Source organism: Staurois parvus, unplaced genomic scaffold (assembly GCF_062004578.1).
Source record: "Staurois parvus isolate SC_StPar_1 unplaced genomic scaffold, SC_StPar_1.0 ptg000913l, whole genome shotgun sequence".
Taxonomy (NCBI): domain Eukaryota; kingdom Metazoa; phylum Chordata; class Amphibia; order Anura; family Ranidae; genus Staurois; species Staurois parvus.
The window spans coordinates 628982-701070 of NW_028318709.1; the positions used below are offsets into that span (position 1 = coordinate 628982).

Here is a 72089-nt window from a genome sequence, read left to right on the forward strand (position 1 = left end):
GAGGTAGGTGTATGTGTGTCAAAGTCACCAATCAAGAGAAGACTTCACCAGAGTGAATACAGAGGGTTCACCACAAGATGGAAACCATTGGTGAGCCTCAAAAACAGGAAGGCCAGATTAGAGTTTGCCAAACGACATCTAAAAAAGCCTTCACAGTTCTGGAACAACATCCTATGGACAGATGAGACCGACATCAACTTGTACCAGAGTGATGGGAAGAGAAGAGGATGGAGAAGGAAAGGAACTGCTCATGATCCTAAGCATACCACCTCATCAGTGAAGCATGGTGGTGGTAGTGTCATGGCGTGGGCATGTATGGCTGCCAATGGAACTGCTTCTCTTGTATTTATTGATGATGTGACTGCTGACAGAAGCAGCCGGATGAATTGTGAAGTGTTTCAGGAATATTATCTCCTCATATTCAGCCAAATGCTTCACAACTCATTGGACGCTTCACAGTGCAGATGGACAATGACCCAAAGCAGACTGCAAAAGACACCAAAGAAGTGGAATGTTCTGCAATGACCAAGTCCATCACCTGACCTGAATCCGATTGAGCAATTCACTTGCTGAAGACAAAACTGAAGGGAAAATGCCCCAAGAACAAGCAGGAACTGAAGACAGTTGCAGTAGAGGCCTGGCAGAGCATCACCAGGGATGAAACCCAGCGTCTGCTGATGTCTATGCGTTCCACACTTCAGGCTGTAATTGACTGCAAAGGATTTGCAACCAAGTATTAAAAAGTGAAAGTTTGATTTATGATTATTATTCTGTCCCATTACTTTTGGTCCCTTAACAAGTGGGAGGCACATATGCAAACTGTTGTAATTCCTACACCGTTCACCTGATTTGGATGTAAATACCCTCAAATTAAAGCTGACAGTCTGCAGTTAAAGCACATCTTGTTCGTTTCGTTTCAAATCCATTGTGGTGGTGTATAGAGCCAAAAATGTTCGAATTGTGTCCATGTCCCAATATTTATGGACCTGACTGTATATATATATATATATATATATATTATTTTATTTATTTATTTATTTTTTATGTCACAGGGTATTTGCGCAGCAGTTTTTCAAACTTAATTTTTTTGGGAAAAAATACACATTAATGAATTAAAAAAAACGAAACAATGCACAACCCAATTTTGTTTTGTAAAATATGAAAGATGTTGTTACGCCGAGTAAATAGATAGGAAATAGATACATGTCGCGCTGTACAATTGCGCACCCTCGTGGAATGGCGACAAACTGCGGTACTTAAAAATCTCCAAAGGCGACGTTTAAAAGTACAGGTTACAGAGGAGGTCTAGGAATGGACCGAAAGTGACGTCACTGCGTCTCCCTGGTCCTCCTAGATCATAGAGGTGAGGAACGACGATCTGGTCTTTCCTCGCCTCCGTATCCATCACCGCAACCTCTGGAGCGGATCTGGGCTCGCCGGTCAGAACGGTGGGGTGCCGAGACTGAGTACTTGTGCAATTGCTGGTGATACCCGAAACTGATACCTTTTGCGGTGCGATTTGAGGCCATACCAAATGAGTGGACTCAAATCGCCCTCCAAAGAATTGCATGTGATTTGAACCGAAAAGCCGCTTCACTGGTCTAGGGATTTGAAATCAGTACTGTCCATGTGATGTGCCGACCAATCAGAAGGCGTCTAGCCATCTACTTTCAGCACAGTGAGGAGAGGAGCCATGGGGATTTCACATCCCCAGGCCAGTGAAGCTGCTTTTCGGTGTCTGACAGACGGGGATAGTGGAAATCTGGTGCAGAGGGACCAAGGGGGAAGGGGTCCAGTGAATGGCTGGAACCACAGGAGGTTGGAGGCAGAGAGCCACTGGAGGCTGGGGGGAGAGAGCTGCTGGAGGCTGAGGGGAGAGAGCTGCTGGAGGCTGAGGGGAGAGAGCTGCTGGAGGCTGAGGGGAAAGAGCTGCTGGAGGCTGAGGGGAGAGAGCTGCTGGAGGCTGGGGGGGGGAGATAGCCGTGGGAAGCTGGGGGGAGATAGCTGCTGGAGGCTGGAGGGAGAGAGCCATGGAAGGGTGGGGGGACAGAGCCGCTGGAGCCTGGGGGGGAGAGAGCTGCTGGAGGCTGGGCGAAGAGACCCACAGAAGGGTGGGGGGACAGAGCCACTGGAGGCTGGGGGGAGGGGAGCTGCTGGAGGCCTGGGAGAGAGAGCCACAGAAGGGTGGAGGGACAGAGCATCTGGAGCTGCTGGAGACTGGGGTGTAGAGCTGTTGGAGGCTGGGGGAGAGAGCCACTGGAGGCTGGGGGGGAGAGCTGCTGGAGGCTGGGGGGGAGAGCTGCTGGAGGCTGGGGGGAGAGAGCCACTGGAGGTTGGGGGGAGAGAGCCACTGGAGGCTGGGGGAGAGAGCTGCTGGAGGCTGGGGGGGAGAGCTGCTGGAGGCTGAGGGGAGAGAGCCACTGGAGGTTGGGGGGAGAGAGCTGTCGGAGGCTGTTGGGAGAGAGGCACAGGAGGCTGGGAGGAGAAAGCCGCTGGAGGCTGAGGGGGAGAGAGCCGCTGGAGGCTGGGGGGGAAGAGAGATGTGGGAGGCTGGGGGGGAGAGCCATTGGATGCTGGGGGGAGAGAGCCACTGGAGCCTGGGGGGGATAGAGCTGCTGGAGGCTGGGGGGAAAGAGCCACTGGAGGCAGGGGGGAGACACCCACTGGAGGCTGGGGGGAGAGAGGCGCTGGAGGCTGGGGGGAGAGAGCTTATGAATGCTGGGGAGAGAGAGCCACTGGAGGCTGGGGGAGAGAGGCTCTGGATGCTGGGGGGAGAGAGCATTTTGAGGCTAGGGGGAGAAAGCCACTGGAGGGTGGGGGGGAGCTGCTGGAGGCTGGGGGAGAGAACCTTTGGAGGCTAGGGGGAGAGAGCCACTGGAGGCTGGGGAGGAGAGCTGCCGGAGGCTGGGTGAGAGAGGTGCTGGAGGCTGGGGGGAGAGAGCCCTTGGAGGCTGGGGGGGGAGCTGCTGGAGGCTGGGGGGAGAGAGCCAGCCACTGGAGGCTGGGTGGGTGAGAGCTGCTGCAGGCTGGGGGGAGAGAGCCAGCCACTGGAGGCTGGGTGGGAGATTCCTGCTGGAGGCTGGGGGGGGGGAGCCACGGAAGGGTGGGGGGACAGAGATGCTGGAGGCTGGGGGGAAATTGCTGCTGGATGCTGAGGGGAGAGAGCCTTTGGAGGCTGCGGATAAATAGCCACTGGAGGCTGGGGGGAGAGCTGCTGGAGGCTGGGGGGAGAGAGCCACTGGAGGCTGGGGGGAGAGAGCCACTGGAGGCTGGGGGGGAGCTGCTGGAGGCTGGGGGGGAAAGCTGTCGGAGTATGGGGGGCAGAGCCATTGGAGGCTATGGGGAGAGAGCTACTGGAAGCTGGGGGAAAGAGCCACTGGAGTCTGAGGGGGAGAGCTGCTGGAGGCTGGGGGGGAGAGAGCCACTGGAGATGCGGGGAACAAAGCTGTGGGAGAGGCAGGAGGAGCCGAAGCTTCAGATCGGGAGCTGCAGCTTCGTTGGTAGAACCCATCATGAAGGCAGGTTTCCTGCACAGCTCCTGTATGAACTCATGCTGGAAGTCACTCTGACAAGCTCGGGTTCACAGGGGCTGTGTGGTAAACCGCATGCGATTCGAACAAAAACCGCACCACATTCCTGTTCAAATCGCATGCAATTCTTCGCAGCGCCATTCATTTTGTATGGCCTCAAATCGCACCGCAAAAAGTTTCGGTTTCGGGTATCGGGAACAATTGAACGAGTGCTTGGTATCGGCACCCCACCCTTCTCACCGGCGAGCCCAGGATCCGATCCAGTGGTTGCGGTGTCTGGATACAGAGGCGAGGAAAGACCGGATCGTCGTTCCTCATCTAGTCTAGGAGGACCAGAGAGACGCAGTGACGTCACTACCATTCTGGACTGGATGTAAACAACTTTTTTTGGACAAAAATGTCCCCACGGAGGTATTAGTACGTGGTATTGGCGAGTACTTGACCGGAATTATCGGTACTCGTAACCAAAAAAAAAAAACCCAGCATCGGTGCAACACTCATTGCAATACATTCAGCAGGGCACAGAGGAGACTACAGGGGGCTTTTAGACCCCGAATGCCTCATTAAAGAGAACCTGTCACCTAAAAATCATCCAATATGGGGCGTTTTTGTCCTCTACGTGATGAAAAAAAAATGGTAAGCAACAAAGAAAAAAAATTATTGCAAAAAGTAAAAGTTACACCCAAGCATAAACACCCCCCCTCAAAAAAAAAGAAAAAAAAAAAAAAGCCTCCTCTGTAACTCTACACTGATGACCTGTAGGGGGCTTTCAAGCATCATCTATAGAAAATATAGGGTACTGAAGTTTGTCGCCGTTTCACGGCTGCTCACAAATTTAGGGTTTGACATGTTGGGCATCTATTTACTCGGTGCGACCTCTTCTTTTATATTTTACTAAAAATATGGGTAATTTTTTACGGGTTTTTTTTGCCCTGTGTGTTTTTGTTTTCCTGAAATTTGGCGTTTCCTAGACCTTTGCGGTAATCTCATGTGACAAAAAAAAATGGTAACTACCGCTGTTTTATTCTCTAGATCAGGGGTGTCAAACTGGCGGCCCTCCAGCTGTTGCGAAACTACAAGTCCCATCATGGCTCTGCCTTTGGGAGTCATATTTGTAACTGTCAATCTTGCAATGCCTCATGGGACTTGTAGTTTGGCAAAAGCTGGAGGGCCGCCAGTTTGACACCCGTGCTCTAGGGTGTCTGCTTTCAAATGCAAAAAAAGAGTCATTCCTTATTACCGAGGATATGGTCATGATAGAAGAGGTCCTAAAAAACTGTTGTGACTTGTAGTTCTTTATTAGCTGTGAGCCGCTCCGAACACATAGACTCCCCTTTGTAGACCCTTTTGTAGACTCCCCTTTGTAGACCCTTTTGTAGACTCCCCTTTGTAGACCCTTTTGTAAACTCCCCTTTTTAGACCCTTTTGTAGACTCCCCTTTGTAGACCCTTTTGTAGACCCTTTTGTAAACCCCCCTTTGTAGACCCTTTTGTAAACTCCCCGTTGTAGACCCTTTTGTAGACTCCCCTTTGTAGACCCTTTTGTAGACTCCCCTTTGTAGACCCTTTTGTAGACCCTTTTGTAAACTCCCCTTTGTAGACCCTTTTGTAGACCCTTTTGTAAACTCCCCTTTGTAGACCCTTTTGTAGACCCTTTTGTAAACTCCCCTTTGTAGACCCTTTTGTAGACCCTTTTGTAAACTCCCCTTTGTAGACCCTTTTGTAAACTCCCCTTTGTAGACCCTTTTGTAGACCCTTTTGTAAACTCCCCTTTGCAGACCCTTTTGTAGACCCATGTGAACCTGAATGGACTGCATTGGACTTCCCTTCCTGCACTGGGAATGCTTAGTCTGCACCATTTTTTTTTTGCCCTCGTCTTTACTGTCTTGCTCCACAAGGAACCCCGCAGTGATAGGGCTGGGACAAGGGGAGGGCAGGTAGGACAGCTGCCCTGGGCACAGCTGTCTACTGTATGGATAGGGTGTCAGTGAGCTAATTCTGATACAAGGCATGTTGACAAGCAGGGATAGCATCCCCTAAGTTCACACATAATGAGGGGGGGAGCAGTTTGGCTTCTTTGCCCTGGGTGCTGGACGATCTTGTTCCTGCACTGGTCCAACAGGACCATCCCATTATGAGTAGTGCAGTACCTCCTTGCTGTGTACTGTTGTTTTCTCTATGATTCTGTCTTTGTTGCACCGTATTGCCATATCTGTGATTCTATTGAGCTATCCCTGTTGCACAATATTGCTGCCACTGAACTCGGGACCTTCCTGGGTCTAACCTTGGCTCCACCTCATTGCTGTGTCCCAAGTGGACTTAGACCTCATATACATATGAACTGCCGTAGACATTTAGCTCTCCTGGTAGCAGAAAAAAGCTAAACGAGGCAAACATGCGTGTAAACGTTTATTTATTTGATTGGCCAGGGTATTTTCCACTGACGTGAAGAAACGCCCAAGCGCTAAAAACGGATACACGTGTTTTTGCCACATTTAGCGCTTTTTGGCCGAAACGTTTTTCTCCTGAACGCAGTTCTTCTGCTTTTAGGAGAAGAACGTTTGACTGCTCCTAAACTCTGCTGCGTCTAAATTCTGGTAAAAGCCTATGTGTACATGGACACATAGGCTTTTATTGAGTTGAGTTCAGGGACTTTGGCCAAAAAAAAAAAAAAAACGCCAAAAGCTCATGAACTAACATTTAGGAGAAGCAGTGTACATGAGGCCTTAAACTTTACCTACAATAGTTATTGTTGATTGAGAGAGTTGAGTTCCACTTTAAGGAATACAAAGTAGCACCACAATGGCCAACAATGACAGAACATCTACTGATGTAGAAGTCTCAGCATTGCCTTCTCCAGTCACATTGCTGGAAAGGTGCAGAGAGCTCCCTATGTCCCTGATCACAAGGTAGAGTTTTTCTGGTGGAGCGAGCTTTGGGTTGGATTTTTTATTACCTCTCTCACCTCATATTACAGCACGGAACATGGTGACCCAGCTGAAGATTTCTCTGATGTTGAAGGTGAGGGAAACACTAGGGCCCCGGTGGTCATGTATCATGTTGTTCTGGAGAACGTTCTTCTAACTTCTGAGATCACAGCATGAAACTGAAGACACAAGGTGCTCCCTTGTGATCCAAACCATTTACTCACAAAGCATCTTCAGACTTCCCATTGACGACCTCCCGTTGTGTGTTCTACCCTTCCTGTGCCTTTTTTTTATATCCAAGAACAACATAACTACAGCCTCTAGAGATGGGGCCAACCAAAGTTACCTGGGAGGATTGCTGACAATCGGCAAACTTCATCATCCCAGGAGATGAGCTGCTTGTTGATAAGTTGTGCTCAGTGCTTAATTGGCTGAATATGAAATTGTAAATGTCCGTATCTTAGATTTACGACTTGCCATGTTGTGTGGTGGACATCAAACACAATCAACAGCTCCCTGTAGCGCCTCCTGATTATTGATGAGCGAGTTACCCTGAGTCCAACTCTCAGGTCGTTTGGTGAACGCATTGTAAAGTCTGGAAATTACTAAGTTTAATATTAAAGAACAATTCCAGGGGAAAAAAATGTATTTCCCCATGCAGTGGGAATGGCCTGCATTACATGGGTTAAATGTTCATTTTTGTCTAGGGGTTCCCAAAGATTAGTAAAAACAAACATGTCATGACCCTCAATGGTCCATAGTCCGGAGTACTGTGCGAGTCCCACACACAAAGATGGACACTCAGAGCATGGCTGACACGTTTCAAAGGGCAAACCATTTGCCTTTCCATGTATCACTTGGGTATGTGTCAAGAGCTCTGGGGCCAAAACTTTGGGTCTTCTTAAACCTTTTACCCATCCCAGTTCATCCCTGGAACATGGTTATGATGGACTTCATTGTGGTAATTCGCTCCCCCCCCATGACCTAATTCCAATTACGTCATGAAAACAGAACCTCTGTCCCAGATGACCTCTGAAACGTCATCCTTGTTGCCGGCCACTTTCTGGATATTCTGGTGGTCAAACCTTGTTAAAGATGGTAAATCATTTGCCTTTCCATGTATCGCTTGTGTATGTGTCAAGAGCCCTGGGGCTAAAACTATGAGTCTTCTTAAACCTTTGCCCATCCCAGTTCATCCCTGGAACATGGTTATCCCACCATCCCCCCATGACCTAATCCCAATTAGGTCATGAAGACAGGACCTTTGTCCCAGATGACCTGTGAGACGTCATCCCTTTTGCCTGCCATGAAGACAGGACATTTGTCCCAGATCACCTCTGAGACATCATCCTTGTTGCCTGACACTTTCTGGACATTCTGGTGGTCATACTTTGCTAAAGATGGTAAATCATTTGCCTTTCCATGTATCACTTGTGTATGTGTCAAGAGCTCTGGGGCCAAAACTTTGGGTCTTCCTAAACCTTTTGCCCATCCCAGTTCATCCCTGGAACATGATTATTAGAGATGAGCGAATCGAAGTATCCGAAGTGGAATTCGAGTCGAATTTCGGAAAAATTTCGATTCGTGCCGAATCCGAAAAACAGCCTAATTCGGACGCGCGAATCGAAATTTTTCCGAAAATGGCGGCTGACATGTGCGGCGACGGAGCGGGGATGTCGGGGAAGGCGCGCAGACAAGGCGCGCTGCCCCATAATGCATTCCTCAACGACATGTGATCGCATCAGCCAATCAGCAGCCAGCCAGCCAGCACTGTGTAATGGTCGAGGTATATATAGCGGCCATTTTGGAAATCTTCATTTGCCTGCAGTCATTGAACAGAGGCAGACCGCTCTGTACTAGGGACAGGGACAGAGTTAGGGCCACAGAAACGAGAATTGGGGACAGAGAGAAGTTACTTAGGGACAGAGAACCATTACTCAGGGACACAGACTTGTTAATGAGGGCCACAGAATCGTTATTTAGGGACAAAGAAACGCTAGTTAGGGCCACAGAATTCATACTCAGGGACAGACAGAATTGTTACTCAGTGCCAGAGAATTGTTACTTAGGGCCACAGAAACGTTATTAGGGCCACAGAATTTTTACTCAGGGACAGACAGAATTGTTACTGAGTGCCAGAGAATTGTTACTCAGGGACAGACAGAATTGTTACTGAGTGCCAGAGAATTCTTACTCAGGGCCACAGAATTCATTCTCAGGGACAGACAGAATTGTTACTCAGGGACAGACAGAATTGTTACTGAGTGCCAGAGAATTGTTACTCAGGGACAGACAGAATTGTTACTGAGTGCCAGAGAATTGTTACTCAGGGACAGACAGAATTGTTACTGAGTGCCAGAGAATTGTTACTCTCACAGACACAAAATTGTTACTTGCACAGACACAGAATTGTTACTTGCACAGACACACAATTGTTACTCAGGGCCACAGAATTCATACTCAGGGACAGACAGAATTGTTACTGAGTGCCAGAGAATTCTTACTCAGGGCCACAGAATTCATACTCAGGGACAGACAGAATTGTTACTCAGGGACAGACAGAATTGTTACTGAGTGCCAGAGAATTGTTACTCAGGGACAGACAGAATTGTTACTGAGTGCCAGAGAATTGTTACTCTCACAGACACAAAATTGTTACTTGCACAGACACAGAATTGTTACTTGCACAGACACACAATTGTTACTCAGGGCCACAGAATTCATACTCAGGGACAGACAGAATTGTTACTGAGTGCCAGAGAATTGTTACTCAGGGACACCTAATCGTTGAATTAAATAGTATGTCAGACAACATGCAGAGGAGTGGCAGAGGAGGCAATGTTTTAGGAGCGAGCAGACGTGGCAGCAGAGGAAGGGGTCGAGGCAGCAGTATTCGCAGCCAGAGGCCAGTGCTCCCGGTGTCATCCAGCGGTCGTGTCTCCACCGACAACCCTGCCGTCATTGATTGGTTGGCTCGGTCGTCTTCCTCTTCCCAGGTCACCTCTGACACCTACAGCCAACGGTCGGTGGGTACGTCAGACACAACCGTTAGTTGGCATGGCCCGGGACCAAGCCCACTGAAATCACGTGTCCTCTACCTGCCCCTGTCCTTTGCTGTTCCCTCACCAAGCGAAGTATCGCATGCTGTGGGCTCAGCCCCACTGTACAGTGAGGAAGAGCTAACAGAGGGCGGTCAGAAACGGGGGGAGACATCAGCCTTTTCAGCAGCCAGGCGAAGAAGTACTGGCGAGGAGAGTGACATAGGGTGCTGGCAGATTACGGACCTCCCATAGCTGCTGCCAGGCCCCTAATCTGCCATGGGCCCCTATATACCGCCTCCTCATGCTGCTGCCAAGTCCAGAGTCTCTCATGGGTCCCTGTACGGCCTCCCATTGCTGCTGTCTCCATCGCCACACTCTGCCAGTGCCACTTTCAGGTCTCCTCACACACTGCTGGTGTGTTGAATTTTTTGACATAGGGTGCTGGCAGATTACGGGCCCCCTATAGCTGCTGCCAGGCCCCTAATCTGCCATGGGCCCCTATATACCGCCTCCTCATGCTGCTGCCAGTTCCAGAGTCTCTCATGGGTCCCTGTACGGCCTCCCATTGCTGCTGTCTCCATCGCCACACTCTGCTGCCATGTGCCACTTTCAGGTCTCTTCACACTGCTGGTGTGTTAAATTTTTTGACATAGGGTGCAGGCAGATTACGGGCCTCACATAGCTGCTGCCAGGCCCCTAATCTGCCATGGGCCCCTATATACCGCCTCCTCATGCTGCTGCCAAGTCTAGAGTCTCTCATGGGTCCCTGTACGGCCTCCCATTGCTGCTGTCTCCATCGCCACACTCTGCTGCCATGTGCCACTTTCAGGTCTCTTCACACTGCTGGTGTGTTAAATTTTTTGACATAGGGTGCAGGCAGATTACGGGCCTCACATAGCTGCTGCCAGGCCCCTAATCTGCCATGGGCCCCTATATACCGCCTCCTCATGCTGCTGCCAAGTCCAGAGTCTGTCATGGTCCCTGTACGGCCTCCCATTGCTGCTGTCTCCATCGCCACACTCTGCTGCCATGTGCCACTTTCAGGTCTCTTCACACTGCTGGTGTGTTAAATTTTTTGACATAGGGTGCAGGCAGATTACGGGCCTCACATAGCTGCTGCCAGGCCCCTAATCTGCCATGGGCCCCTATATACCGCCTCCTCATGCTGCTGCCAAGTCTAGAGTCTCTCATGGGTCCCTGTACGGCCTCCCATTGCTGCTGTCTCCATCGCCACACTCTGCTGCCATGTGCCACTTTCAGGTCTCTTCACACTGCTGGTGTGTTAAATTTTTTGACATAGGGTGCAGGCAGATTACGGGCCTCACATAGCTGCTGCCAGGCCCCTAATCTGCCATGGGCCCCTATATACCGCCTCCTCATGCTGCTGCCAAGTCCAGAGTCTGTCATGGTCCCTGTACGGCCTCCCATTGCTGCTGTCTCCATCGCCACACTCTGCTGCCATGTGCCACTTTCAGGTCTCTTCACACTGCTGGTGTGTTAAATTTTTTGACATAGGGTGCAGGCAGATTACGGGCCTCACATAGCTGCTGCCAGGCCCCTAATCTGCCATGGGCCCCTATATACCGCCTCCTCATGCTGCTGCCAAGTCTAGAGTCTCTCATGGGTCCCTGTACGGCCTCCCATTGCTGCTGTCTCCATCGCCACACTCTGCTGCCATGTGCCACTTTCAGGTCTCTTCACACTGCTGGTGTGTTAAATTTTTTGACATAGGGTGCAGGCAGATTACGGGCCTCACATAGCTGCTGCCAGGCCCCTAATCTGCCATGGGCCCCTATATACCGCCTCCTCATGCTGCTGCCAAGTCTAGAGTCTCTCATGGGTCCCTGTACGGCCTCCCATTGCTGCTGTCTCCATCGCCACACTCTGCTGCCATGTGCCACTTTCAGGTCTCTTCACACTGCTGGTGTGTTAAATTTTTTGACATAGGGTGCAGGCAGATTACGGGCCTCACATAGCTGCTGCCAGGCCCCTAATCTGCCATGGGCCCCTATATACCGCCTCCTCATGCTGCTGCCAAGTCTAGAGTCTCTCATGGGTCCCTGTACGGCCTCCCATTGCTGCTGTCTCCATCGCCACACTCTGCTGCCATGTGCCACTTTCAGGTCTCTTCACACTGCTGGTGTGTTAAATTTTTTGACATAGGGTGCAGGCAGATTACGGGCCTCACATAGCTGCTGCCAGGCCCCTAATCTGCCATGGGCCCCTATATACCGCCTCCTCATGCTGCTGCCAAGTCCAGAGTCTGTCATGGTCCCTGTACGGCCTCCCATTGCTGCTGTCTCCATCGCCACACTCTGCTGCCATGTGCCACTTTCAGGTCTCTTCACACTGCTGGTGTGTTAAATTTTTTGACATAGGGTGCAGGCAGATTACGGGCCTCACATAGCTGCTGCCAGGCCCCTAATCTGCCATGGGCCCCTATATACCGCCTCCTCCTGCTGCTGCCAGGTCCAGAGTCTCTCATGGGTCCCTGTACGGCCTCCCATTGCTGCTGTCTCCATCGCCACACTCTGCTGCCATGTGCCACTTTCAGGTCTCTTCACACTGCTGGTGTGTTAAATTTTTTGACATAGGGTGCTGCAAGATAACGGGCCTCACATAGCTGCTGCCAGGCCCCTAATCTGCCATGGGCCCCTATATACCGCCTCCTCATGCTGCTGCCAAGTCCAGAGTCTGTCATGGTCCCTGTACGGCCTCCCATTGCTGCTGTCTCCATCGCCACACTCTGCTGCCATGTGCCACTTTCAGGTCTCTTCACACTGCTGGTGTGTTAAATTTTTTGACATAGGGTGCAGGCAGATTACGGGCCTCACATAGCTGCTGCCAGGCCCCTAATCTGCCATGGGCCCCTATATACCGCCTCCTCCTGCTGCTGCCAGGTCCAGAGTCTCTCATGGGTCCCTGTACGGCCTCCCATTGCTGCTGTCTCCATCGCCACACTCTGCTGCCATGTGCCACTTTCAGGTCTCTTCACACTGCTGGTGTGTTAAATTTTTTGACATAGGGTGCTGCAAGATAACGGGCCTCACATAGCTGCTGCCAGGCCCCTAATCTGCCATGGGCCCCTATATACCGCCTCCTCATGCTGCTGCCAAGTCCAGAGTCTGTCATGGTCCCTGTACGGCCTCCCATTGCTGCTGTCTCCATCGCCACACTCTGCTGCCATGTGCCACTTTCAGGTCTCTTCACACTGCTGGTGTGTTAAATTTTTTTGACATAGGGTGCAGGCAGATTACGGGCCTCACATAGCTGCTGCCAGGCCCCTAATCTGCCATGGGCCCCTATATACCACCTCCTCCTGCTGCTGCCAGGTCCAGAGTCTCTCATGGGTCCCTGTACGGCCTCCCATTGCTGCTGTCTCCATCGCCACACTCTGCTGCCATGTGCCACTTTCAGGTCTCTTCACACTGCTGGTGTGTTAAATTTTTTGACATAGGGTGCTGCAAGATAACGGGCCTCACATAGCTGCTGCCAGGCCCCTAATCTGCCATGGGCCCCTATATACCGCCTCCTCATGCTGCTGCCAAGTCCAGAGTCTGTCATGGTCCCTGTACGGCCTCCCATTGCTGCTGTCTCCATCGCCACACTCTGCTGCCATGTGCCACTTTCAGGTCTCTTCACACTGCTGGTGTGTTAAATTTTTTGACATAGGGTGCAGGCAGATTACGGGCCTCACATAGCTGCTGCCAGGCCCCTAATCTGCCATGGGCCCCTATATACCACCTCCTCCTGCTGCTGCCAGGTCCAGAGTCTCTCATGGGTCCCTGTACGGCCTCCCATTGCTGCTGTCTCCATCGCCACACTCTGCTGCCATGTGCCACTTTCAGGTCTCTTCACACTGCTGGTGTGTTAAATTTTTTGACATAGGGTGCTGCAAGATAACGGGCCTCACATAGCTGCTGCCAGGCCCCTAATCTGCCATGGGCCCCTATATACCGCCTCCTCATGCTGCTGCCAAGTCCAGAGTCTGTCATGGTCCCTGTACGGCCTCCCATTGCTGCTGTCTCCATCGCCACACTCTGCTGCCATGTGCCACTTTCAGGTCTCTTCACACTGCTGGTGTGTTAAATTTTTTGACATAGGGTGCTGCAAGATAACGGGCCTCACATAGCTGCTGCCAGGCCCCTAATCAGCCATGGGCCCCTATACCGCCTCCTCCTGCTGCTGCCAGGTCCAGAGTCTCTCATGCCATGTGCCACTTTCAGGTCTCTTCACACTGCTGGTGTGTTTAATTTTTTGACATAGGGTGCAGGCAGATTACGGGCCTCACATAGCTGCTGCCAGGCCCCTAATCTGCCATGGGCCCCTATATACCGCCTCCTCATGCTGCTGCCAAGTCTAGAGTCTCTCATGGGTCCCTGTACGGCCTCCCATTGCTGCTGTCTCCATCGCCACACTCTGCTGCCATGTGCCACTTTCAGGTCTCTTCACACTGCTGGTGTGTTAAATTTTTTGACATAGGGTGCTGGCAGATTACGGGCCTCCTATAGCTGCTGCCAGGCCCCTAATCTGCCATGGGCCCCTATATACCGCCTCCTCATGCTGCTGCCAAGTTCAGAGTCTGTCATGGGTCCCTGTACGGCCTCCCATTGCTGCTGTCTCCATCGCCACACTCTGCTGCCATGTGCCACTTTCAGGTCTCTTCACACTGCTGGTGTGTTAAATTTTTTGACATAGGGTGCAGGCAGATTACGGGCCTCACATAGCTGCTGCCAGGCCCCTAATCTGCCATGGGCCCCTATATACCGCCTCCTCCTGCTGCTGCCAGGTCCAGAGTCTCTCATGGGTCCCTGTACGGCCTCCCATTGCTGCTGTCTCCATCGCCACACTCTGCTGCCATGTGCCACTTTCAGGTCTCTTCACACTGCTGGTGTGTTAAATTTTTTGACATAGGGTGCTGCAAGATAACGGGCCTCACATAGCTGCTGCCAGGCCCCTAATCTGCCATGGGCCCCTATATACCGCCTCCTCATGCTGCTGCCAAGTCCAGAGTCTGTCATGGTCCCTGTACGGCCTCCCATTGCTGCTGTCTCCATCGCCACACTCTGCTGCCATGTGCCACTTTCAGGTCTCTTCACACTGCTGGTGTGTTAAATTTTTTGACATAGGGTGCAGGCAGATTACGGGCCTCACATAGCTGCTGCCAGGCCCCTAATCTGCCATGGGCCCCTATATACCGCCTCCTCATGCTGCTGCCAAGTCCAGAGTCTGTCATGGTCCCTGTACGGCCTCCCATTGCTGCTGTCTCCATCGCCACACTCTGCTGCCATGTGCCACTTTCAGGTCTCTTCACACTGCTGGTGTGTTAAATTTTTTGACATAGGGTGCAGGCAGATTACGGGCCTCACATAGCTGCTGCCAGGCCCCTAATCTGCCATGGGCCCCTATATACCGCCTCCTCATGCTGCTGCCAAGTCCAGAGTCTGTCATGGTCCCTGTACGGCCTCCCATTGCTGCTGTCTCCATCGCCACACTCTGCTGCCATGTGCCACTTTCAGGTCTCTTCACACTGCTGGTGTGTTAAATTTTTTGACATAGGGTGCAGGCAGATTACGGGCCTCACATAGCTGCTGCCAGGCCCCTAATCTGCCATGGGCCCCTATATACCACCTCCTCCTGCTGCTGCCAGGTCCAGAGTCTCTCATGGGTCCCTGTACGGCCTCCCATTGCTGCTGTCTCCATCGCCACACTCTGCTGCCATGTGCCACTTTCAGGTCTCTTCACACTGCTGGTGTGTTAAATTTTTTGACATAGGGTGCTGCAAGATAACGGGCCTCACATAGCTGCTGCCAGGCCCCTAATCTGCCATGGGCCCCTATATACCGCCTCCTCATGCTGCTGCCAAGTCCAGAGTCTGTCATGGTCCCTGTACGGCCTCCCATTGCTGCTGTCTCCATCGCCACACTCTGCTGCCATGTGCCACTTTCAGGTCTCTTCACACTGCTGGTGTGTTAAATTTTTTGACATAGGGTGCTGCAAGATAACGGGCCTCACATAGCTGCTGCCAGGCCCCTAATCAGCCATGGGCCCCTATACCGCCTCCTCCTGCTGCTGCCAGGTCCAGAGTCTCTCATGCCATGTGCCACTTTCAGGTCTCTTCACACTGCTGGTGTGTTAAATTTTTTGACATAGGGTGCAGGCAGATTACGGGCCTCACATAGCTGCTGCCAGGCCCCTAATCTGCCATGGGCCCCTATATACCACCTCCTCCTGCTGCTGCCAGGTCCAGAGTCTCTCATGGGTCCCTGTACGGCCTCCCATTGCTGCTGTCTCCATCGCCACACTCTGCTGCCATGTGCCACTTTCAGGTCTCTTCACACTGCTGGTGTGTTAAATTTTTTGACATAGGGTGCTGCAAGATAACGGGCCTCACATAGCTGCTGCCAGGCCCCTAATCTGCCATGGGCCCCTATATACCGCCTCCTCATGCTGCTGCCAAGTCCAGAGTCTGTCATGGTCCCTGTACGGCCTCCCATTGCTGCTGTCTCCATCGCCACACTCTGCTGCCATGTGCCACTTTCAGGTCTCTTCACACTGCTGGTGTGTTAAATTTTTTGACATAGGGTGCAGGCAGATTACGGGCCTCACATAGCTGCTGCCAGGCCCCTAATCTGCCATGGGCCCCTATATACCACCTCCTCCTGCTGCTGCCAGGTCCAGAGTCTCTCATGGGTCCCTGTACGGCCTCCCATTGCTGCTGTCTCCATCGCCACACTCTGCTGCCATGTGCCACTTTCAGGTCTCTTCACACTGCTGGTGTGTAAAATTTTTTGACATAGGGTGCTGCAAGATAACGGGCCTCACATAGCTGCTGCCAGGCCCCTAATCTGCCATGGGCCCCTATATACCGCCTCCTCATGCTGCTGCCAAGTCCAGAGTCTGTCATGGTCCCTGTACGGCCTCCCATTGCTGCTGTCTCCATCGCCACACTCTGCTGCCATGTGCCACTTTCAGGTCTCTTCACACTGCTGGTGTGTTAAATTTTTTGACATAGGGTGCTGCAAGATAACGGGCCTCACATAGCTGCTGCCAGGCCCCTAATCAGCCATGGGCCCCTATACCGCCTCCTCCTGCTGCTGCCAGGTCCAGAGTCTCTCATGCCATGTGCCACTTTCAGGTCTCTTCACACTGCTGGTGTGTTTAATTTTTTGACATAGGGTGCAGGCAGATTACGGGCCTCACATAGCTGCTGCCAGGCCCCTAATCTGCCATGGGCCCCTATATACCGCCTCCTCATGCTGCTGCCAAGTCTAGAGTCTCTCATGGGTCCCTGTACGGCCTCCCATTGCTGCTGTCTCCATCGCCACACTCTGCTGCCATGTGCCACTTTCAGGTCTCTTCACACTGCTGGTGTGTTAAATTTTTTGACATAGGGTGCTGGCAGATTACGGGCCTCCTATAGCTGCTGCCAGGCCCCTAATCTGCCATGGGCCCCTATATACCGCCTCCTCATGCTGCTGCCAAGTTCAGAGTCTGTCATGGGTCCCTGTACGGCCTCCCATTGCTGCTGTCTCCATCGCCACACTCTGCTGCCATGTGCCACTTTCAGGTCTCTTCACACTGCTGGTGTGTTAAATTTTTTGACATAGGGTGCAGGCAGATTACGGGCCTCACATAGCTGCTGCCAGGCCCCTAATCTGCCATGGGCCCCTATATACCGCCTCCTCCTGCTGCTGCCAGGTCCAGAGTCTCTCATGGGTCCCTGTACGGCCTCCCATTGCTGCTGTCTCCATCGCCACACTCTGCTGCCATGTGCCACTTTCAGGTCTCTTCACACTGCTGGTGTGTTAAATTTTTTGACATAGGGTGCTGCAAGATAACGGGCCTCACATAGCTGCTGCCAGGCCCCTAATCTGCCATGGGCCCCTATATACCGCCTCCTCATGCTGCTGCCAAGTCCAGAGTCTGTCATGGTCCCTGTACGGCCTCCCATTGCTGCTGTCTCCATCGCCACACTCTGCTGCCATGTGCCACTTTCAGGTCTCTTCACACTGCTGGTGTGTTAAATTTTTTGACATAGGGTGCAGGCAGATTACGGGCCTCACATAGCTGCTGCCAGGCCCCTAATCTGCCATGGGCCCCTATATACCGCCTCCTCATGCTGCTGCCAAGTCTAGAGTCTCTCATGGGTCCCTGTACGGCCTCCCATTGCTGCTGTCTCCATCGCCACACTCTGCTGCCATGTGCCACTTTCAGGTCTCTTCACACTGCTGGTGTGTTAAATTTTTTGACATAGGGTGCTGCAAGATAACGGGCCTCACATAGCTGCTGCCAGGCCCCTAATCTGCCATGGGCCCCTATATACCGCCTCCTCATGCTGCTGCCAAGTCCAGAGTCTGTCATGGTCCCTGTACGGCCTCCCATTGCTGCTGTCTCCATCGCCACACTCTGCTGCCATGTGCCACTTTCAGGTCTCTTCACACTGCTGGTGTGTTAAATTTTTTGACATAGGGTGCAGGCAGATTACGGGCCTCACATAGCTGCTGCCAGGCCCCTAATCTGCCATGGGCCCCTATATACCACCTCCTCCTGCTGCTGCCAGGTCCAGAGTCTCTCATGGGTCCCTGTACGGCCTCCCATTGCTGCTGTCTCCATCGCCACACTCTGCTGCCATGTGCCACTTTCAGGTCTCTTCACACTGCTGGTGTGTTAAATTTTTTGACATAGGGTGCTGCAAGATAACGGGCCTCACATAGCTGCTGCCAGGCCCCTAATCTGCCATGGGCCCCTATATACCGCCTCCTCATGCTGCTGCCAAGTCCAGAGTCTGTCATGGTCCCTGTACGGCCTCCCATTGCTGCTGTCTCCATCGCCACACTCTGCTGCCATGTGCCACTTTCAGGTCTCTTCACACTGCTGGTGTGTTAAATTTTTTGACATAGGGTGCTGCAAGATAACGGGCCTCACATAGCTGCTGCCAGGCCCCTAATCAGCCATGGGCCCCTATACCGCCTCCTCCTGCTGCTGCCAGGTCCAGAGTCTCTCATGCCATGTGCCACTTTCAGGTCTCTTCACACTGCTGGTGTGTTAAATTTTTTGACATAGGGTGCAGGCAGATTACGGGCCTCACATAGCTGCTGCCAGGCCCCTAATCTGCCATGGGCCCCTATATACCACCTCCTCCTGCTGCTGCCAGGTCCAGAGTCTCTCATGGGTCCCTGTACGGCCTCCCATTGCTGCTGTCTCCATCGCCACACTCTGCTGCCATGTGCCACTTTCAGGTCTCTTCACACTGCTGGTGTGTTAAATTTTTTGACATAGGGTGCTGCAAGATAACGGGCCTCACATAGCTGCTGCCAGGCCCCTAATCTGCCATGGGCCCCTATATACCGCCTCCTCATGCTGCTGCCAAGTCCAGAGTCTGTCATGGTCCCTGTACGGCCTCCCATTGCTGCTGTCTCCATCGCCACACTCTGCTGCCATGTGCCACTTTCAGGTCTCTTCACACTGCTGGTGTGTTAAATTTTTTGACATAGGGTGCTGCAAGATAACGGGCCTCACATAGCTGCTGCCAGGCCCCTAATCAGCCATGGGCCCCTATACCGCCTCCTCCTGCTGCTGCCAGGTCCAGAGTCTCTCATGCCATGTGCCACTTTCAGGTCTCTTCACACTGCTGGTGTGTTTAATTTTTTGACATAGGGTGCAGGCAGATTACGGGCCTCACATAGCTGCTGCCAGGCCCCTAATCTGCCATGGGCCCCTATATACCGCCTCCTCATGCTGCTGCCAAGTCTAGAGTCTCTCATGGGTCCCTGTACGGCCTCCCATTGCTGCTGTCTCCATCGCCACACTCTGCTGCCATGTGCCACTTTCAGGTCTCTTCACACTGCTGGTGTGTTAAATTTTTTGACATAGGGTGCTGGCAGATTACGGGCCTCCTATAGCTGCTGCCAGGCCCCTAATCTGCCATGGGCCCCTATATACCGCCTCCTCATGCTGCTGCCAAGTTCAGAGTCTGTCATGGGTCCCTGTACGGCCTCCCATTGCTGCTGTCTCCATCGCCACACTCTGCCATGTGCCACTTTCAGGTCTCCTCACACTGCTGGTGTGTTGAATTTTTTGACATAGGGTGCTGGCAGATTACGGGCCTCCTATAGCTGCTGCCAGGCCCCTAATCTGCCATAAGCCCCTATATACCGCCTCCTCATGCTGCTGCCAAGTCCAGAGTCTGTCATGGGTCCCTGTACGGCCTCCCATTGCTGCTGTCTCCATCGCCACACTCTGCCATGTGCCACTTTCAGGTCTCCTCACACACTGCTGGTGTGTTGAATTTTTTGACATAGGGTGCTGGCAGATTACGGGCCTCCTATAGCTGCTGCCAGGCCCCTAATCTGCCGTAGGCCCCTATATACCGCCTCCTCATGCTGCTGCCAGGTCCAGAGTCTCTCATGGGTCCCTGTACGGCCTCCCATTGCTGCTGTCTCCATCGCCACACTCTGCCATGTGCCACTTTCAGGTCTCCTCACACTGCTGGTGTGTTCCATTTTTTGTCATAGGGTGCTGGCAGATTATGGGCCTCCCATAACTGCTGCCAGGCCCCTAATCTGCCATGGGCCCCTATACCGACTCCTCATGCTGTGACGTTGCAACAAGGTGGAATTCAACCCTACATATGTTAGACCGCCTTTACGAACAGCAAAAGGCCATCACAGATTTCCTGATGTTAAAAGCAGATAAAGGTACTCCCTGTGTAACTTAGATGTCAGCCATTGGCAGCTCATGCGTGACACCTGCGCTTGCTCAGGCCCTTTGAGGAGGCCACGCTATTCGTGAGTCGGCAGGACTATGGGATGAACGACGTCATTCCTCTGTTGCACGTCCTGGAACAAATGCTGTTAACAATGGCTGGTCAGGGTGCGGTAGACGTGGCGCACAGATCTCAACGCCACATGGCCCCTGTGGGGGCAGGACTGGAAGAAGAGGAGGAGGTAGAGGAGGACATTGGTGCTCAGGAATTATTGAGTGAAATGGGTGGTTTTTCCACTCAGCGGACAGGAGTGGAGGAGCAGGAGCATCTGGTAGAGGAGGAGGAAGAGGAGACAGAGGACCTAGACGCACCGTGGCAGTATGCTGTGGAGATGGAGGCAGGGAGTCCCTCGCATTCCTTGGCACAAATGGCCCATAGCATGCTCGGTTGCTTGCGTAGCGACAGCCGAATAATAACCATCAGACAGAGGGATGACTTTTGGCTGTCCACCTTGTTGGACCCTCGCTACCGTTCAAAAATGGTGGCCTTTTTCACACCTGCTGAGAGGGAGGCCAAAATAACGTACTATAAAAAACACCTATGTAGTCAGCTGGTCTCTGCCTGTCTGCGCCAACGTCCATCCTCAGACACTGTGGGCCCTGTGCGCTCGTGTTCCGCTGCCATGGCAGCAGGGGAGGGGTGGGGTGGTAGGAGCAGTGGCAGCTCCACCAGCAGCGGCTGCCTCAGTCTGCAGTCGATGATGAGTAGCTTTCTTCACCAGCGCAGTGAGGAAACTACTAACCAGCCGCAGCAGCAGCAGCAGCATCAGGTGGACCTGGAGCAGGACCTCAAACAACAGGCTTAGGCCTACTTGGACAGCACCCTGCCAACCGAGGTAGACAATCCCCTTGACTACTGGGCAACGAAACTTGACCTTTGGCCCCAACTAGCTGAATTTGCCCTTGAAAGGCTGTCATGCCCGGCCAGTAGCGTGGCATCGGAGCGCGTGTTTAGTGCGGCAGGAGGTATTGCAACTCCGCGGAGGACACGACTGTCCACCCAAAGTGTGGAGAGACTGACGTTTGTGAAAATGAATCAGGCGTGGATTAGTCTGGATTTCAAACCACCAGTTCCTGACACAACTGACTAAATCCGCCATGAATCATGCCCCAAACATGTGCCACTTTCAGGTCTCCTCACACTGCTGGTGTGTTCCATTTTTTGTCATAGGGTGCTGGCAGATTACGGGCCTCCCATAGCTGCTGCCAGGCCCCTAATCTGCCATGGGCCCCTATACCGCCTCCTCATGCTGCTGCCAAGTCCAGAGTCTCTCATGGGTCCCTGTACGGCCTCCCATTGCTGCTGCCTCCATCGCCACACTCTGCCATGTGCCACTTTCAGGTCTCCTCACACTGCTGGTGTGTTCCATTTTTTGTCATAGGGTGCTGGCAGATTACGGGCCTCCCATAGCTGCTGCCAGGCCCCTAATCTGCCATGGGCCCCTATACCGCCTCCTCATGCTGCTGCCAGGTCCAGAGTCTCTCATGGGTCCCTGTACGGCCTCCCATTGCTGCTGTCTCCATCGCCACACTCTGCCATGTGCCACTTTCAGGTCTCCTCACACTGCTGGTGGGTTCCATTTTTTGTCATAGGGTGCTGGCAGATTACGGGCCTCCCATAGCTGCTGCCAGGCCCGTAATCTGCCATGGGCCCCCGTACCGACTCCTCATGCTGCTGCCAGGCCCGTAATCTGTCATGGGCCACTGTTGTCGCTTGTTGGCATATTCCGCTCGTTCAGATGCTCCTTCTCCTGCTACTCCTCTTCACGGATTCCGTCAGCAGTCTTTCTTGGAATCCGTTTCCAAGAGACAACAGTTTGCGAGCACGCACCCGACGGTGCAGAAGCTGAACGTCCTCCTGTCCAAGTTGCTGCTGCCAGGCTCGTAATCTGTCATGCGCCCCTGTACCGCCTCCTCATGCTGCTGCCAGGTCCAGAGTGTGTCATGGGCCCCCGTACCGACTCCTCATGCTGCTGCCAGGCCCGTAATCTGTCATGGGCCCCTGTACCGCCTCCCCATGCTGCTGCCAGGTCCAGAGTGTGTCATGGGTCCCTGTACGGCCTCCCATTGCTGCTGCCAGGCCCGTAATCTGCCATGGGCCCCTGTACCGACTCCTCATGCTGCTGCCAGGCCCGTAATCTGTCATGGGCCCCTGTACCGCCTCCTCATGCTGCTGCCAGGTCCAGAGTGTGTCATGGGTCCCTGTACGGCCTCCCATTGCTGCTGTCTCTATCGCCACACTCTGCCATGTGCCACTTTCAGGTCTCCTCACACTGCTGGTGGTTTCCATTTTTGTCATAGGGTGCTGTATGGCCTCCCATTGCTGCTGCCTCCACCGCCACACTGTGGCTCCACACTCTGGTTTTGGCCCCGTGACTGCCCAAATGAGTGAAGTGTGCGGTGATTCTAAGATCGACGGCACTCATCTGCATGTCATACTGACTGACAGTATTATTTCTCTTCCCCAGCAGACTCCAAGGGCATTTAAATTAAAGGTACAGTGTTCTGCACTAATATTAAGTCTCTCTGAAGCCTAGAAACACCCTTTTTTAAGTTAAATTCACAGCGAATTTATTCGACTCGAATCGAATATTGTCCACGAATTCGCCGAATCAGTCGAATCGAATTTTTCATTTCTTCGCTCATCTCTAATGATTATGATGGACTTCATCATGGTAATTCCCCCCACCAATTACCTAGTTCCAATTAGGTCATGAAAACAGGACCTTTGTTCCAGATGACATCTGAGACGTCATCCTTATTGCCTGCCACTTACCGGACATTCTGGTGGTCAAACCTTGTTAAAGATGGTATGTCATTTGCCTTTCCATGTATCACATGTGTATGTTTCAAGAGCCCTGGGGCCAAAACTTTGAGTCTTCTTAAACCTTTGCCCATCTAAGTTCATCCCTGGAATATACAGTCAGGTCCATAAATATTGGGACATCGACACAATTCTAACATTTTTGGCTCTATACACCACCACAATGGATTTGAAATGAAACAAACAAGATGTGCTTTAACTGCAGACTGTCAGCTTTAATTTGAGGGTATTTACATCCAAATCAGGTGAACGGTGTAGGAATTACAACAGTTTGCATATGTGCCTCCCACTTGTTAAAGGACCAAAAGTAATGGGACAATTGGCTTCTCAGCTGTTTCATGGCCAGGTGTGTGTTATTCCCTCATTATCCCAATTACAATGAGCAGATAAAAGGTCCAGAGTTCATTTCACGTGTGCTATTTGCATTTGGAATCTGTTGCTGTCAACTCTCCAGATGAGATCCAAAGAGCTGTCACTATCAGTGAAGCAAGCCATCATTAGGCTGAAAAAACAAAACAAACCCATCAGAGAGATAGTAAAAACATTAGGCGTGGCCAAAACAACTGTTTGGAACATTCTTAAAAAGAAGGAACGCACCGGTGAGCTCAGCAACACCAAAAGACCCGGAAGACCACGGAAAACACTGTGGTGGATGACCGAAGAATTCTTTCCCTGGTGAAGAAAACACCCTTCACAACAGTTGGCCAGATCAAGAACACTCTCCAGGAGGTAGGTGTATGTGTGTCAAAGTCACCAATCAAGAGAAGACTTCACCAGAGTGAATACAGAGGGTTCACCACAAGATGGAAACCATTGGTGAGCCTCAAAAACAGGAAGGCCAGATTAGAGTTTGCCAAACGACATGTAAAAAAGCCTTCACAGTTCTGGAACAACATCCTATGGACAGATGAGACCGACATCAACTTGTACCAGAGTGATGAGAAGAGAAGAGTATGGAGAAGGAACTGCTCATGATCCTAAGCATACCACCTCATCAGTGATCATGGTGGTGGTAGTGTCATGGCGTGGGCATGTATGGCTGCCAATGGAACTGCTTCTCTTGTATTTATTGATGATGTGACTGCTGACAAAAGCAGCCGGATGAATTCTGAAGTGTTTCGGGAATATTATCTGCTCATATTCAGCCAAATGCTTCACAACTCATTGGACGCTTCACAGTGCAGATGGACAATGACCCAAAGCAGACTGCAAAAGCAACCAAAGAGTTTTTTAGGGGAAAGAAGTGGAATGTTCTGCAATGGCCAAGTCAGTCACCTTACCTGAATCCGATTGAGCATTTCACTTACTGAAGACAAAACTGAAGGGAAAATGCCCCAAGAACAAGCAGGAACTGAAGACAGTTGCAGTAGAGGCCTGGCAGAGCATCACCAGGGATGAAACCCAGCGTCTGGTGATGTCTATGCGTTCCAGACTTCAGGCTGTAATTGACTGCAAAGGATTTGCAACCAAGTATTAAAAAGTGAAAGATTGATTTATGATTATTATTCTGTCCCGTTACTTTTGGTCCCTTAACAAGTGGGAGGCACATATGCAAACTGTTGGAATTCCTACACCGTTCACCTGATTTGGATGTAAATACCCTCAAATTAAAGCTGACAGTCTGCAGTTAAAGCACATCTTGTTCGTTTCATTTCAAATCCATTGTGGTGGTGTATAGAGCCAAAAATGTTAGAATTGTGTCGATGTCCCAATATTTATGGACCTGACTGTAGCTATGATGGATTTCATCATGGTAATTCCAGTCTCCCCTCCCATGACCTAATCCTAATTAGGTCATGAAGACAGGATCTTTGTCCCAGATGACCTCTGAGACGTCTTCCTTGTTTCCTGCCATGAAGACATTACCTTTGTCCCAGATGATCTCTGAGATGATATCCCTGTTGCCTGCCACTATCCAGACATTCTGGTGGTCAAACCTTGTTAAAGATGGTAAATCATTTGCCTTTCCATGTATCGCTTGTGTATGTGTCAAGAGCTCTTGGGCCAAAACTTTGGCTCTTCTTTAACCTTTTGCCCAACCCAGTTAATGCCTGGAACATGGTTATTAGAGATGAGCGAATTTCTCAAAAATTCGATTCGGCTGATTCGGCGAATTCCAGTGTGAAATTCGATTCGATGCGAATTTCTTCGCTACGAAGATGACTTATAAAAAGGGTTTCTAGGCTTCAGAGAGCCTTTAAATTAGTGCAGAACACTGTACCTTTAATTTAAATGCCCTTGGAGATGAGGAAAGAGAAGGAGAAGGAGAAGGAGAAGGATGAGAAGAAGGAGAAGGATGAGAAGGAGAAGGATGAGAAGAAGGAGAAGGAGAAGGATGAGAAGAAGGAGAAGGAGAAGGATGAGAAGAAGGAGAAGGAGAAGGATGAGAAGAAGGAGAAGGATGAGGAGAAGAAGGATGAGACGAAGGAGTAGGATGAGAAGAAGGAGAAGGATGAGAAGAAAGAGAAGGATGAGAAGGAGAAGGATGAGAAGAAGGAGAAGGATGAGAAGAAGGAGAAGGATGAGAAGAAGGATGAGAAGAAGGAGAAGGATGAGAAGAAGGAGAAGGATGAGAAGAAGGAGAAGGAGAAGGATGAGAAGAAGGAGAAGGAGAAGGATGAGAAGAAGGAGAAGGATGAGAAGAAGGATGAGAAGAAGGAGAAGGATGAGAAGAAGGAGAAGGATGAGAAGAAGAAGGAGAAGGATGAGAAGAAGGAGAAGGATGAGAAGAAGGAGAAGGATGAGAAGAAGGAGAAGGAGAAGGATGAGAAGAAGGAGAAGGATGAGAAGAAGGAGAAGGATGAGAAGAAGGAGAAGGAGAAGGATGAGAAGAAGGAGAAGGAGAAGGATGAGAAGAAGGAGAAGGATGAGGAGAAGGAGAAGGATGAGAAGAAGGAGAAGGATGAGAAGAAGGAGAAGGAGAAGGATGAGAAGAAGGAGAAGGAGAAGGATGAGGAGAAGGAGAAGGATGAGAAGAAGGAGAAGGATGAGAAGAAGGAGAAGGAGAAGGATGAGAAGAAGGAGAAGGATGAGAAGAAGGAGAAGGAGAAGGATGAGAAGATGGAGAAGGAGAAGGATGAGAAGAAGGAGAAGGAGAAGGATGAGAAGAAGGAGAAGGAGAAGGATGAGAAGAAGGAGTAGGATGAGGAGAAGGAGAAGGATGAGAAGAAGGAGAAGGATGAGAAGAAGGAGAAGGATGAGAAGAAGGAGAAGGATGAGAAGAAGGAGAAGGAGAAGGATGAGAAGAAGGAGAAGGATGAGAAGAAGGAGAAGGATGAGAAGAAGGAGAAGGAGAAGCAGAAGGAGAAGGATGAGAAGAAGGAAAAGGAGAAGGATGAGAAGATGGAGAAGGAGAAGGATGAGAAGAAGGAGAAGGATAAGGATGAGAAGAAGGAGAAGGAGAAGGATGAGAAGATGGAGAAGGAGAAGGATGAGAAGAAGGAGAAGGAGAAGGATGAGAAGAAGGAGAAGGAGAAGGATGAGAAGAAGGAGAAGGAGAAGGATGAGAAGAAGGAGAAGGATGAGAAGAAGGAGAAGGATGAGAAGAAGGATGAGACGAAGGAGAAGGATGAGAAGAAGGAGAAGGAGAAGGATGAGAAGAAGGAGAAGGATGAGAAGAAGGAGAAGGATGAGAAGAAGGATGAGAAGAAGGATGAGAAGAAGGATGAGAAGAAGGATGAGAAGAAGGAGAAGGATGAGAAGAAGGACAGTTCTGTGACAGTTTCTGTCTATTTCTGACAGTTCTGGGACATTCACTCCATACAGCTGTTTCAACCGCTGTATGGAGGGAATGTCATGGAACTGTCAGAAATAGACTATTAATGACAGTTCTGGGACTGTTCTTCCATGCAGCGGTTGAAACATTGTATGTATTTGTTTCCATAAATGGATCCATTTATGGAAACAAATACATACAATGTTTCAACCGCTGTATGGAAGGACAGTCCCAGAACTGTCATTAATAGTCTATTTCTGACAGTTCTATGACATTCCCTCCATACAGCGGTTGAAACAGCTGTATGGAGTGAATGTCCCAGAACTGTCAGAAATAGACTATTTATGACAGTTCTGGGACTGTCCTTCCATACAGCGGTTGAAACATTGTATGTATTTTTTTCCATAAATGACATTCTGCAAATACACTTAGAGGAGCGCTGCAGATACACTTTTTGCCGGCTTGGAATTAATCTTATTTTCATCCTACTTCTTCTTCTTCATCCTCATCCTCATAAGAAGAAAAAGAAGAAGTAGGATGAAAATAAGAATAATTCCAAGCCGGCAAAAAGTGTATCTGCAGCGCTCCTCTAAGTGTATCTGCAGAATGTCATTTATGGAAAAAAATAGATAAAATGTTTCAACCGCTGTATGGAGTGAATGTCCCAGAACTGTCATAAATAGTCTATTTCTGACAGTTCTGGGACATTCACTCCATACAGCTGTTTCAACCGCTGTATGGAGGGAATGTCATAGAACTGTCAGAAATAGACTATTAATGACAGTTCTGGGACTGTCCTTCCATACAGCGGTTGAAACATTGTATCTATTTGTTTCCATAAATGAACTGTCAGAAATAGACTATTAATGACAGTTCTGGGACTGTCCTTCCATACAGCGGTTGAAACATTGTATCTATTTGTTTCCATAAATGGATCCATTTATGGAAACAAATAGATACAATGTTTCAACCGCTGTATGGAAGGACAGTCCCAGAACTGTCATTAATAGTCTATTTCTGACAGTTCTATGACATTCCCTCCATACAGCGGTTGAAACAGCTGTATGGAGTGAATGTCCCAGAACTGTCAGAAATAGACTATTTATGACAGTTCTGGGACATTCCCTCCATACAGCGGTTTCCGGCAAAAAGTGTATGTGCAGAGTTCCTCTATTCTGCAGATACACTTAGAGGAGCTCTGCAGATACACTTAGAGGAGCTCTGCACATACACTTTTTGCCGGCTTGGAATTATTCTTATTTTCATCCTACTTCTTCTTCTTCTTCTTCTTCATCCTCATCCTCATCCTCTTCTTCTTCTTCTGAGGATGAGGATGAGGATGAAGAAGAAGAAGAAGAAGTAGGATGAAAATAAGATTAATTCCAAGCCGGCAAAAAGTGTATGTGCAGAGCTCCTCTAAGTGTATCTGCAGAGCTCCTCTAAGTGTATCTGCAGAGCTCCTCTAAGTGTATCTGCAGAATAGAGGAACTCTGCACATACACTTTTTGCCGGCTTGCAATTATTCTTATTTTCATCCTACTTCTTCTTCTTCTTCTTCTTCTTCATCCTCTTCTTCTTCTTCTGAGGATGAGGATAAAGAAGAAGAAGAAGAAGAAGAAGTAGGATGAAAATAAGATTAATTCCAAACAGGCAAAAAGTGTATGTGCAGAGCTCCTCTAAGTGTATCTGCAGAGCTCCTCTAAGTGTATCTGCAGAATAGAGGAACTCTGCACATACACTTTTTGCCGGCTTGGAATTATTCTTATTTTCATCCTACTGCTTCTTTTTCTTCTTCATCCTCATCCTCATCCTCAGAAGAAGAGGATGAGGATGAGGATGAAGAAGAAGAAGAAGAAGAAGAAGTAGAATGAAAAGAAGAATAATTCCAAGCCGGCAAAAAGTGTATGTGCAGAGTTCCTCTATTTCTGACAGTTCTCTCACAGCTTCTTCACATGTACAGTGGTTGAAACATCTGTATCCTAAATGTAAACTAATAGATACAATGTTTCAACCGCTAAACATGTGTTCCTTCTGTCAGAGAACTGTCAGAAATAGCGGAGCTCACTGCAGGGACACTTTTGCCGGCTGATCGGGAAATGTTCGATTCGCGCACCCGAAGTAGGCAAAATTTTGGTTTCGCCGCGAATCGAATATTTCCTGAAATTCGACTCGAATTCCGGTTCGCCTGGTTCGATTCGCTCATCTCTAATGGTTATGATAGACTTCATCATAGTAATCCTAATCCCCCCTCCCATGACCTAATTCCAATTAGGTCATGAAGACAGGACCTTTGTCCCAGATGACCTCAGAGACGTCATCCTTGTTGCCTGCCGTGAAGACAGGACCTTTGCCCCAGATGACCTCTGAGACATCATCCTTGTTGCCTGCCACTTGATGGTCATTCTGGTGGTCAAACCTTGTTAAAGATGGTAAATCATTTGTCTTTCCATGTATCACTTGTGTATGTGTCAAGAGCCCTGGGGCCAAAACTTTGAATCTTCTTAAACCTTTGCCCATCCAAGTTCATCCCTGGAATATGGTTATGATGGACTTCATCATGGTAATCCTAATCTCCCCTCCTATGACCTAATCCCAATTACACTATTTTTGGACGGTACATCCAAAAACTTGGCACATGTACAGGCCTAGTGCACCCGTCCACATTCACTATAGTTCCCAGAGGTTGATGGGAAATGTAGTTTCCTGAGAAGATAGGATTTGATGTCATCCCGGCTGTTAGACCTTCCCCTTGGCAGAGCAGATGCTGTTATCTTTTGAATTATAGAGATGACTTCTTGAAAATTCAATTCCACTTTTCTGGCCAATGGTGAGGAGTTTCACAAATGTATTAACTATTTACTCTTTTGTGTAGGGGGGTGTACTAATGGGTGATTTTTTTTTTTTGCATATCCCGGAGTTCTTCTTGAATTGAAAGTTAGTGCTGATGGTAAGAAAGAAGGTCCTTCCTGTAAGCTGTAAGACTCTGTGTGGTACTCTACTGCCAACCTGAAGCGGCAATGTCCCTCGAGAAAGCTGGGTCCTAGATTTATTCCCATTCCTGGAAATCATCAACAGAGTTGTAGCCAGTAGTTGCTAATCTCTTGACTAGAGCACCAGAGATAGGTCATCCAAATCCCCCCCCCCCTTACTATACTTAAATAAAAACCATGACACCAATTTTGGAGTAAATGGCCAACATGGCCTTTTATTAACAAACATTTTAACACCAACCATTCCTTATAACAGAAACATACAGAGTTGTTGTTGTTGGTCTTCGAAGGCACCCCACAAAAATGATCTGATATGCACCTGCGAACAACCATATTACACAAAGGCCTCCAGCCGCAACCAACCAGCTCGGAGACAACCATACCGTCCGCAGTGCAGCACCACCACCTTCCAGTTAAACCTTGGTTAACTGGAATGTCCCCGGGCACACCATACCACCGATGGGTCCCACACCATTCTCTGTACCTCCAAGATAAGAACTGCCTCCAAGACCAACAACCGCCCAAGACCGAAATAACCCCCGTTTCCCCCGAGAGGAACACAATACTCCCTATAATATGGGAGGGCGGGAGGGAATCTCACTCACCAACGTCCAGCTCCGAATGATGCCCCCCCCCCCGGGACACCCCACCCTAAGGTGCGGCATAGCCCACCCACGCTCTCTCTCCACCAGCCAGCACCCCCAGCTATACTTTTCCACACCCCCTGGCACATCATTAACCCTTTCTATTCTCCTTCCCACTCTAGGCCTAGTCATGCCTGCCCTGCGCTAATTTTCCTTTCCTTTTTTCGCTACGGGCATTACTTTTTGAGCTCCAAAGAAGTTGAGTTTGAAGTAACTGTATTCAAGACACCTAGAGCACCACATTAAACACGGAAAGAGTTTTGGCCTAGACGAAAAATCATGGGAGCCTGCAAATATTTGCCATACAACCAGATTAATTAGGACCTTCCACCATGGCCATCCAGAAAAGCCCAGCATTGGAGACATCTGTAAGAGGGGGGAAGGTGATGTATCCAAGGATTTCCTGGATTCCTATGATCTCCACTACCTCAAAGATTTCCAAATCTCTCAAAAACTATGCTGGGTGCGCCCTCTAAAAAAGAAAATCTTTGAAGAGGCTTCGGGTGTGTTTTATTGCAGGCTACCTGAGAGCTGAAGAGCTATAATAATGCCTGTTTGTTGCAACCCTGGATTGACCTGACTGCTCTCTTGCTTGGTGGCTGCCCAGATGTCTGCTTGGACCTGACTACTCTTTCATTTGCAGTCTTGTGTGCCACCAACTCAGCCACTCCATTCCAGTCACGTCCTTGGTGTGATAGTCCTGAGGGCCATGACCCAGTATCTGTATGCAGCACAGTACGCCCTGACCACTGGGGTTTTAAACGCATTTACACCACCAGGAGCTCTGGTGAACACCAATTGCTAAATATATTTCTCACCTTGGGTGAGCCCATTTCACATGTCGGGGGCCAATGTGACAATGGTACTGATTGTGTCTCTGCATACATTTCTGGTGGTGTTAGTAGGGTACTTGTGTTCTTGCAGAAATGTTTCTGGTGGTGTCAGTATGGTACTGATTGTGTCTCTGTGGACATGTTTCTGCTGGTGTCAGTACGGTACTGATTGTGTCTCTGTGGTCATGTTTCTGGTGGTGTCAGTACGGTACTGATTGCGTCTCTGTGGACATGTTTCTGGTGGTGTCAGTACAGTACTGACTGTGTCTCTGTGGACATGTTTCTGGTGGTGTCAGTACGGTACTGATTGTGTCTCTGTGGACATGTTTCTGGTGGTATCAGTACGGTACTGATTGTGTCTCTGTAGACATGTTTCTGGTGGTGTCAGTAGGGTACTGATTGTGTTTCTGTGGACATGTTTCTGGTGGTGTCAGTACGGTACTGATTGTGTCTCTGTGGACATGTTTCTGGTGGTGTCAGTACAGTACTGATTGTGTCTCTGTGGACATGTTTCTGGTGGTGTCAGTAGGGTACTGATTGTGTTTCTGTGGACATGTTTCTGGTGGTATCAGCACAGTACTGATTGTGTCTCTGAGGTCATGTTTCTGGTGGTGTCAGTACAGTACTGATTGTGCCTCTGTGGACATGTTTCTGCCTGTCTCTGTCCTGGACTCTGATTGTGATTCTGTACCTACCTGCCGGGCTGGTAACGTTCTCACCTTGTGACTGACTCCGTGACTTTGCTCATTGGACCTCAACTCTTCCAAGCTCGAGTTTTGCCCTTCTGCTGTCCCATTAGTCTCCAGCGCCAGAGGTGCGTGGATGGGAATTGCGCAGAAGGCCACCCTCGTCATTTTGAGCTCCACGGACAGATCTGTGCCTGGCTCTGACCCCATGTTTCTGATGGTGTCAGCATGTAAGGCAATTATAGGGGTGAAATAAAGTTTACTTTATCTGTTTATCACTGTGGCCTGCGGTCCAAATGTTGCCATTAGGTGGCCTTTTTCCGACCCTTGGGGAACATTCTCTTACTGATATGCAGCATTATACAATGGGGCACTATAAGTTCCACTGAAACCAATGATGGGGCACTATGACTTCCACTAACACCAATGATGGGCACTATTCCTCCCATTGACACCAATGATGGGGCACTATACCTCCCACTGACACCAATGATGGGGCATTATTCCTCTCACTGACACCAATGATGGGGCATTATTTCTCCCACTGACACCAATGATGGGTCATTATTTCTCCCACTGACACCAATGATGGGGCACTATTCTTCCCACTGACACCAATGATGGGGCACTATTCCTCCTACTGACACCAATGATGGGGCATTATTCCTTCCACTGACACCAATGATGGGACACTATTCTTCCCACTGACACCAATGATGGGGCACTATTCCTCCTACTGATATCAATGATGGGGCGCTATTCCCCCTACTGACACCAATGATGGGGCACTATTCCTCCCACTGACTCCAATGATGGGGCACTATTCCTCCCACTGACACCAATAAGGAGGCACTATTCCTCCCACTGAAACCTACGATGGGGGGACTGTTCCTCCCACTGACACCAATGATGAAGCACTATTTCTCCCACTGACACCAATGATGGGGCACTATTCCTCCCACTGACACCAATGATGGGGTACTCTTCCTCCCAATGACACCAATGATGGTGCACTATTCCTCCAACTGACACCAATGATGGGACACTATTCCTCCTACTGACACCAATGATGGGGCACTATTCCTCCCACTGACACCAATAAGGAGGCACTATTCCTCCCACTGACACCAATGATGAAGCACTATTTCTCCCCCTGAGACCATTGATGGGGCACTATTCCTCCCACTGATACCAATGATGGGGCACTATTCCTCCCACTGAAACCAATGAAGGGGTACTATTCCTCCCACTGACACCAATGATGGGGCACTATTCCTCCCACTGATACCAATGATGGGGCACTATTCCTCCCACCGACACCAATGATGGGGCACTATTCCTCCCACTGATACCAATGATGGGGCACTATTCCTCCCAGTGACACCAATGATGGGGCACTATTTCTTCCACTGACACTAATGGTGGGGCACTATTCCTCCCACTGACACCATTGATGGGGCACTATTCCTCCCACTGACACCAATGATGGAGCACTATTCCTCCCACTGACACCAATGATGGGGCACTATTCCTCCCACTGACACCAATGATGGGGCACTATTCCTCCACCTACTTACTACTAATTTTTCTACCCCCCACTGACCACCAAGCCTGAGCCATTGTTCACTCTCAATTGAGCAGGGGCATTGTCTACCCCCAATGGCCACAGTCCGCCTCCCCCCTAAAGTCTGAAGGACTGTAGACTGGCCCTCTGTTTTGAAAGTTTGGAGACCCCCCCCCCCAGCTCTATGACATCACCTTCCTGAGTGCAACCCTCATCAAATATTAACCCGCAACATAAGAATTTTATAGACAAAAAAAAGAAAATGGATCCAATTCATGAAAACATGAAACATGAAACAGATCTCACTGATATACAAATAGATCCGTAGACACAGGGACAGAAACCTCGGCAGTGACATGCGACCTCCCGGGATGACGTCTCTCGGGTCTTCTGGAGTAACTAATGAGCAATTACATTGTTTCCACGTCTGGCAGATGGAAGCCACTAGGGAGGTCGTTCAGTATCTGCCTCTTTATAAATATCCATCATGGGCAGTGAGAGCGGAATACCGGGGACCGAAGCCTGGACTGGAGCCTGGACTGGAGGCTGGACCGGAGCCTGGACCGGAGCCTGGACCGGAGCCTGGACCGGAGGCTGGACTGGAGGCTGGACTGGAGCCTGGACACCGTCCATCACCCGTGGAGTTTGGAGGTCAGTAGGTGCAGGATCCCATACAAGTCAACGTACGATGGCCATTCCCAAAATAATCCATGGATTTCATTCAGTTCAAGAAATGAGATGAAGCTGTAATTACTCTGAATACCCAATCACGTGACGGGGAAATAAAAAAAAAAAATTCCCCGTCGTATATATATATATACTGTATGTTGAAATGTTTTTTCATATATTGCAAAATAAATGAAAAATATTTTTAAAAATACATTTTCAAATATACTGTAAGTCTTTTAAAAATACATTTAATCTACATTTTTGGAATGCATTTACAAATATATGTAAAATTGTTTAAATGACACTTTTATATGTTAAAAGAAATCTTAAAAATATATTTAAAAAATATTTTTTTTTATATATTTTTCATATATTTTGTAATATATAAAAAAAAAGCATTTCAACATACAGTGTATATATACTGTGTATGTGTGTGTGTGTATGTATATATATGAGTGAAGGAAATGTGTATTTGCTCCCCGGCTGATGTTGAATGTTCGGCCCTCACACAGAAATGATCGGTCTAACAATGGAATGTTCGCCCCTCACACAGAAATGATCGGTCTAACAATGGAATGTTCGCCCCTCACACAGAAATGATCGGTCTAACAATGGAATGTTCGGTGTAACACTGAGAGACAGAATACAACAACAAATTCAGCAGAAATGCGTCTAACAAATGATGACTGATCTGCATGTTCATGAGGGAAAGAAGGATTGGATCCCCTTCACAAAACATGACTTAGTACTTGGTGGCAAATCCCTTGTTGGCAATCACAGAGGTCAGACGTTTCCTGGAGTTGGCCCCCAGGTTCGCACACATCTCAGGAGGGATTTTGGCCCACTCCTCTTGGCAGATCCTCTCCAAGTCATTAAGGTTTGGTGGCTGACGTTTGGCAACTCAAACTTTCAGCTCCCTCCACAGATTTTCAATCGGATGAAGGTCTGGAGACTGGCTAGGCCACTCCAGGACCTTAATGTGCTTCTTCTTGAGCCGCTCCTTTGTTGCCTTGGCCGTGTGTTTTGGGTCATTGTCATGCTGGAACACCCATCCACCACCCATTTTCAATGCCTTGGCTGAGGGAAGAAGGTTCTCACCCAAGATTTGAGGGTACATTGCCCCGTCCATCGTTCCTTTGATGCGGTGCAGTTGTCCTGTCCCCTTAGCAGAAAAACACCCCCAAAGCAGAATGTTTCCACCACCATGTTTCACAGTTGGGATGGTGTTCTTGGGGTCATAGACAGCATTCCTCCTCCTCCAAACACGGCGAGTTGAGTTGATGCCAAAGAACTGGATTTTGGTCTCCTCTGACCACAACACTTCCCACCAGTCCTCCTCTGCATCATTCAGATGTTCAGTGGCAGACTTCAGACGGGCCTGGACATGTGCTTTCTTGAGCAGAGGGACCTTGCGGGCACTGCAGGATTTCAGTCCTTGTCGGCGTAGTGTGTTACCAATTGTTTTCTTGGTGACTGTGGTCCCAGCTGCCTGGAGATCATTGACAAGATCCTCACGTGTAGTTCTGGGATGATTCCTCACTGTTCTCATGATCATTGACATTGACATTTCCTTCACTGGATATTGGTAAATGCATTCCAAAAATGTAAGTTAAATGTATTTTCAAAGACATATTTTTTAAAATTAATTTTTTAAAATATATTTTTTAAGCCCCCCACCCCCCACCCCAGAGGTTTCCCCCTCCCCCTTTCCTGACCAGTCCATTTTTTGCGTTACCGAGCTCTGTTATTTAACTAACAATTCCGCGGTCATGCAACGCCGCACCCAAATGAAATTGATGTCCTTTTTTCCCACAAACAGAGCTTTCTTTTGGTGGTATTTTTTTTGCGTTATAAAAAAAAAAGACAATTTTGAGGAAAAAAAATATTTTTGACTTTTTGCTATAAAACATGTCCAGTAAAAAATTTAAAAAAAATCTAATTTTGTCTTAAATTTTGGCCAAAATGTATTCTGCGATATGTCTTTCCTAAAAAAAAATCCCGATACGTGTAAATTAATTGGTTTACCTGAAAGTTATAGCGTTTACAAATGGCGGGATAGATGCGGGGATTTTAATTTCTTTTATTTTTACTAGTAATGGCGGCAATCAGCGACTCATAGCGGGACTGCGGCGGACATTCTGACACTGGGGAGGGGGGACTGACTTGGTGTCACTGACATCCCCAGTGACACCAATACAGTGATCAGTGCTAATAAAAAGCACCAACACTGTACTAATGGCACTGGGCAGGAAGGGGTTAACGTGAGGGGTGATCAAAGGGTTGATCTGTGTGCTGGGTGTGTCTTACTAGAACAAACAGTTCTCCTCCCCATTGGAGATGCTCAGCAATCACCGGGTGCCGGTGAGTAATCACCGGCCGTGACCCAGTGATTGACAGCCGTGGACGTGAATGACGGCGCAGGCAGGGCGTGCGTGCCCCCTACCCAGATATGCAAAATCATGTATATATACGTGATTTTGCGCACCTGTGACACCCCATATCAGTATATCTGCTGTAGGGCGGTCGGGAAGCAGTTAATATATTAAAATTCATTTCAACATACAGTATATATATATATAGATTGAACTATATTTTTGAAAAATATTGAATACGGCCAAAATGGTAGTATTTCAAATATATGTCAATATATTTGGGAAGAATATTTTAAAAATATATTTAAAATATGGGCAGCTCTGCTCCAGGTACCCACATGGAAGAAAAATAGATTTTAAATATATTTTTAAAATATTCTTCCCAAATATATTGACCTACAGGTGAGACTCGAACAATGAGAATCTGGTGCAAAAGTTCATTTATTTCAGTGCAGCAACTTAAAAGGTGAAACTAATATATGAGATAGACTCATTCCTCCATACTTGGGGTCCTTGGGCCTCTCCATTCTTCCTCCATACTCGGGGTCCTTGGGCCTCTCCATTCTTCCTCCATACTCGGGGTCCTTGGGCCTCTCCATTCTTCCTCCATACTCGGGGTCCTTGGGCCTCTCCATTCTTGTCAGGGCAGGAATGCTGGAACGGGCAGGCAGGCCTATGGTACGGTCACGCTGCGACTGACGATAGCCACTACCCACAGACCGGAGTCCCTCAGGGCGCGGAGTCTAAGCCCCAGGCTACCCTTCACCAGGGCCCCTGATGGTGGGGATGGACTTGACGCAGCCTGAGACCAGGTCGCGGCCCCCGAGTGACCCCAGCTGCGATAACGACTGCCGCCAATGGCGTACAGCTGGTGGGAGCTAGATGGGAACACGAGTAGAGTAGTCAGACAAGCCGGGTCAATAACAACGGAGCAGACAGTACTAGACGGTAGGCAAAGAATACTCAGGTCACGGGCCGGGTTCAGCAACAGGAGGTCAGGTAAAGGGTTAACACAGAGAATAGTGTTGTCAAAGCCGAGTCGGTTACCAGGAGAGCAATGGGAACAACACAAGAGCTTGCAACAGGGCAACATACAGGACACAAGTGCAGAGCACACTTGCAGACAGCAGGTTTAAATGTGCTCAACCACACCCTTCTGAGGAGGAGCCGCAGAAGCCTGAAGGCATAAAGGTTCCCACCATGCTTTGCAGAAAACCAAGATGGATGCCAGCTCATGGAGATGCACAAGCTCTGAAGAAAGGTCGGACCTTGACAATTCTTCCTCCATACTCGGGGTCCTTGGGCCTCTCCATTCTTCCTCCATACTCGGGGTCCTTGGGCCTCTCCATTCTTCCTCCATACTCGGGGTCCTTGGGCCTCTCCATTCTTCCTCCATACTCGGGGTCCTTGGGCCTCTCCATTCTTCCTCCATACTCGGGGTCCTTGGGCCTCTCCATTCTTCCTCCATACCCGGGTCCTTGGGCCTCTCCATTCTTCCTCCATACCCGGGGTCCTTGGGACTCTCCATTCTTCCTCCATACTCGGGGTCCTTGTGCCTCTCCATTCTTCCTCCATACCCGGGGTCCTTGGGCCTCTCCATTCTTCCTCCATACTCGGGGTCCTTGGGCCTCTCCATTCTTCCTCCATACTCGGGGTCCTTGTGCCTCTCCATTCTTCCTCCATACTCGGGGTCCTTGGGCCTCTCCATTCTTCCTCCATACTCGGGGTCCTTGGGCCTCTCCATTCTTCCTCCATACTCGGGGTCCTTGTGCCTCTCCATTCTTCCTCCATACTCGGGGTCCTTGGTTTCCAAATGAGATGCAAAAGTTGTCTCATCAGAAAAGAGGACTTTGGACCACTGAGGACAGACCAGGTCTGTTTTTCGTTAGTCCAGGTAAGACGCTTCTGACGTTGTTTGTTGTTCAGGAGCGGCTTGACAAGAGGAATACGACATTTGAAGCCCATGTCCAGGATCCATCTGTGTGTGGTGGCTCTTGATGCACTGACTCCAGCCTCAGTCCACTCCTTGTGAAAGTCCCCAACACTTTTGAATGGCCTTTTCCTGACAATCCTCTCCAGGCTGCGGTCATCCCTGCTGCTTGTGCACCTTTTTCTTCCACACTTTTCCCTTCCACATAACTTTCTATTAATGTGCTTTGATACAGCACTTTGGGAACATCCAACTTCTTCTGCAATTCCCTTTTGAGGCTTTCCCTCCTTATGGAGGGTGTCAGTGATGGTGTCAGGTCAGCAGTCTTTCCCATGATTGTGATTCCTACTGAACCAGACTGAGAGACCATTTAAAGGCTCAGGAACCCTTTGCAGGTGTTATGGCTGAATGAGCTGATTAGAGTGGGACACTTTGAGCCGAGATTATTCCACCTTTTCACAATATTCTCATTTTCTGAGATTGTGGATTTGGGGTTTTCATGAGCTGTAAGCCATAATCATCACAATGATGACAAATCACGGCTTGAACTATCTTGCTTTGCATGGAATGAGTCTCATATATTAGTTTCACCTTTTAAGTTGCTGCACTGAAATCAATGAACTTTTGCAACATATTCTCATTTTTCAAGTTTCACCTGTAGATTTGCCATTTTGGCCATATTCAATATATGTCAAATATATATATACAGTATATACTGTATGTTGAAATGTGTTTTTTATATATTGTCAAATATATCTCTCTGAAAGTACATTTCATCTACATTTTTGGAATGCATTTACAAATATATGTAAACATAAATGTTAAAATGACTTTTTCATATGTTAAAAAAAATCTGAAGAATATACTTTAAAAATATATATTTTTAAATATAGGCCTTTAGAAAATATATTGAAATTACATTTTTTTTTTAGAATACATGTTAAAATATATGAATGTAGGCCAATATATTGTAAAAATATGTTACATATATAATTTTTTTTCTAAATATATTTGAAATATATTTCTCTTTCATGTGGGTAGGGTTGCCACTCCCACACACCAAAGTCCTTTAGCGTGCGTAATCAGAACCCCAACTGATCAGGCGCTGAGGTTCGTGTGATACACATCAACCTTTTTCCCCCCACTGGCATACAGTCAAGGCTTTTTTTCAGCGGGAATGCACCTCCAACACTCGATGTATGTAATAGCAAAGGGGTGCTGGGCTGTGCTGGAGGGTCTGTTGATGCTGGAAAAGATCTATCAGTGCCTATTAGTACCACATGTCAGTGCTGATCAATGATGCCTCTCAGTGCCCATCAATGCTGCCTATCAGTGCCCATTAGTGCTGCCTATCAATGCCCATCAGTAATGCCTATCAGTGCCCATCAAGGATGCCTGTCAGTGCCCATCGGTGCTGTATATCAGTGCCTCCTCATCAGTGCAGTCTATTATTACCCATCAGTGCAGCCCATCAGTGCCTATCAGTGCCCATCAGTGCCTATCAGTGCCACCTATCAATGCTAATAAGTACCACCAATCGGTGCCCATCAGTGCCACATGTCATTGCCCATCAGTGATGCCTCTCAGTGTCCATAAATGCTGGCTATCAATGGCCATCAGTAATGCCTTTCATTGCCCATCAATGATGCCTGTCAGTGTCTCCTCATCAGTGCAGTCTATTAGTACCCATCAGTGCCACCTATCAGTGCCACATGTCAATGCCCTTCAGTGATGCCTGTCAGTACCCATCAATGCCACCTATGAGTGCCTCCTCATCAGTGCAGTCTATTATTACCCATCATTGCAGCCCATCAGTGCTTATCAGTGCCCATCAGTGCCCATCAGTGCCACCTATCAATGCTCATAAGTGACACCTATCAGTGCCCATCAGTGCCACATGTCATTGCCCATTAGTGATGCCTTTCAGTGCCCGTCAATACTGCCTATCAGTGCCCATAAATGCTGCCTATCAACGCCCATCAGTGCTGCCTATCAGTGCCTCCTCATCAGTGCAGTCTATTAGTACCCATCAGTGCATCCTATCAGTGCCACCTATCAGTGCCCATCAGTGTCACATGTCAGTGCCCATCAGTGATGCCTGTCAGTGCCCATCAGTGCCACCTATCAGTGCCCTCTATCAGTGCCCATCAGTGACATCTATCAGTGCCTCCTCATCAGTGCAGTCTATTAGTACCCATCAGTGCATCCTATCAGTGCCACCTATCAGTGCCCATCAGTGTCACATGTCAGTGCCCATCAGTGATGCCTGTCAGTGCCCATCAGTGCCACCTATCAGTGCCCTCTATCAGTGCCCATCAGTGACATCTATCAGTGCCTCCTCATCAGTGCAGTCTATTAGTACCCATCAGTGCAGCCCATCAGTACCTACCTGTGCCCATCAGTGCCGCCTATCAGTGCCCATCAGTGCCGCCTATCAGTGCCCATCAGTGCCACCTATCAGTGCCCATCAGTGATGCCTGTCAGTGCGCCTGTCAGTGCTTCCTCATCAGTGCAGTCTATTAGTACCCATCAGTGCAGCCCATCAGTGCCACCTGTCAGTGCCCATCAGTGCCACATGTCAGTGCCCATCAGTGATGCCTATCAGTTCCCATCAGTGCCACCTATCAGTGCAGCCTCATCAGCACACATCAGTAAAGGAGAAAAATTATCTGTTTGCAAAATTGTATAATAAAAACAAAGAAAACTTTTTATTTTTTTGCTCTTTATAGCACAAAAAAAATTAAAAAACAGTGGTGAATAAATACCACCAAAATAAATCTCTATTTGTGTCAAAAAATTATACAATTTCATATGGGTACAGTGTTGCATGACCGCGCAATAGTCATTCAAAGTGCAGCAGCACTAAAAGCTAAAAATTGGCCTGGGCAGGCGGGGGTGGAAGGGCTTGGTAGGCGAGGGGTTAAAGTATTTTTGTATTTTAAATGCCACCATTGAAGTCGCATGAAAAAAAAATTCTTTTTTTTACATCCCCAAATACGGTCCTCATTTCCCCAAATGCAGTCCTCAATTCCCCAAATGCAGTCCTCAATTCCCCAAATGCAGTCCTCAATTCCCCAAATACTGTCCTCGATGCCCAAATACTGTCCTCGATGCCCCAATACTGTCCTCGATGCCCCAATACTGTCCTCGATGCCCCACTACTGTCCTCGATGCCCAACTACTGTCCTCGATGCCCAAATACTGTCCTCGATGCCCCAATACTGTCCTCGATGCCCCAATACTGTCCTCGATGCCCAACTACTGTCCTCGATGCCCCAATACTGTCCTCGATGCCCCAATACTGTCCTCGATGCCCAACTACTGTCCTCGATGCCCAACTACTGTCCTCGATGCCCAATAATGTCCTCGATGCCCAACTACTGTCCTCGATGCCCAAATACTGTCCTCAATGCCCAAATACTGTCCTCATTGCCCAAATACTGTCCTCAATGCCCCAAATACTGTCCTCAATGCCCAAATACTGTCCTCAATGGCCAAATACTGTCCTCAATGCCCAAATACTGTCCTTAATGCCCAAATACTGTCCTCAATGCCCAAATACTGTCCTCAATGCCCAAATACTGTCCTCAATGCCCCAAATACTATTCTCAATGCCCAAATACTGTCCTCAATGCCCAAATACTGTCCTCAATGCCCCAAATACTATCCTCAATGCCCAAATACTGTCCTCAATGCCCAAATACTGTCCTCAATGCCCCAAATACTATTCTCAATGCCCAAATACTATCCTCAATCCCCAAATACTGTCCTCAATGCCCAAATACTGTCCTCAATGCCCAAATACTGTCCTCAATGCCCAAATACTATCCTCAATCCCCAAATACTGTCCTCAATGCCCAAATACTGTCCTTAATGCCCAAATACTATTCTCAATCCCCAAATACTGTCCTCAATGCCCCAAATACTATCCTCAATCCCCAAATACTGTCCTCAAAGCCCCAAATACTGTCATCAATGCCCAAATACTGTCCTCAATCCCAAAATACTGTCCTCAATGCCCCAAAAACTGTCCTCAAGCCCCAAAGACTGTCCTTAATCCTGCAAATATTGTCCTCAATGCCCCAAATACTGTCCTCAATCCCCAAATACTGTCCTCAATGCCCCCCCCTCCCCCCACTGCCCAAAGCTGCCGTTTCATTTCCTTTTCCCTCTGTTTGTCATTGCAACGGACCAGATCTGTGTACAACATGGACTGTGGTTTAGTTTTCCTGTCTGAATCCAGGACTGTACAGAAGTGAGAGAAAGGAGGCAGTGGGGCCAGATAGAAGAGGAGGAGGCAATGGGGACTATTTAGTTAAAGAGAAGGAATGAGGAGGCAGTAGGGACTAGGTTGTTGAGGAGGGGAGAGAGGAGGAAGTAGGGACTAGGTAGTTGAGGAGAAGGAATGAGGAGGAAGTATGGACTAGGTAGTTGAGGAGGGGAATGAGGAGGCAGTGGGGACCAATGTAGCTGAGGAAGGGAAAGAGGAGGCAGTAGGGACTAGGTAGCTAAGGAGAAGGAATGAGGAGGCATTAGGGACTAGGTTGTTGAGGAGGGGGAGAGAGGAGGCAGTGGGGACTAGGTAGTTGAGGAGAAGGAATGAGGAGGCAGTAGGGACTAGGTAGTTGAGGAGAAGGAACGAGGAGGCAGTAGGAACTAGGTTGTTGAGGAGGGGGAGAGAGGAGGCAGTGGGGACTAGGTAGTTGACGAGTGGCAAAGAGGAGGCAGTGGGGACTAGGTAGTTGAGGAGGAGGAAAGGGGGGGCAGTGGGGATCAAATAGTTGAGGAGGGGAAAGAGGAGGCAGTGGGGACTTAGTAGTTGAGCAGAAGGAAAGAGGAAGCAGTGGGGACTAGGTAGTTGACCAGAAGGAAAGATGAGGCGGTAGGGACTAGGTAGTTGAGGAGGGGGAAAAGAAGGCAATGGGAACCAGGTAGTTGTAGATGGGGAAAAAGGAGGCAGTGGAGACAGACAAAGTAGTTGAGGAGGGAGAGAGGAGGCAGTGGGGACCATGTAGTTGAGGAAGGGTGGAAGAGGAGGTAGGAAGTACCAGGACTGTGGTTTAATGTTCCTGTCTGAATCCAGGACTGTACAGGAATGAGAGAGAGGAGGCAGTGAGGCCAGATAGAGGAGGAGGAGGCAGAGAGAAGTGGTAGTGGGGCCCAGAGAGTAGTAGTGGGGCTGGATATTGGAAGGAGGGTGGAGGCAGAAAAACTTGAGTTTTGGTGGAACAGAGAAGGTATCAGGGCCTTTTTAGTGGAGGAGGCAGAGAGAAGAGTTAGTGGGGCTGAACTGTGAAGGGAATGGGGGTCCAGATAGTAGAGGAGAAGGATGTGAGAGGAGGTAGTGGAGCCCTGATAGTGGAGGAGGTAGAGGGACGAGTCAGTGGGGTTGGATTGTGAAGGGAATGGGGGCCTAGTTGTAGCAGAGGAGATGGAGCTAAGAGGAGGTAGTGGAGCCCTGATAGTGGAGGAGGTAGAGGGACGAGTCAGTGGGGTTGGATTGTGAAGGGAATGGGGGTCCAGATAGTAGAGGAGAAGGAGGTGAGAGGAGGTAGTGGAGCCCTGATAGTTGAGGAGGTAGAGGGACGAGTCAGTGGGGTTGGATTGTGAAGGGAATGGGGGCCCAGATAGTAGAGGAGAAGGAGGGGAGAGGAGGTAGTGGAGCCCTGATAGTTGAGGAGGTAGAGGGAAGAGTCACTGGGGTTGGATTGTGGAGGGAATGGGGGCCCAGATGCAGTAGAGGTGAAGGAGGTAAGAAGAGGTAGTGGAGCCCTGATAGTGGAGAAGGTAGAGGGACGAGTCAGTGGGGTTGGATTGCAAAGGGAATGGGGGCCCAGATGTAGTAGAGGAGAAGGAGGTGAGAGGAGGTAGTGGAGCCCTGATAGTGGAGAAGGTAGAGGGACGAGTCAGTGGAGCCTTAATAGTGGAGGAGGAGGGAAGAGAAGGTAATGGAGGGAAGAGGAGGAAATGGGCCTGGATTGTGGAGGAGGAAAGAAGAGAGGAAGCACAGAGGCTTTGACAATTGAGGAGGAGGAAAATGCAGGTACCGAAGCTTTGATAGTGGAAATGGAGAGAGGATGCAGTGGGGCTCAGATAGTTGAGGAGGGAGAGAGAGGAACCATTTGGGTCTCCATTGTGGAAAAGAAGGAGAGAGGAGGCAGTGGGGACTTGTGAGTGGAGGAGAGGAAGAGAGGAGGCAGTGGGAACGGACCAGGTAGTTGAGTCGGGGGAGAGAGGAGGTATTGGGGACCAGGTAGTTGAGAAGAGGGACAGAGGAGGCAATGGGGACCAGCTAGTTGAGAAGTGAAAAAAAGAAAGCAGTTGAGACTAGGTAGTTGAGAAGGGTGAAAGAGGAGTCAGTGGGAAACTGGCATTTGAGGAGGAAGAAAGAGGAGGCAGTGAGAACTAGGTAGTTGAGGAGGAGAAAGGGGATACAGTGGGGGCCAGATAGTTGAGCTGGGGGAAAAAGAGGAGGGAGTGGGTACCAGATAGTTGAGGAGAAGAAAAGAGGAGACAGTAGAGACTCGGTTGTTTAGGAGGGGGAGAGAGGAGGCAGTGGGGACTAGGTAGAGGGAGAAAGAGGAGGCAGTGGGGACTGAGTAGTTGAAAAGGAGAAAAGAGGAGGCAGTGGGAACCAGACAGTTGAGGAGGGGAAAGAGGAGGCAGTGGGTACCAGGTTGCTGAGGAGGGGGAGAGAGGAGGCAGTGGGTACCAGGTTGTTGAGGAGGGGGAAAGAGGAGGCAGTGGAAAATAGGTAGTTGAGCAGAAGGAACAAAGAAGCAGTGGGGACTAGGTAGTTAAGGAGGGGGGAAGAGAAGGCAATGGGAACCAGGTAGATGCAGATTGGGAAAAAGGAGGCAGTGGGGATAGACCAAGTAGTTGAGGAGGAGAAAGAGGAAACAGTGGGGACTAGGTAGTTGAGGAGGTGGAAAGAGGAGTCAGTGGAGACTAGGTAGTTGAGGAGGGGGAAGCTGGAGTCAGTGGAGACTAGGCAGTTGAGGAGGACAGAGGAGGCAGTGAGGACCAGGTAGTTGAGGAGGAGAAAGGGGAGGCAGTGGAGACCAATGTAGTTGAGGAGGGGAAAGAGGAGGCAGTGGGGACTAGGTAGTTGAGAAGTGGCAAAGAGGAGGCAGTGGGGACTACGTAGTTGAGCAGAAGGAAAGAGGAAACAGTGGGGACTAGGTAGTTGAGGAGGGGGGAAGAGAAGGCAATGGGAACAAGGTAGTTGCATATGGGGTAAAAGGAGGCAGTGGGGACAGACCAAGTAGTTGAGGAGGGGAGAGAGGAGGAAGTGTGGACCAGGTAGTTGAGGAGGGGAGAGAGGAGGAAGTGTGGACCAGGCAGTTGAGGAGAGGGAATGTGGGAGCAGTGAGGACCAGGTAGTTGAGGAAGGTGTGGAGAGGAGGTAAGGAAGACCAGGCAGTGGGGTCAAATAGACGTGGATGTAGAGAGAAGACAGCAAGACTGCATAGTAATGGGAGGCATGAAGCAGCCAGACAGAATGGTGTGGAAAGAGAAGCAGACCGTATGGCATTAGAGAGGAGGATGGGGGAAGGAGAAAGCAAAGTATGATTGTAGATGACAGAGAGAAAAGAAGCAATGAGACGTGAGAATTACGGAGGAGGGAGCAAAGAGCCAAGACTGTTCATGAGAAAAGAGGAAGCGGGGGTGTGAGTTTTGATCGGATAGTGGAGGTTGGAGGTTCGGATAATATATATCATTCTTTACTTCACTGCTGGAAAGACTTCCCTCTGCCAAACGCTGTGGTCACAGGTCACGCCAAGCAGGTAGCTCTACTGAACAGAGGAGCATCTGTACGCAACCAGAAGGGTCAAATATCTGCAGTGGCCGAGGTAGCAGTGAGGTGGTGACGGCCCACGGCAGGGGTAGCCAGAAAGGTTTGTATGGGTGGGATGCTGAACGGGTCACTATCAGTAAAGTCGTTCATTATTAATAAATGGGTTATTAAACAACAAAATAAACTTCAAAGTTTGAACCTCTTCAGGCCGACTTTTTGTTCATTTCAGATCTGGACGTAACCCCATGGCTGCTCTGAACCGGTCGGATGTCCTGGAGTTCGTCCTCATTGGCTTCCCGGGTCTTCCAGAAAAATTCGACACTCTAGTCTCCGTATCGTTTTTTCTGATATACAACATTTCTCTCTACGCCAATTTAATTGTGGTGGTGTTAGTTTTGCTGCGGCAGCATCTCCACCAGCCCATGTATGTCATCATTGGAAACTTGGCGGTTTCTGACCTACTCTTTGACACCCTGACCTTGCCAAAAATCATCGCCAAGTATTGGTTCGGAGACGGCTCCTTGTCCTACACCGCCTGCTTCATACAAATGTTTTTCGTCCATTTTCTGGGAACGATTGATTCCTTCGTTATCATGTTGATGGCCATTGACCGATATATTGCCATTTGTAAACCTCTCCGATACCATTCCATCATCAGCAACAGATTGGTGGCCATCATCAGCTTCATTTTATGGATCTTCGCAGCCGCCATCGGCTTTGCTGTCACAATGTTGGGTCTAATTCTCCCTTTCCGTGGCACCAACAGAGTCAAGAGCTGCTTTTGCTCGCTCACCCCGGTGGCTGTTTTATCGACTGTAAATTCGGCTTCATCCAGGAGAACGGGGTTTGTAATTGCCATGATTTCGCACCTGAGTCCGTTTTCTTTCATTGTCTTCTCCTACATCATCATACTCTCCAAGGTCTATTCTTCAGGTAGGACGGAGAACTGGCAGAAGGCCTTCTACACATGTACCACTCATTGGTTGGTCATCGGGTTGTATTTCATCCCTCGACTGACGGTCTACACGTACAACCAGGTACAACTCATCCCCAACGCCGATCTCAACGTTTTCCTGATTTGTCTGTACACGTTCGCTCCACATTTCACCAGCCCCATCATATTCTGCCTGAGGACCCAGGAAATAAAGAGAACTCTTGGCAAAGTATTCAAAATGATCGCTAGTAATAATAAATATTAAAGAGAACATGGAACGGTTTCTGCTTGGTTTTATTATCCGAAAGTTTACAAGATGAAACATTTACGTTTGATAGTTATTATGTTCATTTTATTAATTAAAAAATGTTGTTTTGAAATGACTATATAATATGTGTTTATTCCTGACAGTTAATGGGGCGTTCTGATAAAGCAGTGAATGTGACTTTCACCAAACATTCACTGGTGGATCAGCCACCAACACCTACAGTGAAATGATCAGATTTCAAACTCTCCACCATGGCAAAGACCAAAGAGCTGTCCAAGGATGTCAGGGACAAGATGGTAGACCTACACAAGGCTGCACTGGGCTACCAAACTATGGCCAAGCAGCTTGGTGAGAAGGTGACAACAGTTGGTGCAATCATTCACAAATGGAAGAAACACAAAACAAGTGTCAGTCTCCCTAGGTCTGGTGCACCATGCAAGATCTCACCTCGTGGAGTGTCAATGATCATGAGAACAGTGAGGAATCATCCCAGAACTACACGTGAGGATCTTATCAATGATCTCCAGACAGCTGGGACCACAGTCACCAAGAGAACAATTGGTAACACACTACGCCGACAAGGACTGAAATCCTGCAGTGCCCACAAGGTCCCTCTGCTCAAGAAAGCCAATGTCCAGCCCGTCTGAAGTCTGCCACTGAACATCTGAATGATGCAGAGGAGGACTGGTGGGAAGTGTTGTGGTCAGATGAGACCAAAATCCAGCTCTTTGGCATCAACTCAACTCGCCGTGTTTGGAGGAGGAGGAATGCTGCCTATGACCCCAAGAACACCATCCCAACTGTGACACACGGTGGTGGAAACATTGTGCTTTGGGGGTGTTTTTCTGCTAAGGGGACAGGGCAACTGCACCACATCAAAGGGACGATGGATGGGGCAATGTACCCTCAAATCTTGGGTGAGAACCTTCTTCCCTCAGCCAGGGCATTGAAAATGGGTTGTGGATGGGTGTTCCAGCATGGCAATGACCCAAAACACACGGCCAAGGCAACAAAGGAGCGGCTCAAGAAGAAGCACATTAAAGTTCTGGAGTGACCTAGCCAGTCTCCACACCTTCATCCGATGGAAAATCTGTGGAGGGAGAAGAAAGTTCGAGTTGCCAAACGTCAGCCATCAAACCTTAATGACTTGGAGAGGATCTGCCAAGAGGAGTGGGCCAAAATCCCTCCTGAGATGTGTGCGAACCTGGGGGCCAACTCCAGGAAACGTCTGACCTCTGTGATTGCCAACAAGGGATTTGCCACCAAGTACTAAGTCATGTTTTGTGAAGGGGATCAAATCCTTCTTTCCCTCATGAACATGCAGATCAGTCATCATTTGTTAGACGCATTTCTGCTGAATTTGTTGTTGTATTCTGTCTCTCAGTGTTACACCGAACATTCCATTGTTAGACCGATCATTTCTGTGTGAGGGGCGAACATTCCATTGTTAGACCGATCATTTCTGTGTGAGGGGCGAACATTCAACATCAGCAGGGGAGCAAATATGCATTCCCTTCACTGTATTTTTTATATATATATACACATTGTATTGATTGCAGTGTTTTGGGGTGTAACCGTACCTATGCCCATACTGTGTGTTAGAAATAATGTGTTAAAGTTACAACTTTGTGAAATTTAAACACATTTTTATTTACTGTCTTCATTTTTCAAACGAATGTGGCAATAATGAAAAAAAAACTCACCATGCCACTTATTAAATATGGTGGACTGTCCACTTTTCCAAAAAGAGTCATTTGGTGGTGGGGAGGAGTTGTTCTTCCTTACCTTTTATGGTCTCAAGAAATGAGATCATCCGTCTGGACTGATAGATTTGCATACGCTATATTGCCTCAAGTATTGGGCTGCTGGCCTTCCCACGCACATGAACTTTAATGGCCCCCCAGTCTTGGTCCGTAGAATTCAATATTGAGTTGGCCCCGCCCTTTCCATGCACATGACCTTTAATGGCCCCCCAGTCTTAGTCCACAGGGTTCAATATTGGGTTGGCCCCGCCCTTTGCAGCTATAACAGCTTCAACTCTTCTGGGAAGGCCGTCTACAAGGTTTAAGAGGGTGTCTATGGGAAGGTTGGACCATTCTTCCAGAAGCCCATTTGTCAGGTCAGGCACTGATGTTGGGGGAGGGGTGTTCTATGGGGTTGAGGTCAGGACTCTGTGCAGGCCAGTCAAGTTCCTCCACCCCAAACTCTGTCATCCATGTCTTTAGGGACCTTGCTTTGTGCACTGGTGCGCAGTCATGTTGGATCAGGAAGGGGCCATCCCCAAACTCTTCCCACAAACTTGGGAGCAGGAAATTGTCCAAAATGTCTCCTTAAGCGTTCCCTTCACTGGAACTAGGGGGCCAAGCCCAACCCTTGAAAAACAACCCCACACCATAATCCCCCCTCCACCAAACTTTACACTTGGCACAATGTAGTCAGGCAAGTACCGTTCTCCTGGCAACCGCCAAACCCAGACATTTTCATCGGATTGCCAGCCAGAGCTTCCTTATTTGAGAAGCTATCTTAGCACTGATTATCATACTCTCTACCAAGCCAACTACCCAACTCTCTTGTACCAATGACAAAACCTCTTTAAAATCTTGGAAACCCCACCATACATCCTGGTTGGGTAAGACAGCAGTTGTAAAAATGACCCTGTTACCAAAATTCCTACATCAAAATTCCTGATCAAAATTCCCATGTACTCAATTTGTGTTCTTCAATAGAAGATCCTTAAATTCATCTGGGGGTCCCTGAGCCGTAGGGGCTTGAACAATATCCTATATAGACCAAAATCCCAAGGAAGCCTACAGTAAATCTAAACCAGTTCATCAAACATTATTACACAACCCAAGTGGCACAGCTTGCCCGTTTTATTCTGTGTTGAACACACCACTTGGAGTCTGTTTGGAAGCATATACCAGCTCCGATACGGGAACACCCAATTTACTCTGGCTACCACTTAAACAGAGAGGCTCCCCCAATTTGATGACTAAATAAAATGGTAAACGTATTTCCAACCACACCCCCTACTCTGAAATAACAGGTAAAGCCCTATTTCCAGTGGGCGTCAATTATTTTCTCTTGCTTTCTCATGGTGGGCCAACCACAACTGAACACAGGTAAAGTCCCTGGTTCTTCATAATGATGGTGATGTCTCATTTCAAGGCCTCAAAGAAAAAAATAAAAACATAATATCCCATCCCAAGAGTTTTACCTCTTCAAACACTTCCTCTTATCCTTGGACCGTACCCCCTCCTTCTTTGAATACATATGCAATACTAATCCACACTCTTTAGGGGGGTGATATCTCATTTATAGTTGCAATTCCTGGACCTTTTGACAATCGCTTTCCATGTTAAATGGGCACAACATTTATATATAGTTATCCATCTAGACAGCTGGGAATCCATTAGACATGCAACCCATAATAACTCAGCACACATCCGAACAATTAAAGCTAACTATAAATGTAGTACCCTCTCATGTGCTACTAGAATCGTGTAGTGTGTAAGTCCGTGATTGAGGTTGGGTTACTGCTGGTTAGCTGGATGACTTAACAGGTTCGACTCGTTGAACTGGATGGACTTTTGTCTTTTTTCAGACAGAATAACTATGTAACTATGACTCCTCCTGACCCTGGAGGACCATAGAAGTCAGTAAGCAGGAAGGGATGGACACCTAATCTGCATGTTTATGGGAGTCCGGCCAATCCCAGGTTTGGAGGCCCTGCTAAAGTGATGGACCGGCCCATAAATATGAAAGAGTCAGGCTGACAGGGGGTCAGGTGGAATATGGAGTGCTGAGGAGACTGTTGGTGCCTGGGAGGCATCCCATAGGTCAAGGGGGGCCTGCCTCTAGGCTGGGCTTGGGCTGGCTCAGAGGAGGATACATTCAGCAGTGCAGCATGAATGGGATCGAGACCTGGAAGCAGTGGGAGCAAAGAGGACAGAGTAAATACATCAGCACACCCAAGGGGAGAGACTGCCATATGTACCAAGCTTTCAAAGGACAGCACTGGGCTCAGTCCTTTATCCTTGTCCTGGGAGATCCACAGAGCAACCAGGAGGGCTGGTAGTGTCTACAGGCTGTGGAGCTGGGAGCAGGTCTACAGGGGAGAGGCAATACCTCTGCATGGAGTTTTCAAGAAGCTAAGTTGATCTTTGAGGGGCTGCTAGTTCCTCACCCATAAAAGGGCTGTTGCTACTGATCCGCAAAGAATGATGTCTTTCAAGGAAAAGAACAGTCCAAGTTATGTTTCTCTACATAGAAAGGAAGTTGCCCCCCCCCCCCCCCCGCACCTTCATTGTTTTAAGCCAAATTGGACATCCCGTAAACCCTATTACCCTATACAAGTTATTTCCCCTAATAAAATAACAAAACCAAACCCAAGGATTGTTCCATGACTGTGGATGAAAGTGTGAAAGTGCCAGCTACCTGGCTATGCAGAGCTTAGGGTTCCTCCCAAAACCCCTCACGAGGGTAGCTGTCAGCAACCGACTGGCGGTAGCCTCTAGCAGCCCATTGGCCGAAATCCCTCAGGGCGCGGAGTCTAAGCCTCAGTCTGCTGGTTCACCAGAGCCCCTGATGGTGGGGATGGACTTGAAGCAGCCTGAGACCAGGTCGCGACCCCCAAGGAACACCAGCTGTGGTAGAGGCGGAAGCCAATGGCGTAGAGCAGGTGAGAGCCAGACGTGAAGAAGTATGCGTGGTCAGACGGGCCGGGTCAGTAACAGCAGAGCAGACAGTGCAGAGCGGCAGGCAGAAGAATAACAGGTCACAAGCCTGGTTCAGTAACAGGAGGTCAGGCAATCAGGAACAAGTAGAGAATAGTCAGGACTTGGCCAGGGGTCAGTGAAGGAGAAGGCAGCAGTATCAGGAACAGGCTTGGGTCGGCAACAAGGTATCAGGAACACAGGAGTAATCAGGAACACAGGAACAGGACAAGACCAGAAGGCGATTTGGAGATGCACAGGGCAGGTTTAAATAGGCTGCCCTGTGCTCTCATTGGTGCGGCCACGATCGCTAGTGCGCATGCGCCGCCGCGATCGCATAGGATTCAGTGCTCGCTGGATTGGACGAGTCGGCGCTCTGCACATGCGCGCACCGCCGAGGCGTCGGGATCCCTGACAGTAGCGCTACATAAACTTTTATTGCATTGGTACTTGGTTCCCCCTCACATTTTGAAAGCAACTCCAAATTATTCCTTGGCCTGTTTCAGAGGATGCTTACTACTTGGCACATATGGTCATGCCCATATGGTGGCAATGCCCTCTTGCCCAATCTTTTTGGCAACAGATATATGGCACGATCTCAATGGCATTGGTAAAGCCTCAATACATGGAAACCACATGGAAGCTCTCCTTGGTGAACCAGCTTGGGCCTGTAACAAATATCAGTCTGAACTTGTTGATATTATTCTCATTGCTGCCCAAAGAACTACAGCCTGGCTCACGGAAGTCACCCTTTTTTACCGTTTAGAGAATTTAAGAACAAAGACATCCAAATGTGCTTTTTTTTATAAAATGACTATGTTCCCATGGGTAGCCAACTTTTTGCCATGCATTTGTACCCTCAATCCCCCATTACCTAACAGGTCCACATACTTGTCTAGTGGCCTCTCTTCCTCACAGAAACACCATCCCTGCTCATGTAATCTTCTTTCTAATTTGCCCCCCCCTTTTCTTTTTTTTTTTTTCTTTATTCCCCCTCTTTTCTCCTTGTTCCCCACCAAATGAGGCAGATTAACTCTAAAAGTACTTCAATAAAATGATGTTCTAGCTGACATCGTTTTTCATCTTTCCCTCCCCCATTGTTAGTTTCATTATATTTTAGCCTGTTCTACTCTCACCGGCCACTTTATTAGGTCCACCTTGCCAGTATTGGGTTGGACCCCCTTTTGCCTTCAGAACTGCCTTCATTCTTCGTGGCATAGATCCAACAAGGTCTTTGAAACATTCCTCAGAGATTTTGGTCCATATTGACATGATAGCATCCCACAGTTGCTGCAGATTTGTCGGCTGTACATCCATGAACCGTTGATACAAGGCAGTATGGATCCACCACACCATGACCCCACCACCACCAGCCTGAACCGTTGATACAAGGCAGTATGGATCCATGCTTTCACGTTGTTTACGCCCAAATTCTGATGCTAACATCTGAATGTCGCAGCTGAAATCCAGACTCAACAGACCAGGCAACGTTTTTCCAATCTTCTATTTTCCAATTTTGGTGCAAATTGAAGCTTCTGTTTCCTAGTCTTAGCTGACAGGAGTGACACCCAATGTGGTCTTCTGCTAAGATGAAGCCCATCTGCTTCAAGGTTGAACATGAGATGGTATTCTGCATATCTTGGATGTAAGGAGCGGTTATTTGCCTTACTGTTGCCTTTCTTTCATCTCCAACCAGTCTGCCCATTCTCCTCTGACATCAACAAGGCATTTTCCTCCACACAAATGCCGCTCACTGGATATTTTCTCTTTTTCGGACCGTTCTCTGCAAACTCTAGAGATGGTTGTATGTGAAAATTCCAGTTGATCCCAGTAGATCAGCATGGTGGCACCCAGTGTGGTCTTCTGCTACGGAAGCCTATCTGCTTCAAGGTTGGACGTGAGATGGTATTCTGCATACCTTGGTTGTAATGAGTGGTTATTTGAGTTACTGTTGCCTTTCTATCATCTCCAACCAGTCTGCCCATTCTCCTCTGACCTCTGACATCAACAAGGCATTTTCTTCCACACAACTGCCGCTCACTGGAAATTTTCTCTTTTTCGGACCATTCTCTGCAAACTCTGGAGATGGTTGTACGTGAAAATTCCAGTAGATCCCAGTAGATCAGCATGGTGGCACCCAGTGTGGTCTTCTGCTACAGACACCCATCTGCTCCAAGGTTGGACGTGAGATGGTATTCTACATACCTTGGTTGTAATGAGTGGTTATTTGAGTTACTGTTGCCTTTCTATCATCTCCAACCAGTCTGCCCATTCTCCTCTGACCTCTGACATCAGCAAGGCATTTTCCTCCATTCAACTGTCGCTCACTGGATATTTTCTCTTTTTCAGACCTTTCTCTGCAAACCCTTTAGATGGTTGTTCGTGAAAATTCCAGTAGATCCCAGTAGATCAGCATGGTGGCACCCATTGTGGTCTTTTGCTACGGAAGCCCATCTGCTCCAAGGTTGGACGTGAGATGGTATTCTGCATACCTTGGTTGTAAGGAGCGGTTATTTGAATTACTGTTGCCTTTCTATCATCTCCAACCACTCTGCCCATTCTCCTCTGACCTCTGACATCAGCAAGGCATTTTCTTCCACACAACTGCCGCTCACTGGAAATTTTCTCTTTTTCGGACCATTCTCTGCAAACTCTATAGATGGTTGTGTGTGAAAATTCCAGTAGATCGCAGTAGATCATCAAGGTGGCACAAACCACCATGCCACGTTCAAAGTCACTTAAATCTCCTTTCTTCCTCATTCTGATGCTTGGTTTGAACTTCAGCAAGTCATCTTCACCACGTCTAGATGCCTAAATGCATTGAGTTGCTGCTATGTGATTGGCTGATTAGCCGTTACCAAGCCATTGAATTAATAAAGTTGTCGGTGAGTGAATATTCTTGCAATGTAGCTCAGTGTGACAGGACTTACATTTAGCTTCCTTTTATGTCATGATATACTATAGTAGCTTTGTAGTCAGATAACTCACAGCATTTCTATGTTTCTACTGGTAACCTACAACTTTTGCACCCGGTGGAGCCATTTTTTCTGGCACCCCGAAGGGCACATTCGTTTTGTGATACCATTGTACTGCACATGCTACCTGCTTCCCTGCAGATATCTAATCATTTGTACACAATATAATCCTTTGTATACAACAAATATTTCAGTTATGGCCTCGCCCTCCTGTGTGGTAACATACAGAACCGGTTATGCTACTCCCGGGGCCAGACCTTTTCACTGTAACTTCTCTTTTCCAATGTCAGAGATGGCGTGTGCTAGCCTGAGAGCCGAGCTGGACTGCTCCGTCTGTCTCAACATTTATTCAGATCCCGTAATGCTAAAGTGCGGCCACAACTTCTGCCGGGTCTGTATTGACAGCGTGCTGGATACGCAGGAGAAGTCTGGAGTTTTTTCCTGTCCGGAATGCCGAGAAGCGTTCAGAAGCCGTCCTGTACCAGAGAGGAACCGAAAGCTTTGTAACATCGTAGAAACCTTTAAGTCCTCTCAACCAGTCCTGCAGGGTAATGGCGTCTCCTGTACTTACTGTATTCATACTCATGTACCAGCTTTGAAATCCTGTCTCCATTGTGAAGCTTCTCTGTGTGACAACCACCTGAAAATCCACAGCAAGTCACCAGAACACATCTTATGTGATCCCACCACTGACCTGGAGAGCAGGAAATGCTCCATCCATAAGAAGATCCTGGAGTATTACTGTACTGAGGACTCCACCTGTATCTGTGTGTCCTGCAGACTGGATGGAGAACATCTGAGACACCAAGTGGAGACTCTGGATCAGGCATTTGAGAAGAAGAAGGAGAAACTAAGGAATGTTCTGAAGGAACTTCTGACAAAGAGAGAGGAGACGGACAAAAGAGACCAAAGTCTGCAGGAACACAGGAGGAAAGTAGAAGAAACAGCAGCAAAAGAAACAGAGAGAGTCACTACCCTGTTCAGAGACCTCAGAAGACGTCTGGAAGACCTGGAGAAGAGAGTTCTAAAGGAGATCTCTGTGCAGCGGGAGGGAGCCCTCCTTCTGATCCAGCAGCTAGAGATAAAGAAGGAGGAGCTGACCAAGAAGATGCGGCACATTGAGGAGCTGTGTAACGTAATGGATCCACTGACTGTCCTACAGGACACCGATGATTTCTGTGATGTTGAGGATGGGGATGACAAGAACAGAAGGCGATATTATGAACTTCCTAATGATGGAGGGGGTCTGGATGTAGCTGGGATATCACACACTATACACACAGGTTTATCTGATATAATAACAGAGGTAAATGGAGGCATCTATATGGCGGAACCTGTAGACATAACACTGGATTCCAACACAGCTCATAATAACCTGCTTATATCACATGGTAGGAGAACTACATCTTTGACATGTGTAGACCAGAACCGCCCACTAACGCCACAGAGATTTAGGGGTTATCCTCAGGTGTTAAGTGGTCAGAGTTTCTCCTCAGGGCATCATTACTGGGAGGTGGACACCACGGGGTCCTTATACTGGAGAGTCGGGATGTGTTACCCCAGTATAGATAGGAGAGGAGAGCAGTCAGGGGTCGGATTTAATGCCAAGTCCTGGTGTTTGTGTGACTCTGGTCTAGTGAGGCATGACAGCGAATCAATACAGGTGTCCCATAATATCTGCAGTAAAAGAGTCAGGATCTCTCTGGATTACGAGGCTGGGAAGATTTCCTTTTATGACCTGAGTGTCCCAACCCGACACCTCCACACCTTCACCACCACCTTCGCTGAGCCCCTCCATGCTGTCATAGGTGTGGGTTCTGGCTGTATGAAAATACTCGGGGGAAGAGAGAGCTGTGGCAGATTCCCCTGCAGATTGGTGACATGGATGGAACATGGTGGGTTCCTCCCCTTCGCTGACCAATGCAATTTGCAGTAATCAGTCTTGTTACTCTGGATGGAGTTACGATGGCCATAGATGTTGTAATGTGACTGTACACTCTCCTCAATGCTTAGTTTAGGCCCTCAAACCACAGTGTTTCCTTTTATATATATAAAAGAGTTTGTAAAGGGATTAAACAGTCAGATTGCAATGTGTGAGCAGTATCTGTCTATGTGTCTATCTGTCTGTCATGCTGGGGTCCTGACACGGTCTTAGAAGAGGTAAATGGCACACAGGGTTCTCTTGGATGCAGACTGGGGGCTCCAGAACATCTTTTCCGAGAGGAGAAAATTGGATTTGGTAAGTCCGGGGTTGGGAATCTGGTAGGGTTGCCACCTCGTCCCTTTATAACCGAACACATATTAATGACCCAGGTTCTGGGGCTGATTAAGGTGGTCATTAAACTCACTCAGTGCCTTATGAGGGGTGCCCATAGAAAGAAAGAAAGAGAAGAATAGCGCAGGGCAGACATGACGAGGTGAAGAGGGAGAACAGACAGGAAAGGGTTAAGTTAAAGGGGAAGGGTTAAAAAAGATAGTAAGATTACCTGATTGGTGTTAGTAGGTTTGGGTGGGATCATCCTAAATCTTGGGGGAGTGCTGGGGGGTCGGACGAGCCAGTGCTGGTTAGCAGCTGAAGAGAGAAGTTCCCACCCACCCTCCTCTGGGGTGTTTGTTCTGTTGGCTGGTTTAGTTTGGTGGCAGTTGTTGGTCTTGGTAGGTTGTTAATGGTTTGTGATGATAAGTGTATGGTTGGGACCCATCTGTGGTATGGTTGGGACCCATCTGTGGTATGGTGTGCCCGGGTAAATTCCAGTTAACCGAGGTTTAACTGGAAGGTGGAGGTCTACCTGTGGAAGGTGTCCTTGTCTCCGAGTCGGTGCGTTGCGGCTGGAGGCCTAGTAGGAACATTAAGGTGAAGGTTCCGCAGGGGGAGATCATTATTGTTTTGGGCGCCTGCCTAGACCAACAACTCATTCCGTAAGTTTATGGAGGTTTCTGTTTTAAGGAATGTTTTCTGTATATTTAAGTTAAATTGTTAATAAAATGCCGTGAAGGCCATTTTACTCCAACAAAGTGTGGTCTCCTTCTATTGGTGGAGGGAGTGTTGGGAAATGTTTTTTTTTTTTCAGAAGTTGGGTAAGTATGTTTTGGGGGTGTTAGCATTTGACAACGCCTCTTCTACACCTGTGTAATTCATATGTGTTCGGTGTTAAAGGGATGAGGTGGCAACCCCTAGAGTCTGGAGGCCTTTGGGAGGGAAGAAGCCTCTAACCCAGTGTCCTGGGTCTTTCTGAAGACCAGAAGGCTCAGTGTTCAGGTGATAATCAAGGGTCTGTCTGTAGTTCAGGGCTCCACCTGGAAGACAGGAGGTCCCCTGGCCAGAGGTCTGGGCATGGGCCAGAGCAGCAGGGAGCTGCAAGAAAGCCAAGAGAGCCGAGAGAGAGGTATGTCATTGTACAAATGCACAGTGGTGCTGGGAGACCGTCTGGCCTAGGCCTAGGTTTGAGGCCTAAGCTGCAGTGCTGTGGGAGGAAGCCAGGAGATGTCATTTTTCTTTGTGTTTTAAGTGATGGTAGGAGGGCAACTGTTTTGTGGAACCTTTACTTTCCTTTTACATTAAATTGTGCCAACAAGACCTAAGCTTTGTTTCCTAGATGGACTGAACTCATTAGAATCCCTAAACTTGAGTGAAGCCTCTGGAATATCTATCTATCTATCTATCTATCTATCTATCTATCTATCTATCTATCTATCTATTATCTATCTATCTATCTATATATCTATCTATCTATCTATCTATCTATCTATCTTTCTATCTATCTATTATCTATCTATCTATTATCTATCTATCTATCTATCTATTATCTATCTATCTATTATCTATCTATCTATTATCTATCTATTATCTATCTATCTATCTATCTATTATCTATCTATCTATTATCTATCTATCTATCTATCTATCTATTATCTATCTATCTATTATCTATCTATTATCTATCTATCTATCTATCTATTATCTATCTATCTATTATCTATCTATCTATCTATCTATCTATCTATCTATCTATCTATCTATCTATCTACCTATTATCTATCTATCTATCTATCTATCTATCTATCTATTATCTATCTATCCATCTATTATCTATCTATCTATCTATCTATCTATCTATTATCTATCTATTATCTATCTATCTATCTATCTATTATCTATCTATCTATTATCTATCTATTATCTATCTATCCATCTATTATCTATCTATTATCTATCTATTATCTATCTATTATCTATCTATCTATCTATTATCTATCTATCTATCTATTATCTATCTATTATCTATTTATCTATCTATCTATCTATCTATCTATCTATCTATCTATCTATCTATCTATTATCTATCTATCTATCTATCTATCTATCTATCTATCTATTATCTATCTATCTATCTATCTATCTATCTATCTATCTATTATCTATCTATCTATCTATCTATCTATCTATCTATCTATCTATCTATCTATCTATCTATAATCTATCTATCTATCTATCTATTATCTATCTATCTATCTATTATCTATCTATCTATCTATTATCTATCTATCTATCTATCTATCTATCTATCTATCTATCTATCTATTATCTATCTATCTATCTATCTATCTATCTATCTATCTATCTATAATCTATCTATCTATCTATTATCTATCTATCTATCTATTATCTATCTATCTATCTATTATCTATCTATCTATCTATCTATCTATCTATTATCTATCTATCTATCTATCTATCTATCTATCTATCTATTATCTATCTATCTATCTATCTATCTATTATCTATCTATCTATTATCTATCTATCTATTATCTATCTATTATCTATCTATCTATCTATTATCTATCTATCTATCTATCTATCTATCTATCTATCTATCTATTATCTATCTATCTATCTATCTATCTATCTATCTATCTATCTATTATCTATCTATCTATCTATCTATCTATCTATCTATCTATCTATCTATCTATCTATTATCTATCTATCTATTATCTATCTATCTATTATCTATCTATCTATTATCTATCTATCTATCTATCTATCTATCTATCTATCTATCTATCAATCATCTATCTATCTATCTACCTCAGTGGCTTCGCTATGGGGGTGGGGGGCCAACCCTAGAGTCTGGAGACCTTTGGGAGGGAAGAAGCCTCTAACCCAATGTCTTGGGTCTTACTGGAGACCTGCAGGCTCAGTGTTCAGGTGCGCACCGCCTTGATAATCAAGGGCCTGTCTGTAGTTTAGGGCTCCACCTGGGAGACAGGAGGTCCCCTGGCCAGATGTCTTGGCATGGGTCAGAGCAGCAGGACCTCCTGGACGGGGGGCTGGGGGTGGACCGCAGCTGGATGACACCATCAAGTAGGTATATTCTGGGCTATGACAGGAATAAGGTGGCAATAACACCAGAGGAGGGGTGGTGACCTCTGAGGAGGAAGAACATGAATGGTCCTCCCCCCCATTGCAGGACGTTTGGCTCGTTCCTCCTCCTGGATGTAATGATGTCATGGCGTGCGCTGGTTACAGCCAGTTGTTTACTAGCTGGAGCTGGATGTAGTGATGTCAGCCAAGTGAGAGACCCTCCTGGGGGAGGGGAGTGCAAGGGAATTGTATGCAATGTGAGATTGCGGGGTAAAGGAGAATTAAAATTGAAGGGGGGGGGGCTGTAGGGAATTACAATTGTGTGGGGGAGGGTAGAGATAATTGAAGGGGGGGGGGGCTGCTGGGGTATTATATGTAACAGAAGAGGATATGTAAGGTGTTATAAAAGGGGGAGGGGGTGTTGAGGGGCAATTATAAGGGGGAAGGGGGTGTTGAGGGGCAATTATAAGGGGGCGGGGGTATTAAAGGCAATTATAAGGGGGCGGCGGTGTTGAAGGGCAATTATAAGGGGGTGGGAGGTGTTGAGGGGCAATTCAAAGTGGGCGGGGGTGTTGAGGGGCAATTATAAGGGGGTGGGAGGTGTTGAGGGGCAATTATAAGGGGGAAGGGGGTGTTGAGGGGCAATTATAAGGGGGAAGGGGGTGTTGAGGGGCAATTAAAAGGGGGAAGAGGGTTTTGAGGGGCAATTATAAGGGGGAAGGGGGTATTGAGGGGCAATTATAACAGGTCAGGGGAATGTTGGGCATTAATAATTGGGAGAGGGAGGAGTTACAGGATCATTTTAATGTGGCGGGGGCAGGGGGAAGTACTGTGGGGTAATTATAGTAGTTGAGTGGGGGATTTATGATGGGGGGTACGTAGTTGTAATGGGGGATATACTCTGGGGTAATTGACCTCTCGGTTTCAGCTCTGCAGGCTTCACAGCTCAGAGGACATTCTTTTCAGGCAATGTTGGCTCGGCAAGTGTGAGAAGGAACCCCTGGACAGCTGGATGCGGCCCCAGCAGCCACTTACCCCGGTAGGTTTGGAGCCAGTTGGGGTTCTTTCTAAATAGAAGCAGGCTGGAGCCAACAGCGGAAGGATCCGGCAGCTGCATTGGCCGATCATGCTCCTCTACTTCGGGCTGTGGAGTGATCTCAACTGTGCTCTGCCTCTCTGCATAGATAGGTTGTTGGAACCTGGTGCTTGTCTGGTGGCAACCAATCCTGAAGCCTGTGCCCAGGGCCCCACATGCCCCGCAGCTGCACTACACTCTCCTCCTGGGTAACCTAGGCTGCTCTTCTGTAGCCGCAGTTCTCTGTCAGGTACTGTCAAGGAGGGGAATTTGGGAGTGGGAGAGGAGCAATGTACTGGGGGAGGAGCAGGGGAGGACTGACAACTCATGGGGCCCCTGGGCAAAAGGGGATCATGGGGCCCATGTCCTCACCCACACTTAAACCCACACCCAAAAAATGCCTATGAAAGGTACTAGGGGCATCTCATGGGGCCCCCTACTGACCCTGGGCCCTCGGGCAGTGCCCGAGTACCCGAATGGTCTGTCCACCCCTGGGGAGGAGATAATTTGTGGAAAAAGGGGGCACCCCTGAACTCTGCACTCTGTATGCAGCATGGTGTCATGGTCTCATGGTGTCATTCATTGGTTGTACATTGATCATGTAGTCTCACGGAGTCATTCATAAGATGTACATTGATCGTGTAGTCTCATGGTGTCATTCATAAGATGTACATTGATCGTGTAGTCTCATGGTGTCATTCATAAGATGTACATTGATGATCTAATCTCATGGTGTCATTCTAAGATTTGCATTGATCATGTAGTCTCATGGTGTCATTCATAAGATGTACACTGGTCATGTAGTCTCATGGTGTCATTCATAGGATGTACACTGGTCATGTAGTCTCATGGTGTCATTCATAATATGCACATCGATCATGTAGTCTCATGGTGTCATTCATAATATGTACATTGATCGTGTAGTCTCATGGTGTCATTCATAAGATGTGCACTGGTCGTGTAGTCTCCTGGTGTCATTCATAAGATGAACATTGATCGTGTAGTCTCATGGTGTCACTCATAAGATGTATATTGATCGTGTAGTCTCATGGTGTCACTCATAAGATGAACATTGATCGTGTAGTCTCACGGTGTCATTCATAATATGTACATTGATCGTGTAGTCTCACGGTGTCATTCATAAGATGTACACTGGTCATGTAGTCTCACGGTGTCATTCATAAGATGAACATTGATCGTGTAGTCTCATGGTGTCACTCATAAGATGTATATTGATCGTGTAGTCTCATGGTGTCATTCATAAGATGTATATTGATCGTGTAGTCTCATGGTGTCATTCATAAGATGAACATCGATCATGTAGTCTCATGGTGTCATTCATAATATGTACATTGATCGTGTAGTCTCATGGTGTCATTCATAAGATGTGCACTGGTCGTGTAGTCTCCTGATGTCATTCATAAGATGAACATTGATCGTGTAGTCTCATGGTGTCACTCATAAGATGTATATTGATTGTGTAGTCTCATGGTGTCATTCATAAGATGTATATTGATCGTGTAGTCTCATGGTGTCACTCATAAGATGAACATTGATCGTGTAGTCTCATGGTGTCATTCATAATATGTACATTGATCGTGTAGTCTCACGGTGTCATTCATAAGATGTACACTGGTCATGTAGTCTCACGGTGTCATTCATAACATATACACTGGTCATGTAGTCTCATTCTGTAGATCATAAAATGCATATTTTTCATGTAGTCTCACGGTGTCATTCGTAAGATGTGCATTGATCATGTAGTTTCATGGTGTCATTCATTGGTTGTACATTAATCATGTAGTCTGATGGTGTCATTAATAAGATGTACATTGATCATGCAGTGTCATGGTGTCACTCATAAGATGTACATGGGTCATGAAGTATTAGGGTGTCATTCATAAGCTCTATATTGGTTATGTAGTCTCATGGTGTCAATTATAGGATATACATTGAACATGTAGTCTCATGGTGTCATTCATAGGATGTACATTGATCGTGTAGTCTCATGGTGTCATTGTGGTTTCCCTCCTAAAATCCTAAAAAATAGGTTTTGGGACCTTGTGGTATTGTTTTTGCATGATACTCAATGAACCCCCACTACATTTTTTTCTATTCACCAACCAGTAAATGAATAGGGCCAGGTGAGGTCACTGGTTGCTAAGGACGAGGTGGGTGCTGGCACCTGCCGCTTCCATAACAACCATTGCGGGAAGCTGTCGTATCTAATACCGGGAGAGACAACATGCCTGGAGAGACAATGATGGTTGCTAAGGACGAGGTGGGTGCTGACACCTGCTGCTTCCTTATCAACCATTGCGGGAAGCTGTCGTATCTAATGCCGGGAGAGACAACATGTCGGGAGAGACAATGATGGTTTCTAAGGACGAGGTGGGTGCTGGCACCTGCTGCTTCCTTAACAACCATTGCGGGAAGCTGTCGTATCTAATGCCGGGAGAGACAACATGTCGGGAGAGACAATGATGGTTTCTAAGGACGAGGTGGGTGCTGGCACCTGCCGCTTCCTTAACAACCATTGCGGGAAGCTGTTATATCTAAACTGGGAAAGACAACATGTCGGGAGAGACAATGATGGTTGCCAAGGCCTAAAGTTCTCGTTCCACAATGGCTGCTCCCCTGGTACTGCTCCACCCACCGGGCTCCAATCGGTCTTGACTTCACCTCTCACTAGCTCCCCACACCCGCTCTATCTCATAGGAAAGAGATAATTGAATAACCAAGGAAGCTGTGAAAAGAAACCCTCACACCCAGACTGGGCTTCAAAGGCAGTCGAGAGACAGGAGGAAGACTCTCAACTCAAGTGGCTCTCAAAATATTCCTGTTGGGCCCACAATGACTGAATGAGGTATGTTAGGCTGTCTAGAGATGTGGAGGTATCTCCCTGAGATTCTTGGGTTGGAAGACATTTGTCTAGGCTTGCACGAGTCACAAAAGGAATGTCGGTCCTTCACTGAAGGACAAAGGTTAGACCTGCTCTCAAGGAGACATTGGTAGAGAGGGCCCCTTGGGTAGTTCATTTGGAAGAGGCGCCCGATGTGGTTGTTCGAAGGATAGGCAAAAGTTGTCTGCTTTGGTAAAGCTTTATTTATTTATATTAGAGAAGTGGACACGGGAACACAAAGATCTGGTCATGGACATGGGGGAGCTTAATAACAAATTACGGCAGCATCGCAAACTTGGAAGGTTATTATTTCTTACAATTTTCAGAAGATGACATTCATTTTTGTCCGGCCCATTTTGGGGGGTTTTGCGTGGAAGGTGTCGGATTTGGCTTTCATCACGTTAATATCCAACATCACTAACGGATCTACTCTCCGTGGGATCGGAGGCTGAACCAAGCTCTTTTCCATGCTCTGGCCGGGAGAAGCAGAAAAAGTCGTCGATCTACTCCTTGGGGCATGATCAGTGGGTAGAAGGCTAGCCCCTATTCCACTCCAAAAGCCCCTGTCTGTGAGTGAGTAGGCGTTCCTCCGCAATGCAATGCCCAGGAACTGAGTGAGTAGGCGTTCCTCCACAATGCAATGCGAAGGGGCTCAGTGAGTAGGAGTTTCTCCACAATGCAATGCCCAGGATCTGAGTGAGTAGGTGTTCCTCCACAAAGCAATGCTCAAGGTCTGAGTGAGTAGGCTTTCCTCCACAATGAGGTGCCCAGGGTGTGAGTGAGTAGGCTTTCCTCCACAATGCAGTGCCCAGGGTCTGAGTGAGTAGGAGTTTCTCCACAATGCAATCCCCAGGGTCTGACTGAGTAGGTGTTCCTCCACAATGCAATGTCCAGGGTCTGAGTGAGTAGGTGTTCCTCCACAATTCAATACTGAGCGTCTGAGTGAGTAGAAGTTCCTCCGCAATGCTATGCCCAGGGTCTCAGTAAGTAGGCGTTCCCCCACAATGCAATGCCCAGGATGTAAGTGAGTAGGTGTTCCTCCACAATTCAATACTGAGGGTCTGAGTGAGTAGACGTTCCTCCACAATGCAATGCTCAGGGTCTGAGTGAGAAGGAATTCTTCCACAATGCAATGCTCAGGGTCTGAGTGAGAAGGAATTCTTCCACAATGCAATGCCTAGGGTCTAAGTGAGTAGGCACCTCCCCACAATGCAATATCCAGGGTGTGAGTGAGTGGGCATTCCTCCACAAGTCAATACTAAGGGTCTGAGTGAGTTGGCTTTCCTCCACAATGCAATGCCCAGGGTCTAAATGAGTAGGCACCTCCCCACAATGTAATCCCCAGGGTCTGAGTTAGTAGGCGTTCCTCCACAAAGCAATGCCCAGGGTCTGAGTGAGAAGGAATTCCTCCACAATGCAATGCCCAGGGTGTGAGTGAGTAGGCGTTCCTCCACAATGCCCAGGGTGTGAGTGAGAAGTCACTTCCTCACAATGCAAAGCCCATGGTCTAAGCAAGTAGGAGTTCTTCCACAATGCAATGCCCAGGGTGTGAGTGAGTAGGCGTTCCTCCACAATGTAATGCCCAGGGTCTGAGTGAGAAGGAATTCCTCCACAATGCAATGCCTAGGGTCTAAGTGAGTAGGCATTCCTCCACAATGCAATGCCCAGAGGTGAGTGATTTGGCGTTCCTCCACAATGCAATGCCCAGGGTGTGAGTGAGTAGGCATTCCTCCACAATGCAATGCCCAGGGTGTGAGTGAGAAGTCACTTCCTCACAATGCAAAGCCCAGGGTCTAAGCAAGTAGGTGTTCCTCCACAATGCAATGCCCAGGGTATGAGTGAGTAGGAGTTCCTACACAATGCAATGCCCAGGGTCCACAATGCACAAGGCTTTTTTGTTCCTTCACTGCTTTGTGTCATAGCTATACAAACAAAAGAAATAAACATGAGAATTTCAAAACATTTGTTATGGCAGCAATTTTCTGGGTCAACCGGTTATCTGACAGAACCGCAGGGGCGGGGGCAGGGGCGGACTGGGGCCCCCCGGGCAATAGGGGATCATGGGGCCCCTGTGTCCTTGCCCAAACTCAAAAAAGCCTATGAAAAAGGTACCAGGGGCATCTCATGGGGCCCCCAACTGACCCCCGGGCCCTCGGGGAGTGCCCGAGTTTCCAAATGGTCAGTCCACCCCTGGGCGGGGGCAAGATTTTTGGCCGGGATTGTACATAGTTACATTGTGTCAAGCTGGACCAATGTAACCATTACAATATAAATAACTCAGCTGGTAATGAATAACCCCAACCACGTCCTCACTGAAGTCACACTTTGATTTCCCTTTAATGAGCAATTAGAACCCAGTGGAGGTCCTCGGGGGCTGAGTCACCAGAGTCGGCCTGGTGTATATATAGAGGGATGGGGATCGGCTCTATAGGGATCCCTCTGGTGTGACGCTCTGCTGATGCTCTGAGATGTGAGTGGAGTTCTACCTACAAGGTATTTGTGGCCCCTTATACCGACAGGGAACAAACTCGTCCAAGGGCCCATGTACTGAGAAAAAAATGTCCTTTAATTGGTTCTGGGGTCATTTTATTTACATTTTTGTTTGATTTTTCCTAGCTCAGATGCCAGTGCAGCTCTTGGTGTTCACAAATCTCGGACACAGATCAGCCCCTGTCGCCCCTATTGCTGGATATTGCGTGCAGGTCTGGCAGACTGGAAAAGTTATTGAAAAATTGAAGCGTATACACAAAAAAAAATAAAAAAATAAAAATTAACAGTTTTCTATTGTGCGTCCCTGGGGCTCTTTTAGACCCTGCATGCAAGAGAACCCGTCACCTAAAAATCAACACATAGAGGATTTTACGTCCACTATGTGATGAAAAAAAAACGTTAAGCACAAAAAAACTAAAAAATGTGCAAAAAAATAAAGTTGGACCCAAACACATTTCACATTTGTCGCTATTTCACGGGCGCACACAAATTTAAAATCTGGCACGTTGGGAATCTAATTACTCGTTGCAACCTCATCTTTTATATTTTGCCAAAAATTTGGGTAATTGATTGCGTTTGTTTTGACCTAAAATTCACCTTGGCGTGTTTTTCTAACTGAAATTTTGCAATTTGCTAATATCACGTGACATAAAAAATTTGAACTGCCGCTATTTTATTCCCTAGGGGTGTCCGCTTTCAGAAAACATATCAGGTTTGGGGGGTTTTGTGTCATCTTCAGGTTTGGAGGGTTTTGTGTCATCTTCAGGTTTGGGGGGTTTTGTGTCATCTTCAGGTTTGAGGGTTTTGTGTCATCTTCAGGTTTGGAGGGTTTGGTGTCATCTTCAGGTTTGAGGGTTTTGTGTCATCTTCAGGTTTGGGGGGTTTTGTGTCATCTTCAGGTTTGGGGGGTTTTGTGTCATCTTCAGGTTTGGAGGGTTTTGTGTCATCTTCAGGTTTGGGGGGTTTTGTGTCATCTTCAGGTTTGGAGGGTTTTGTGTCATCTTCAGGTTTGGAGGTTTTTGTGTCATCTTCAGGTTTGAGGGTTTTGTGTCATCTTCAGGTTTAAGGGTTTTGTGTCATCTTCAGGTTTGGAGGGTTTTGTGTCATCTTCAGGTTTGGAGGGTTTTGTGTCATCTTCAGGTTTGGGGGGTTTTGTGTCATCTTCAGGTTTGGAGGGTTTTGTGTCATCTTCAGGTTTAGGGGGTTTTGTGTCATCTTCAGGTTTGAGGGTTTTGTGTCATCTTCAGGTTTGAGGGTTTTGTGTCATCTTCAGGTTTGGGGGGTTTTGTGTCATCTTCAGGTTTGGGGGGTTTTGTGTCATTTTCAGGTTTGAGGGTTTTGTGTCATCTTCAGGTTTGGGGGGTTTTGTGTCATCTTCAGGTTTGGGGGGTTTGTGTCATCTTCAGGTTTGGGGGGTTTTGTGTCATCTTCAGGTTTGGAGGGTTTTGTGTCATCTTCAGGTTTGGAGGGTTTTGTGTCATCTTCAGGTTTGAGGGTTTTGTGTCATCTTCAGGTTTGAGGGTTTTGTGTCATCTTCAGGTTTGGAGGGTTTTGTGTCATCTTCAGGTTTGGAGGGTTTTGTGTCATCTTCAGGTTTGGAGGGTTTTGTGTCATCTTCAGGTTTGAGGGTTTTGTGTCATCTTCAGGTTTAAGGGTTTTGTGTCATCTTCAGGTTTGGAGGGTTTTGTGTCATCTTCAGGTTTGGAGGGGTTTGTGTCATCTTCAGGTTTGGAGGGTTTTGTGTCATCTTCAGGTTTAGGGGGTTTTGTGTCATCTTCAGGTTTGAGGGTTTTGTGTCATCTTCAGGTTTGAGGGTTTTGTGTCATCTTCAGGTTTGGGGGGTTTTGTGTCATCTTCAGGTTTGGGGGGTTTTGTGTCATTTTCAGGTTTGAGGGTTTTGTGTCATCTTCAGGTTTGGGGGGTTTTGTGTCATCTTCAGGTTTGGGGGGTTTGTGTCATCTTCAGGTTTGGGGGGTTTTGTGTCATCTTCAGGTTTGGAGGGTTTTGTGTCATCTTCAGGTTTGGAGGGTTTTGTGTCATCTTCAGGTTTGAGGGTTTTGTGTCATCTTCAGGTTTGAGGGTTTTGTGTCATCTTCAGGTTTGGAGGGTTTTGTGTCATCTTCAGGTTTGGAGGGTTTTGTGTCATCTTCAGGTTTGGAGGGTTTTGTGTCATCTTCAGGTTTGAGGGTTTTGTGTCATCTTCAGGTTTAAGGGTTTTGTGTCATCTTCAGGTTTGGAGGGTTTTGTGTCATCTTCAGGTTTGGAGGGGTTTGTGTCATCTTCAGGTTTGGAGGGTTTTGTGTCATCTTCAGGTTTGAGGGTTTTGTGTCATCTTCAGGTTTAGGGGGTTTTGTGTCATCTTCAGGTTTGAGGGTTTTGTGTCATCTTCAGGTTTGAGGGTTTTGTGTCATCTTCAGGTTTGGGGGGTTTTGTGTCATCTTCAGGTTTGGGGGGTTTTGTGTCATTTTCAGGTTTGAGGGTTTTGTGTCATCTTCAGGTTTGGGGGGTTTTGTGTCATCTTCAGCTTTTGGGGGTTTGTGTCATCTTCAGGTTTGGGGGGTTTTGTGTCATCTTCAGGTTTGGAGGGTTTTGTGTCATCTTCAGGTTTGGAGGGTTTTGTGTCATCTTCAGGTTTGGAGGGTTTTGTGTCATCTTCAGGTTTGGAGGGTTTTGTGTCATCTTCAGGTTTGGAGGGTTTTGTGTCATCTTCAGGACTGAATTCATTTTTTAAACACGTGTGCAAAAAAAAATAAAATGCCAAAACGGCTCTGGTGGCGTAAGTGTTAAAATAACAAAGTGATATTATTTTTAATATAAATATTTCTGGGGGGGAGGGGCAATATTGTTGTGCAATAATATAAAATGTATAAAATATTTAATAAATGTACATTTAAATTAATTCATTAAATTTTGTATGTTCTATGTATTCTTTAGACAAATAGACGGGAAAAAAAAAGTTATGTTTATTTCTTGGTTTTGAATAGTATTTGTTGTTTGACTTATTTCGGAAGTGGTTTTGCTGTAACTGACTGGTATTCAGTTTATGATATGATAGTATCTCTGACACTAAAATGTATTTGTCACAAAGCATTGCAAAGTTATTTGCAAATGAAAAAAAAAAAACATTTTCTGATAGGGAAAATCTATGTAAGGGGGCACTCTGATGGGGACACCTCATGTAAGGGGACACTCCAATGGGAACAATTGATGTAAGAGGGACTCTGATGTAAGGGGGCACTCTGAAGGGGACACCTGATGTAAGAGGGCACTCTGATGGGAACAATTGATGTAAGAGGGACTCTATTAGGGACACTATTTTAAGGGGGGCCCTCTTATGGGGACACTGATGGTAGGAGGGCCCTCTGATGGGGACACCTGATGTAAGGGGGCACTCTGGTGGGAATATCTGATGTAAGGGGGTGCTCTGATGGAGACACCTGTTGTATGGGGGCACTCTGATGGGGGCATTCTGATTGGGACACTTGATGTAAGGGGGCACTCTAATGGGAACACCTGATGTATGGGGGCACTATGATGGGGGCACTCTGATTGGGACACCTGATGTAATGGGACACTCTAATGGGAACAATTGATGTAAGGGGGCACTCTGACTGGGATACCTGATGTAAGGGGGCACTCTTATGTGGACACCTGATGTAAGGGGGCACTCTGACTGGGATACCTGATGTAAGGGGGCACTCTTATGTGGACACCTGATGTAAGGGGGCACTCTGATGGGGACACCTGATTTAAGGGGACACTCTGATAGGGATTCTGATGTAAGGGGGCACTCTGAAGGGGACTCCTGATATAATGGGGACACCTGATTTAAGAAAGCACTCTGATGGGGACACCTGATGTAAGGGGGCACTCTGATGGGGACACCTGATTTAAGGGGACACTCTGATAGGGATTCTGATGTAAGAGGGCACTCTGATGGAGACACCTGATTTAAGGGAGCAATCTGATGGGAACAATTGATGTAAGAGGGACTCTATTAGAGACACTATAGTAAGGGGGGCCCTCTGATGGGGACACTATAGTAAGGGGGGCCCTTTGATGGTGACACTGATGTAGGAGGGCCCTCTGATGGAGACAACTGATGTAAGGGGGTGCTCTGATGGGGACACCTGATGTAAGGGGGCACTGTGATGGGGACAATTGTTATACAATGGACTCTATTGTAAGGGGGGCCCTCTGATGTGGACACTGATGTAGGAGGGCACTCTGATGAGGACAATTAATGTAAGAGGGACTCCGATGTAAAGGGGCACTCTGAAGGGGACACCTGATGTAAGGGGGCACTCAGATGGGAACAATTAGTGTAAGAGGTACTCTGATGTAAGGGGGCACTCTGATGGGGACACCTGATGTAAGGGGGCACTGTGATGGGAACACCTGATGTAAGGGGGCACTCTGATGGGAACACCTGATGTAAGGGGGCACGCTGATGGGGACACCTGATGTAAGGGGGCACTCTTATGGGGACACCTGATGTAAAGGGGCACTCTGATGGGGACACCTGATGTAAGGGGGCACTCTGATGGGGACACCTGATGTAAGGGGGCACTCTTATGGGGACACCTGATGTAAGGGGGCACTCTGATGGGGACACCTGATGTAAGGGGGCACTCTTATGGGGACACCTGATGTAAAGGGGCACTCTTATGGGGACACCTGATGTAAAGGGGCACTCTTATGGGGACACCTGATGTAAAGGGGCACTCTGATGAGTAGTCATTATGTAAAGGGGGACTCTTATAGGGACATCTGATATAAGGAGGCACAGGTTCTGTGTAATATTGTTTCCCAGGTGGTGGCACCATGTAACAGATTGTAAGTGGCTCACACACAGTGCAGACATTATGCCCCCTGACTTTTTTTTACTGCACCCCCAGATCAGATAGGATAGATCCAGCCCTGGTGTCAAACATAGTTACATAGTCAGTCTGATTGCAGAAGACGCCAGTCCATCTACTGTAGATCCACCAAACATAGACACAAAGATGGAATATTTGTCTTTGCATAATCTCTCAGCATTTCGTAGAGATGGTATTTATGAGTTATCTTTGC

General features: G+C 47.9%; 2 protein-coding genes across 2 annotated transcripts; both read left to right on the forward strand.

Annotated features, from left to right (window-relative positions):
• The first annotated feature begins 33789 nt into the window (after positions 1–33789).
• On the forward strand, positions 33790–47510 carry LOC149442098 (olfactory receptor 1M1-like). Its single transcript, XM_089656514.1, has 2 exons — positions 33790–34171; positions 46519–47510. The coding sequence occupies exons 1-2, from the start codon at positions 34008–34010 to the stop codon at positions 47486–47488; spliced, it is 1134 nt and encodes a 377-aa protein (XP_089512640.1). The 5' UTR covers positions 33790–34007; the 3' UTR covers positions 47489–47510.
• Positions 47511–55473: 7963 nt separating this feature from the next.
• LOC149442099 (E3 ubiquitin-protein ligase TRIM39-like) lies at positions 55474–58196 on the forward strand. The gene has a single exon (XM_089656515.1). It carries the CDS (start codon positions 55474–55476, stop codon positions 57115–57117), a length of 1644 nt encoding a protein of 547 aa, XP_089512641.1. The 3' UTR covers positions 57118–58196.
• Positions 58197–72089: the final 13893 nt, after the last annotated feature.

Coding starts and splice junctions, on each gene's coding strand:
- LOC149442098 (XM_089656514.1), top strand. CDS start 34,008: ATGGGCAGTGAGAGCGGAATACCGGGGACCGAAGCCTGGACTGGAGCC. Junction 34,172..46,518: donor ATCACCCGTGGAGTTTGGAG/GTCAGTAGGTGC, acceptor TGTTCATTTCAG/ATCTGGACGTAACCCCATGG.
- LOC149442099 (XM_089656515.1), top strand. CDS start 55,474: ATGGCGTGTGCTAGCCTGAGAGCCGAGCTGGACTGCTCCGTCTGTCTC.